At 45.4% G+C, this 70,566-nt stretch overlaps 2 protein-coding genes across 2 annotated transcripts; one reads left to right on the top strand and one right to left on the bottom strand.

Annotated features, from left to right (window-relative positions):
- The first annotated feature begins 1,920 nt into the window (after window positions 1-1,920).
- Window positions 1,921-16,294, top strand: LOC110504379 (teneurin-2). The gene is made up of 9 exons (XM_021583146.2): window positions 1,921-2,321; window positions 4,833-5,129; window positions 6,652-7,209; window positions 8,139-8,408; window positions 10,210-10,620; window positions 13,101-13,211; window positions 13,436-13,703; window positions 13,872-14,002; window positions 14,297-16,294. Exons 1-9 carry the CDS (start codon window positions 2,136-2,138, stop codon window positions 15,032-15,034), a joined length of 2,970 nt encoding a protein of 989 aa, XP_021438821.2. The 5' UTR covers window positions 1,921-2,135; the 3' UTR covers window positions 15,035-16,294.
- A 23,599-nt stretch (window positions 16,295-39,893) lies between these two features.
- On the bottom strand, window positions 39,894-70,145 carry LOC110504632 (cysteine-rich and transmembrane domain-containing protein 1). The gene is made up of 3 exons (XM_021583396.2): window positions 69,959-70,145; window positions 45,800-46,129; window positions 39,894-41,447 (listed from the first exon to the last, which is right to left on the bottom strand). Exons 2-3 carry the CDS (start codon window positions 46,107-46,109, stop codon window positions 41,344-41,346), a joined length of 414 nt encoding a protein of 137 aa, XP_021439071.1. The 5' UTR covers window positions 46,110-46,129; window positions 69,959-70,145; the 3' UTR covers window positions 39,894-41,343.
- Window positions 70,146-70,566: the final 421 nt, after the last annotated feature.

Below are 70,566 nucleotides of genomic sequence, written 5' to 3'. Positions count from 1 at the left end.
AAAGGACCTTGTGAAGATGCTGGAGGAAACAGGTACAAAAGTATCTATATCCACAGTAAAACGAGTCCTATATTGACAGAACCTGAAAGGCCACTCAGCAAGGAAGAAGCCACTGCTCCAAACAGCCATAAAAACGCCGGAATACAGGTTGCAACTGCACATGGGGACAAAGATCGTACTTTTTGGAGAAATGTCCTCTGGTCTGATGAAACAAAAATAGAACCGTTTGGCCATAATGACCATCGTTATGTTTGGAGGAAAAAGGGAGGGGCTTGCAAGCCAAAGAACACCATCCCAACCGTGAAGCACGGGGTTGGCAGCATCATGTTGTGGGGGTGCTTTGCTGCGGGAGGGACTGGTGCACGTCACACAATAGATGGCATCATGAGATAGGAAAATGATGTGGATATATTGAACAACATCTCAAGACATCAGTCAGGAAGTTAAAGCTTGGTCGCAAATGGGTCTTCCAGATTGACAATGACCCCGAGCATACTTCCAAAGTTGTGGCAAAATGGCCATCACAAAGCCCTGACCTCAATCCTATAGAAAATGTGTGGGCAGAACTGAAGAAGTTTGTACGAGCAAGGAGACCTACAAACCTGACTCAGTTACACCAGCTCTGTCAGGAGGAATGGGCCAAAATTCACCCAATTTATTGTGGGAAGCTTGTGGAGGATACCCGAAACGTTTGACCCAAGTTAAACAATTTAAAGGCAATGCTACCAAATACTAATTGAGTGTATGTCAACTTCTGACCCACTGGGAATGTGATGAAATAAATAAAAGCTGAAATAAATAATTCTCTCTACACATATTTCAAATTTTAAATTAAAGTGGTGATCCTAACTGACTTAAAACAGTGAATTCTTACTGGGATAAATGTCAGGAATTGTGAAAACTGAGTTTAAATGTATTTGGCTAAGGTGTTTCTAAACTTCCGGCTCTATGTTTAAGAGCAATGTTCCCTCAAATTTTTCTCAGCACTGACCAAATTTCAGGAATTTTGTGAAGATTCTGTGCAATTTCCAAAGTGTGTTTACTATGAACACGGAGGCTGTACCTGCTTAACAGTGGTCAAGTCGGCTATTGTGGCTATTTATTCTAGCTCATTTTTCCAAAACCAAGCCTGAAACTCTTTCTAAAGACTGTTGGCATATATTGGAAGCCCTAGGAACTGCAATCTGGGTGGTTTTCATCTCATAATAAACATGACAGACATTGGAAACAGTGGTAGGCTATACATTTCTTTGGTGGGGGGATGGTTTGTCCTCGGGTTTTTGCCTGCCATATCAGTTCATATCAGTGTTTTCTATCCAAATCTACCAATTATATGCATATCCTACTTTGGGCATGCTTTTCATCCAGACGTCAAAATACTGCCCCCTAGCCCAAAGAGGTTTTACCAGAGAAATAGCTGTTCTATCATTCAGCCTACAATAGCAGCCAATGTGTGGTGTTCAATGTAGGCCTACATTACAAGAGACTTGATAGAGTTAACTAACAGGGAAAACACTAGAAAGTTGAGTGAAGTTCAATCTCGTTCTTCTCTCCGTGGGCTGATACAGTATTCTGCACGGCAGTCTAGGGGCTACTGCGCTCATGCACACGCACAGTTAAAGGGGAACATGGTTTTTGAGTGTTTGAGTGGGGGATAGAAAAAACTGAAATGACAGAGTGCCAGATTATTCATTTACCAAGCTTGCAAACTCTTCAATAAACCAGATGCACATGTACTTTCATTATGAGTCACTCTGAGTGTGGAGTTGCCTGATCAGAAATGATGCTGACAAGTTGCCTGATCAGAAATGTACTGACAAGTTGCCTGATCAGAAATGATACTGACAAGTTGCCTGATCAGAAATGATACTGACAAGTTGCCTAATCAGAAATGACACTGACAAGTTGTTAGGTTTTTGTTCAAGGAAAGAGTTCTGCTTGTGAAGGGCAGCGAAAATCCATTTCAATGTAATCTGCAACTTTCTCTTTTTTCAGTATGTATACATAACAGAGGAAGACGCCAGTAAAAGAGCCAACTCATATGACAACTCCCTTCTCTCTCCTTGTCCCCATCGCCCCCTACAGACCAGGTGAGGAACAGCTACCAGCTGTGTAACAACGGCACCCTGCGGGTGATGTATGCCAATGGGATGGGCATCAGCTTCCACACTGAGCCCCACATCCTGGCCGGATCGGTCAGTCCTACTATTGGCCGTAGGAACATCACACTACCCACAGACAACGGACTCAACTCCATTGAGTGGCGGCTCCGCAAGGAACAGACCAAAGGGAAGGTCACTGTGTTTGGCAGGAAGCTGAGGGTGAGCTGACCTCGCTTCCTTTCTGTGTGTCATGTAATCATTAGCGATGGCATCACATACTCTACAGTATGTGTAGACATGACATCACTTTCTCTGTGTGTAGCGATGACATCAGTTACTTTGTGTAAAAATGACATCCCTTACTCTGTGTGTAGAGATGACATCACTGACTCTGGCTACAGAGATGACATCACTGACTCTGGCTACAGAGATTACATCTCTGACTCTGGCTACAGAGATGACATCACTACTCTGGTTACAGAGATGACATCACTGAACCTGCCTACAGAGATGATATCACTGAACCTGCCTACAGAGATGACATCACTGAACCTGCCTACAGAGATGACATCACTGACTGTCTACAGAGACGACATCACTGACTCTGGCTACAGAGATTACATACATAAGGGCACTCTTCGACATTTGCAGTATGATTGATGAGGATCTCCATATTGCAAATGTACGGTCCCTTACTAGACGTCAGCAAATGCTTTTAAAATAGGCCGACGGCCTCGGTCCGTGCCCCATGGCCAGATCTTCCGGGAAGTCTTTCGAATGAAGTCTCTCAGACATTTGGTTTCCGTTTTATTTATTTTTTCATTTTGGTCATATTTCCGCTGTTGGGGAATATTCCACCAGATGGCGAGTGGCTGCTTATCGCAAATGGACAAAACATCACCAGTGACATGGCCATTTCTCCTAAACAGAAAATACTTTGAAGACGAAACTCTGTGAGCACAGGTTTGTCCAAATGGGCTGTTAGCCCAGAAACAAGATGGCGTCGAGGCTTCAACGCTTTTTGAGTTAAGGCCCATTTTCTGGGATTAAAGGTCAAAAACGGTCATAGAGTGCTAATTTGACCGCTTCACGTCAAAGTATGTGAACCTACAGTGTCATGGCAAAAAACATCAATTTATCTATCGTAATTTACGAGAAATCATACAATGTCAATTCAGCTTCCTGTGCCAACCGGAAGTGCCTTAAATTGTGGTCATAGGGGCTGTTTTAAAGGGTTAAAAAGGTCATATCTTTCCAAAACAGCATATGTGTGATTAGGCAACCCTCATGAACTGTAAATCAGTAATTTCTCCCATCAGATGTCCAAGAAAAACTCACACACACACACACACACACACACACACACACACACACACACACACACACACACACACACACACACACAGCAAGGATGGAGTAACACAACAAACGATGGAGAGGAACCACTATCACTGCCCAGCCATCCCAAGTTCAATGGGCCAGTCAATTGGGCATTTCTGCAGTATACTAGAGCATGCCAAATTCGTGATGGTAAATGCCCATTGAAACACATTGCAAATGGACAGTACATTTGCAATAAGTTTAAACAGTGATAAACCATCACCAAATTGACATGCTGAAATCAACACCAACGAGCAATGGAGAGGAACCACTATCACTGCCCGGCCATCCTGAGTTCAACAGGCCAATCAATTGGGTATTTTTGCAGTATATTAGAACATGTCAAATTCATGATGGTAAATGCCCATTGTAAGACATTGTAAATGGACAGCCGTGCACCTGGTGATTGGAACGGGTTACCAGGAGCAAATGTTTAAATGAGGGGGGTGCAATGGGTCCATGGCCAAGAAGGGAGCACCCCCCACCCGTGCCCAACCAATAGAGGGCACCCCTGGTCATTTTGGACGTTTTTCAAAAAGTATTTTAAAAAATGAGTCCCACTTTTCTCTCATAAAACATGACAAATAGACCTTCTAGGTTGATTCAGGGCTTAAGATAGTGATATATATATCATTTGGTCACTGACTTTTGGGTTCGGAAACTGACTTCCTATGATCATATATGGCAAATGGACATAACATCATGATTTGGCACTTTCAATGCTTATATATGGCATTTGGATATTTCTTATGCCATTTGGACATGGTTCACTGACTTTTGGGTTTGGAAACCGACTTATGACTATGATCATATATGGCAAATTGACTTAACATCCTGATTTGGCACTTTCAATACTTATATATGGCATTTGGACATTCCTTATGCCATTTGGCCATGGTTCACTGACATTTGACTTCTTATGATAGTATATTACAAATGGACAAAACATATGTCTTATGGACAACTCAATAAAATAAGACAAAGGTATGTTCATATGGTTGCTATATATGTATTATTGACAAAAAAAAAATCTAAAAGATTTCGAAAAACGGTCCAGAAAGCACTTTTTTAGAAGAAGTTGTACTTTTTGAAAAAAAATAATAGTAATAATTGACCCTTGGGTCTTGACTTTATGTTCATTTGCAATATGAAAATGTACAGTGGAGCACGCTCTCCCTCTTTGGGATTTTTACTGTATGACACTTGGCATTTGCCATAAGCTTTGAATGAACTGCGGTCCATTTGAGTGGTATTTGCAATCATGTATATGTTTCGTCCAATGGCAATATGTTGCCATTCATATTTTTTTCATGGGGGCTTTCCCTTACATCACTATCTATCTTCCTCCAGGCACATGGTCGTAACCTCCTTTCCATCGACTTCGACCGCAACACTCGGACAGAGAAGATCTACGATGACCACCGCAAGTTCACGCTCCGCATCATGTACGACACGCAGGGCCGGCCCGCCATGTGGTTGCCTAGCAGCAGCCTGGCGGTGGTGAATGTGTCATACTCAACCACGGGTCAGCTGGTGGGGTTGCAGAGGGGCAGTATGAGTGAGAGGACAGAGTTTGACCCTCAGGGACGTATTCTGTCACGGTCATTCATAGATGGCAAGGTGTGGAGCTATAGTTATCTGGATAAGGTGAGGACATAGCACTGTCTGGTACTTTTACTGGTACTGTTACTGGTACTGGTACTGTTACTGGTACTGGTACTGGTCTTGATACTGTTACTGGTACTGTTATTGGTACTTTTACTGATACTGATACTGGTACTGTTACTGTTACAGGTACTGTTACTTTAACTGAAACTGTTACTGGTACTGTTACTGGTACTGGTACTGGTATTGGTACTTTTATGGATACTGTTACTGGTACAGGTACTGTTACTGGTACTGGTATTGGTACTTGTATTGATACTGTTACTGTTACCAGTACAGTTACTGGTACTGGTATTGGTACTTTTACTGATATTGTTACTGGTACTTTTACTGATACTGTTACTTGTACTGTTACTGGTACTGTTATTGGTACTTTTACTGATACTGTTATTGGTACTGTTACTGGTACTGTTACTGGTACTGTTACTGGTACTTTTACTGGTACTTTTACTGATACTGTTACTGGTACTGTTACTGATACTGTTACTGGTACTTTTACTGTTACTGGTACTGGTACTGTTACTGTTACTGAAACTGTTATTGGTACTTTTACTGATACTGTTACTGGTACTGTTATTGGTACTTTTACTGATACTGTTATTGGTACTGTTACTGGTACTGTTATTGGTACTTTTACTGATACTGTTATTGGTACTGTTGCTGGTACTGTTACTGGTACTGTTACTGGTACTTTTACTGGTACTTTTACTGATACTGTTACTGGTACTGTTACTGATACTGTTACTGGTACTTTTACTGTTACTGGTACTGGTACTGTTACTGTTACTGAAACTGTTATTGGTACTTTTACTGATACTGTTAATGGTACTGTTGTTGGTACTTTTACTGGTACTGTTGCTGGTACTTTTACTGGTACTTTTACTGATACTGTTACTGGTACTGTTACTGGTACTTTTACTGATACTGTTACTGTTACTGGTACTGGTACTGGTACTGTTATTGGTACTTTTACTGATATTGTTACTGGTACTGGTACTGTTACTGTTACTGATACTGTTATTGGTACTTTTACTGATACTGTTACTGTTACTGGTACTGTTATTGGTACTTTTACAGATACTGTTACTGGTACTGGTACTGTTACTGGTATTGGTACTTTTACTGGTACTGTTATTGGTACTTTTACTGATACTGTTATTGATAATCTTACTGGTACTGTTACTGGTACTTTTACTGGTACTGTTACTGGTACTGGTACTGTTACTGGTACTGTTATTGGTACTTTTACTGGTACTGTTATTGGTACTTTTACTGTTACTGGTACTGTTACTGTTACTGGTACTGGTACTGTTGTTATCATCTGTGTGGAGTTACAGCCACCTGGATAGGGTGAGTGCATCATAGCACCTGTAGCAGGGATAGTAAAAACAGTCTGGTTGAGAGAAGTGAAAAGTTCATAAAATGATGTTATTGGTGATGATGATGACTTATGTTCCCTCTCCCTCCTCTCTCCCTCCTTCTCTCCCTCCTTCGCTCTCTCCAGTCCATGGTCCTTCTCCTGCAGAGCCAGAAACAGTACATATTTGAGTTTGACGCCTCGGGGCGAGTCACGGCCGTCACCATGCCTAGTGTAGCTCGCCACACCATGTCCACCCACGTCTCTATCGGTTACATCCGCAACACCTACAACCCTCCGGAGAGCAACGCCTCCATCATCCACGACTTCAGCGAAGACGGCCGCCCCCAGGCCACCCACTACCTCGGCACCGGTCGATGTGTCCTCTACAAGTACGGCAAGCTGGTCAAGCTAGCTGAGATCCTCTACGACAGCACCGTGGTGACGTTCGGTTACGACGAGACAGCTGGGGTGCTGAAGATGGTGAACTTACAGAGCGGCGGGTTCTCCTGTACGATACGTTACCGTAAAATGGGTCCGTTGATTGACAAGCAGATCTACCGGTTCAGTGAGGAGGGGATGGTGAATGCTAGGTTTGACTACACTTACCATGACAACAGCTTCCGTATCGCTAGTATGAAGCCAGTCATCAGTGAGACTCCTCTGCCTGTGGACCTCTACCGCTATGACGAGATCTCTGGAAAGGTGGGTAGAAAACTATTCTACTAACCCTAATCCTAGTTCCAACCACAACCCTAACCCTAGCTTCAATCCCAACCCTCAACACTAACCCTAAACCTAGCTTCATGTCCACATCCTGGTTCAACCCTAACCCTAGCCTCAAACCTAACCTCAACCCCTAACCCTAAACCTAGCTTCATGTCCACATCCTGATTCAACCCTAACCCTTAACCCTAGCCCTCAACTCCAGCCACAATCCAAACTAACCATAGCTCCATGCACAACTGTAAACCTAGCTCCAGCCACAATCCTAAACCTAGCTCCAGCCACAACCCTAACCCAAACCCTATCTCCAGCCACAACCCTAGCTCCAGCCACAACCCTAACCCTAGCTCCAGCTCTAGCCACAACCCTAACCCTAGCTCCAGCTGCAGCAACAATCCTAACCCTAGCTCCAGCTCCAGCTCCAGCCACAACCCTAACCCTAACCCTAGCTCCAGCCACAACCCTAACCCTTGCTCCAGCTCTAGCCACAACCCTAAACATAGCTCCAGCTCCAGCTCCAGCCACAACCCAAACCCTAAACCCTAGCTCCAGCAACAACTCAAACCCAAACCTAACTCCAGCCACAACCCAAACCCTAAACCCTAGCTCCAGCAACAACTCAAACCCAAGCCTAACTCCATCCACAACCCAAACCCTAAACCCTAGCTCCAGCAACAACTCAAACCCATACCTCACTCCAGCCACAACCCAAACCCTAAACCCTAGCTCCAGCAACAACTCAAACCCAAACCTAACTCCAGCTACAACCCAATCCAACCCATTGCAGGATGTCAGTTACAGTTGATAGACTAAGCATAAATCATCTATACTGGACTATCTAGTTAAAGTGGGACCTAGACCCTGTGTACAATATTTGACTTAACTCTTGACTGTTGTCTTGGCTACAGGTGGAACACTTTGGGAAGTTTGGTGTGATCTACTATGACATCAACCAGATCATAACCACGGCTGTGATGACCCTCAGCAAGCACTTCGACACCCACGGGCGCATCAAGGAGGTGCAGTATGAGATCTTCAGGTCCCTGATGTACTGGATGACGGTGCAGTACGACAGTATGGGACGGGTGGTGAAGCGAGAGCTGAAGATTGGACCATACGCCAACACAACACAGTATCGCTATGAGTATGACGGGGACGGACAACTCAGCGGGGTGAAGGTAGGAGATCTGACTTGTCCAGTGTGATACTAGTCCTGTAGTAGTTGAGCACCAAATCACAATCCTAGAAGATTACTACAGACCCCTTCCTGAAACATTGGTCTTCATTAAATGTTGATTTTCTTTGCAAATACAGAGAACGTTTTTCCTTTTCACTTTACACTTCAGTTTTTGATTCTCCTACGTTCAATTTCCTGATTCAAGCTGTCGTAGCTTTGACTATCATGAAATGTGAAGACTGTATATTATCAAATCAATTCTCTGTGTGTAATTTAATTATGCGATTAAACTAATCATTTAACTTTAATTAACTAGGGAGTCGGGACACCACAGGAAAACATTTTTATAGAGTGTGAATTTCCAGAATATAACTCTTCAGATATTTTCATATGTTATCAATTACAGTCACTTATTAATGTATTATTACCTCATCAGTCATATTTTGAATGTCGCAAACCCTAGCCTAGATCATGAATCAGCGTCATACAAATTGGCTTAAATATTTATTTACTTAATCTTAATCAATCACAGAATTACATAAACACACACACATTGGTTACTGACATGATAGAAAAGTTCCTAGTGGGCTAAGCCGATATGATGGCTTGGTAGACAAAGGAAAGGAGTGCGTTCCCCAGGAGTCCCAAGGTCTTTTTCGTGGTTGTAGTTGTTATAATGGATACTTCTGAGTACCATTCGGAAATGTTCTTAGAATGGGTCTGGTTACCAGACTAAAGTATTTAATCAGCTGCAGCCTGAATAATTGTTCTTTAGTTTGTAGATTTATTAGCCATTTCAACGTGGGGACCTCGTCCCTGGGTTTTTACTCTTGTCGAGTTGCCAACCATTTCAACATGTAGCTAGCTACTGCTTTGTGTTTTCTGAACTTGTCCTTTGGTAAAGTTGTAGTTTAAAAACCACTTCACACACCAGCTTCACCTGGCGTGTTTTGGTCTCTAGAGTGATAGCCCTTCCAACGTGGGGATCTCATCCTGGCATTTTCTTGACCCTAGTTTAAATTTCCAACCATTTCAACATCTAGCGACAGCTCCGTATTTTCTGGTCTAATGTACATTTTGTTGGAAGTGGATTTTATACTAGAGTAGAAAAGGGGGCATTTCCATAACGCAGATGGAAATGTCTGTACTCACGGGGTGTGGCCACTGACTAGTTAAAACTTCATATCTAAACAAGTATCTCATTTAGAAGGCCATCACATTACATCTTCTCACAAATAGTTTCATATTTAATTATATACTTTCCACAACATGTAGATGTACATCTGATATATACATTGTGAAAGCTCTTAAAGTTACAATGTTTCCGTTATAACATCTTTAATGATATTACCACACAGTAAAGGTTGGACATGATTATTGTTTAAATACCCACAAACCACATACCATTCCAAATGGATGAAATACAGAAATATACAGAAATGTTACATTAGAAAACCTTTTGAGGTTACCGTACTGCTTTCTCTGTAGTAACAAAGCGATTCTCAACTTTCATCTTGGCAGAGTGGGGAAAGGAGTTTCTGTATTTACAACGTCACAGCCGACTTCCTGCTCTCCCCCTCTACGAGAGAAAGCAGTATGGTAACCGTACAGTGAGAGGACCCACTGTAACCTGATTCTTCAGATTGTCACAGGAGAGTCATGACAAAGCCCTTGGTTCCTATAAGGAGCATAGGCGGTTGATTTGTCTACTCACCTTTGGTATTAAAGAGATGACTTCAGGTTTGGTATTAAAGAGATGACTTCAGGTGTGTCAAAGTTCTTTTCATTCTCTATGCCTCCAGGTGAACGACTGGTCCACGTGGCGCTACAGCTACGACCTGAACGGTAACCTGCACCTCCTCAACCCCGGGAACAGCGCCCGCCTCACGCCGCTCCGCTACGACCTCCGAGACCGCATCACACGCCTGGGTGACGTTCAGTACCATCTGGATGAGGACGGCTTCCTGAGCCAGCGAGGCTCGGATGTCTTTGACTACAACTCCAAAGGCCAGCTCCTTAGAGCATATAACAAGCTACCGGGAGGCTGGAGCGTCCAGTACCGCTATGACGGACTGGGCAGGAGAGTGTCCACTCGGACCAGTCTGGGACAACACCTCCAGTTCTTCTACGCTGATCTGAACCACCCGGCAAGAGTCACACATATATTCAACCACTCCAGCTCAGATATCGCTTCACTGTACTATGACTTGCAGGTAGGCTACCAGATTATTAGAGAAACGTGTGTTCATCAACGGGCTACATGTGCTAACTACTGTTCATTGTGATTGTCTTATGACCTTGTTATCGTTGTCATATAACCAAGTTGTTGTGGTTGTCATATAACCAAGTTGTTGTGATGCTATCATTACAGAGTATATATTGCGTAACTATTATCACACATTAATGGGGATGTCACCATCTGTGACTTATTGTGATATAGCCTAACAGAGTCAGGGACACTATCATTATTTAACTTATTGTGATATAGCCTAACTGAGTAAGTGACACTATCATTATTTAACTTATTGTGATATAGCCTAACTATTATCACCCAGTTATGGTGATGTGTCTGTCTGTGAGTTATGGTGAAGTGACTGTCTGAGTTATGGTGAAGTGACTGTCTGTGAGTTATGGTGAAGTGACTGTCTGAGTTATGGTGAAGTGACTGTCTGTATGTTATGGTGAAGTGACTGTGAGTTATGGTGAAGTGACTGTGAATTATGGTGAAGTGACTGTCTGTGAGTTATGGTGAAGTGACTATCTGTGAGTTATGGTGATGTGACTGTGAGTTATGGTGAAGTGACTGTGAGTTATGGTGATGTGACTGTCTGTGAAGTGACTGTCTGAGTTATGGTGATGTGACTGTCTGTGAGTTATGGTGAAGTGACTGTCTGTGAGTTATGGTGAAGTGACTGTCTGTGAGTTATGGTGAAGTGACTGTCTGTGAGTAATGGTGATGTGACTGTGAGTTATGGTGATGTAACTGTCTGTGAAGTGACTGTCTGAGTTATGGTGATGTGACTGTCTGTGAGTTATGGTGAAGTGACTGTCTGTGAGTTATGGTGAAGTGACTGTGAGTTATGGTGATGGGAGTTATGGTGGTGTGACTGTCTGTGAGTTATGGTGATGTGACTGTCTGTGAGTTATGGTGACGTGACTGTCTGTGAGTTATGGTGAAGTGACTGTGAGTTATGGTGATGGGAGTTATGGTGGTGTGACTGTCTGTGAGTTATGGTGATGTGACTGTCTGTGAGTTATGGTGACGTGACTGTCTGTGAGTTATGGTGAAGTGACTGTGAGTTATGGTGATGGGAGTTATGGTGATGTGACTGTCTGTGAGTTCTGGTGACGTGACTGTGAGTTATGGTGATGGGAGTTATGGTGATGTGACTGTCTGAGAAGTGACTGTCTGTGAGTTATGGTGATGTGACTGTCTGTGAAGTGACTGTGAGTAATGGTGATGGGGGTTATGGTGACGTGACTGTCTGGGAGTTATGGTGATGGGAGTTATGGTGATGGGAGTTATGGTGACGTGACTTTCTGTGAGTTATGGTGATGTGACTGTGAGTTATGGTGATGGGAGTTATGGTGATGTGACTGTGAGTTATGGTGATGGGAGTTATGGTGATGTGACTGTGAGTTATGGTGATGGGAGTTATGGTGACGTGACTGAGTTATGGTGATGGGAGTTATGGTGAAGTGACTGTGAGTTATGGTGATGGGAGTTATGGTGATGTGACTGTCTGAGTTATTGTGAAGGGAGTTATGGTGATGTGAGTTATGGTGATGTGACTGTGAGTTATGGTGATGGGAGTTATGGTGATGTGACTGTCTGAGTTATGGTGAAGGGAGTTATGGTGATGTGAGTTATGTTGAAGGGAGTTATGGTGAAGGGAGTTATGGTGAAGGGAGTTATGGTGATGGGAATTATGGTGATGGGAGTTATGGTGAAGTGACTGTGAGTGATGGTGATGGGAGTTATGGTGAAGTGACTGTGAGTTATGGTGATGGGAGTTATGGTGACTGTCTGTGAGTTATGGTGAAGTGTCTGTGAGTTATGGTGATGGGAGTTATGGTGATGGGAGTTATGGTGATGGGAGTTATGGTGATGTGAGTTATGGTGATGGGAGTTATGGTGATGGGAGTTATGGTGATGGGAGTTATGGTGAAGTGACTGTGAGTTATGGTGATGTGAGTTATGGTGAAGGGAGTTATGGTGATGGGAGTTATGGTGATGTGAGTTATGGTGAAGGGAGTTATGGTGATGGGAGTTATGGTGATGTGACTGTCTGTGAGTTATGGTGATGTGACTGTCTGTGAGTTATGGTGATGTGACTGTCTGTGAGTTATGGTGATGGGAGTTATGGTGATGTGACTGTGAGTTATGGTGATGTGACTGTCTGTGAGTTATGGTGATGTGACTGTCTGTGAGTTATGGTGATGGGAGTTATGGTGATGGGAGTTATGGTGAAGTGACTGTGAGTTATGGTGATGGGAGTTAGGGTGATGGGAGTTATGGGGATGGGAGTTATGGTGAAGTGACTGTGAGTTATGGTGAAGGGAGTTATGGTGATGGGAGTTATGGTGAAGTGACTGTGAGTTATGGTGAAGGGAGTTATGGTGATTGGAGTTATGGTGAAGGGAGTTATGGTGATGTGAGTTATGGTGTAAAGCCTTTTCTGCTTCTCCTCAGGGCCATCTGTTTGCTATGGAGGTGAGTAGTGGAGAGGAGTATTACATCGCCTCAGACAACACAGGAACACCACTGGCTGTCTTCAGCAGCAACGGACAGATGATCAAACAGGTAATCATGATGACAGTAATAATAATACTATTAATGATTGTTAAATATCTCAAGGTCCATCATCCGCATGTTAAGATAAGCGAGAGAGGTTTATTTGATTTATTCAAATAAAAAATACAAAAATGGACAAATAAACCAACTTTGTCTTTCCTAATTTCCCCAGAGTGGATAAAGTTGTAGTGATTTGAAGTGAAACATGCGTCTGTGTTTGTTGTGACCTCCAGGTACAGTACACAGCGTACGGGGAGGTGTACCTGGACTCTAACCCAGAGTTCCAGCTGGTGGTTGGGTTCCATGGTGGTCTCTATGACACCCTGACCAAGCTGGTCCACTTCACCCAGAGGGACTATGACGTCCTGGCAGGCCGCTGGACCTCGCCAGACTATGCCAGCTGGCCCAAGATCGGCAAGGACCCTGCACCCTTCAACCTGTATATGTTCAAGAACAACAACCCCCTCAGCGACGTGTTGGACATCAAGAACTACGTCACAGGTAGAGCGTCTTTGGATCCTTGAAAAGCGCTTTATAAAACCCATGCATTATTGTTACTGAAGGTGATGGAGAGAGAGCTGAGTGGGGGGCGTTGTGTTATCATTGTCAATGTGTAGTTCTCTTTCTTTATTTTTCATTTTCATTCATTCTGTTGTCTTTGCTCCCCAGACGTGAAGAGTTGGCTGGTGATGTTTGGTTTCCAGCTCAGTAACATCATTCCAGGGTTCCCCCGTCACACCCTCTACTTCGTAGAGCCTCCCTACGAGCTGCAGGCCAGCCAGGACTGTGAAAATGGACAGGTGAGAAGGCCTGGGACAGCCTACAGCTCCATTGCACTATATTGATTATATTGAGCCAAATGCGGCCTGCTATTATAGATAAACAGTCCTCTCTCTTTCTCTCAGAGTCGGATGCCAATTAGATGCGACATTGAATACAGAATCAGTAATATGAACCTTCAATGATTACAGTGAAATCTGGACATGAATAGATGAGAGTAGCTGTAAACCAGACAGTATAAGTGTTTCCTCGTCTGCATTATTCTGGTTGACCAGTGACCTTTAACCTCTCTCCTACCCCTGTCTCTCCTGTAGCTGATAACGGGGGTGCAGCAGGCAGCGGAGCGCCACAACATGGCCTTCATGGCCCTGGAGGGACGGCTCCTTAACAAGGACCCCCGCGACCGCCGCGACAAGCCCGGACACTGGTTCGGCACATCAACGCCCATCATCGGCCGGGGAGTGATGCTAGCATTGAAAGAAGGACGTGTGGTGGCGGCAGTTAGCTCCATGGCAACCGACGACAGCCGAAAGGTGTCCCTGGTCCTCAACGGCGCCATCTACCTGGAAGGAACGCACTACACGCAGGATGGATGTGACTGTCACTACTTCGTTAAAGTCGGTTCGGCCGATAGTGATCTACTGATGCTGGGGCTGACCAGCGGACGCATGGCGCTGGAGAGCGGGATCAACGTGACTGTGAGTGGGAGGTCGCGGCGCGGCGCCACAGTGGAGTTTGTGGTGCCGTCGTTAGCCCTCAGCGTGCGGTATGGGCTAGCGCTGGACGTGGTGGACGAGGAGAGGGTGAGGCTGCTGGAACTAGCCCGGCAGAGGGCCCTGGCTGGGGCCTGGCTGAGGGAGCAGCAGAGGGCCAAGGATGGGAAGGAGGGGAGCCGGCTGTGGACGGAGGGAGAGAAGCAACAGCTGCTGACCGCGGGGAGGGTACAGGGGTACGATGGGTATTATGTTCTACCTGTGGAACAGTACCCAGAACTGGCTGACAGCAGCACCAACATCCAGTTCCTGAGACAGAACGAGATGGGCAAGAGGTAACAGCCCTCCTGGACTGGGATGGAGGACTGGCTGACTCTTTCTCTCTCTCTCACTGACTCTCCTCCCCTTCGCCTCCTCCTCCCTTTCATTCCCTCGTCCTAGTTACTAGTTCCTTCCTCTCTTCGCTCCCACCCCTCCCTGCCTTCTCCTTCTTTCCCCTCCAACCCCGCAGAAAATAAAATAAACAAATGGGGTTTCTCACTGAACGCTGCAGGGACTTTTGAACAGAAGAATATACTAGAATTTTTTTTTTTTTTTTTACTTTTTCTGCCAAGGGCAAAAAAATCAAACATTTAGACAGAAGTTTATTTTATTTATATTTTTTGTTGATGTTGAAAACAGACTGTGGACAAAGGCACTCATGAACCTTGAAAAACAAACTGTTGCTTAATAACTAAGATTCCCCTTTTTAAAAAATAAATCAATATTTTCACCCATATTTTTAGGGTCACTATGAGGGCGTAATGACAGACTCTGAACTGATGGTGGCACTGTGTTGTGCTGGGTGCTCTGATAAGGGCCTGCCTCTGAAATGAACTTGTAGAGTAAAGGGACCAATAGGGATACAGAGCCACCACAGGGCCCAGCCAATCACAAAACACTACTCGGAAGAGAAAATCACCAACGGCAACAAGAACCACAGCATAGGGACGTAAAATTGATTAAAACGATGAGTCATCTCACTGTCTCAGGCCTCCCATTCTCCACCACAGAACTGTTCTTAGCTACTGCAGCAACATATCCTAGCTACCAACACTCACACCACTGAGATCCTTTAAAAGACTTCAAACTAAAGAAAACAAAAACTTTTAGACACACATAAGTTGGAGGATTTTTATGTTGTATATTTGCAGATATCATAAATAGTATCACAAGGTTTTATTTTGAAATTGGTGAGAATGTCATACTACTGTAATAGCTCCGCATGTGTAAGACTATTACACAACAGTTCAGAGTATTACAGTTCAGAGTATTATACTACAGATAAGACTACTACAATACTGCTCAGAATAGTACACTACAGTTCAGACTACTATACTGCAGTTCAGATTATACTACAGTTCAGACTACTATACTACAGTTCAGACTAATACACTACAGTTCAGACTACTATACTACAGCTCAGACTACAAAACTACAGATCAGACTACTATCCTACAGATCACACAACTACACAACAGTTAAGACTACTACACTACAGTTCAGACTACTGTACTACAGTTCAGACTACTGTAATACAAATCAGACAACTACACTACAGTTCAGACTACTGTACTACAGTTCAGACTACTATACTACAGTTCAGACTACTACACTACAGTTCAGACTACTACACTACAGGTCAGACTACTACACTACAGTTCAGACTACTATACTGCAGTTCAGACTACTACAGTTCAGACTACTACACTACAGTTCAGAGTACTACACTACAGTTCAGACTACTAATGTTCAGACTACTACACAACAGTTCAGACTGCTACAATACAGTTGACTACTACACTACAGTTCAGACTACTACACTACATAAAATACTATTATACTACAGTTCAGACTACTACACTAAAGTTCAGACTACCTCAGTTCAGACTACTACACTACAGTTCAGACTACTACACTAAATTGCATACTACTATACTACAGTTCAGACTATTATGCTACAGTTCAGACTACTATGCTACAGTTCAGACTACTATACTACAGTTCAGAGTACTAAACTACAGTTGAGACTACTATACTACAGTTAAGACTACTATTCTACAGTTCAGACTACTATACTGCAGTTCAGACTACTATACTGCAGTTCAGACTAATATACTACAGTTCAGACTACTATACTACAGTTCAGTCTATACTACAGTTGAGACTACTACACTACAGTTCAGACTACTACACTAAAGTTCAGCCTACCCCAGTTCAGACTACTACACTACAATTCAGACTACTATACTGCAGTTCAGACTAATATACTACAGTTCAGAATACAAAACTACAGATCAGATAACTACACTACAGTTCAGACTACTATACTGCAGTTCAGACTACTACACTACAGTTCAGAATACTTTACTACAGTACAGACTACTACACTACAGATCAGACTTCTACACTACATATCAGACTACTGCACTACATATCAGACTACTACACTACAGTTCAGACTACTGTAATACAGTTCAGACTAATGTACTATAGTTCAGACTACTACACTACAGTTCAGACTACTATACTACAGTTAAGACTACTTTACTACAGTTCAGACTACTACACTACAGTTCAGACTACTTTACTACAGTTCAGACTACTACACTACAGTTAAGACTACTTTACTACAGTTCAGACTACTACACTACAGTTCAGACTACGACACTAAAGTTCAGACTACCTCAGTTCAGACTACTACACTACAGTTCAGACTACTATACTGCAGTTCAGACTAATACACTACAGATCAAACTACAAAACTACAGATCAGACTACTATACTGCAGTTTAGACTAATACACTACAGATCAGGCTACTATACTTCAGTTCAGACTACTACACTACAGTTCAGACTACTATTCTGCAGCTCAGACTACTATACTGCAGTTCAGACTACTACACTACAGCTCAGACTACAAAACTACAGATCAGACTACTAAACTTCAGTTCAGACTACTACACTACAGTTCAGACTACTATACTGCAGCTCAGACTACTATACTGCAGTTCAGACTACTACACTACAGCTCAGACTACAACACTACAGTTCAGACGGTACTACACTACAGTTCAGGCTACTATTCTACAGTTCAGACAACTATTTTACTGTTCAGACTACTACACTAAAGTTCAGACTACTACACTACAGTTCAGACTACTATACTACAGTTCAGAATACTACACTACAGTTCAGAATAAACTACAGTTCAGGCTACTATACTGCAGTTCAGACTACTACACTACAGTTCAGAATACTTTACTACAGTACAGACTACTACACTACAGATCAGACTTCTACACTACATATCAGACTACTGCACTACATATCAGACTACTACACTACAGTTCAGACTACTGTAATACAGTTCAGACTAATGTACTATAGTTCAAACAACTATACTAAAGTACAGATCAGACTACTAAACTACAGTTCAGACTACTATACTACAGTTAAGACTACTTTACTACAGTTCAGACTACTACACTACAGTTCAGACTACGACACTAAAGTTCAGACTACCTCAGTTCAGACTACTACACTACAGTTCAGACTACTATACTGCAGTTCAGACTAATACACTACAGATCAGGCAACTATACTACAGTTCAGACTACTACACTACAGTTCAGACTATTATACTGCAGTTCAGACTACTACACTACAGTTCAGAATACTACACTACAGTTCAGAATACTTTACTACAGTTCAGACTAATAAACTACAATTCAGACTACTACACTATAGCTCAGACTACAAAACTACAGATCAGACTACTATACTGCAGTTCAGACTAATACACTACAGATCAGGCTACTATACTTCAGTTCAGTCTACACTACAGTTCAGACTACTATACTGCAGCTCAGACTACTATACTGCAGTTCAGACTACTACACTACAGCTCAGACTACAACACTACAGATCAGACTACTAAACTTCAGTTCAGACTACTATTCAACAGCTCAGACTACTTTACTTCATTTCAGACTACTATACTACAGTTCAGTCTACAGTACAAATCAGACTACTTAACTACATTTCAGACACCTACACTACAGTTCAAACTACTACACTAGAGTTCAGACTACTATACTACAGTTCAGAATACTATATTACAGTTCAGATTACTACATTACAGCTCAGACTACTATACTGCAGTTCAGACTACTATACTACAGTTCAGACTACTATACTACAGTTCAGACTACTATACTGCAGTTCAGACTACTATACTGCAGTTCAGACTACTATACTACAGTTCAGACTACTATACTACAGTTCAGACTAATAAACTACAATTCAGACTACTATACTACAGCTCAGACTACAAAACTACAGATCAGACTACTATACTACAGATCAGACAACCACTACAGTTCAGAATATACTACAGCTCAGACTACTACACTACAGCTCAGACTACTATACTACAGTTCAGACTACTATACTACAGTTCAGACTACTATACTACAGTTCAGACTACTATACTACAGTTCAGACTACTATACTACAGTGCAGTTCAGACTACTATACCACCGTTCAGACTACTACACTACAGTTCAGACTACTACACTACAGTTCAGTCTACTACACTACAGTTCCGTCTATAGTACAGTTCAGACTATTATACTACAGTTCAGACTATTACATTACAGTTCAGACTACTACATTACAGTTTAGACTGTACTACACTACAGTTCAGATGACTACACTACAATTCAGATGACTACACTACAGTTCAGATGACTACACTACAGTTTAGACTACTACACTACAGTTCAGACTCCTACACTACAGTTCAGACTACTACACTACAGTTCAGACTACTACATTACAGTGCACACTACTTTACTACAGTTCAGACTACTATACAACAGTTCAGCCTACTATACTACAATTCAAACTACTATACTGCAGTTCAGACTACTGTACTACAATTCAAACTACTATACTACAGGTCAGACTACTTTACTACAGTTCAGATGACTACACTACAGTTCAGACTACTACACTACAATTCAGATTATTATACTACAGTTCAGAATATTATACTACAGTTCAGACTACTACACTACAGTTCAGACTACTACACTACAGTTCAGACTACTACACTACAGCTCAGACTACAAAACTACAGATCAGACTACTAAACTTCAGTTCAGCCTACTACACTACAGTTCAGACTACTATTCAACAGCTCAGACTACTTTACTTCATTTCAGACTACTATACTACAGTTCAGTCTACAGTACAAATCAGACTACTTAACTACATTTCAGACACCTACACTAGAGTTCAAACTACTACACTAGAGTTCAGACTACTATACTACAGTTCAGAATACTATATTACAGTTCAGATTACTACATTACAGCTCAGACTACTATACTGCAGTTCAGACTACTATACTACAGTTCAGACTACTATACTACAGTTCAGACTACTATACTGAAGTTCAGACTACTATACTGCAGTTCAGACTACTATACTACAGTTCAGGCTACTATACTACAGTTCAGACTAATAAACTACAATTCAGACTACTATACTACAGCTCAGACTACAAAACTACAGATCAGACTACTATACTACAGATCAGACAACCACTACAGTTCAGAATATACTACAGCTCAGACTACTACACTACAGCTCAGACTACTATACTACAGTTCAGACTACTATACTACAGTGCAGTTCAGACTACTATACCACCGTTCAGACTACTACACTACAGTTCAGACTACTACACTACAGTTCAGACTACTACACTACAGTTCAGTCTATAGTACAGTTCAGACTATTATACTACAGTTCAGACTATTACATTACAGTTCAGACTACTACATTACAGGTCAGACTACTTTACTACAGTTCAGATGACTACACTACAGTTCAGACTACTACACTACAATTCAGATTATTATACTACAGTTCAGAATATTATACTACAGTTCAGACTACTACACTACAGTTCAGACTACTACACTACAGTTCAGACTACTACATTACAGTTCAGACTACTAAATTACAGATCAGACTACTTTACTACAGTTCAGATGACTACACTTCAGATCAGATGGCTACACTACAGTTCAGATGACTACTATACTACAGTACAGCTCAGACTCCTACACTACAGTTCAGACTACTACACTACAGTTCAGACTACTATACTACAGCTCAGACTACTACACTACAGTTCAGACTACTACACTACAGTTCAGACTCCTACACTACAGTTAAGACTACTATACTACAGTTCAGAATATTATACTACAGTTCAGACTACTACACTACAGTTCAGACTACTACACTACAGCTCAGACTACTATACTACAGTTCAGTCTATACTACAGCTGAGACTACTTTACTACATATCTGACTACTATACTACAGATCAGACAACTACACTACAGTTCAGACTACTACACTACAGTTCAGACTACTACACTACAGTTCAGAATACTTTACTACAGTTCAGACTACTACACTAAAGTTCAGACTACCTCAGCTCAGACTACTACACTACAGTTCAGACTACTATGCTGCAGTTCAGACTAATACACTACAGATCAGGCTACTATACTTCAGTTCAGACTACTACACTACAGTTCAGACTACTATATTGCAGTTCAGACTACTACACTACAGATCAGAGTAATATACTACAGTTCAGACTAATAAACTACAATTCAGACTACTGTAATACAGCTCAGACTACAAAACTACAGATCAGACTACTATACTACAGATCAGACAACCACTACAGTTCAGAATATACTACAGCTCAGACTACTACACTACAGCTCAGACTACTATACTACAGTTCAGACTACTATACTACAGTTCAGACTACTATACTACAGTTCAGACTACTATACTACAGTGCAGATCAGACTACTATACCACCGTTCAGACTACTACACTACAGTTCAGACTACTACACTACAGTTCAGACTACTACACTACAGTTCAGTCTATAGTACAGTTCAGACTACTACATTACAGTTTAGACTGTACTACACTACAGTTCAGATGACTACACTACAATTCAGATGACTACACTACAGTTCAGATGACTACACTACAGTTTAGACTACTACACTACAGTTCAGACTCCTACACTACAGTTCAGACTACTACACTACAGTTCAGACTACTACATTACAGTGCACACTACTTTACTACAGTTCAGACTACTATACAACAGTTCAGCCTACTATACTACAATTCAAACTACTATACTGCAGTTCAGACTACTGTACTACAATTCAAACTACTATACTACAGGTCAGACTACTTTACTACAGTTCAGATGACTACACTACAGTTCAGACTACTACACTACAATTCAGATTATTATACTACAGTTCAGAATATTATACTACAGTTCAGACTACTACACTACAGTTCAGACTACTACACTACAGTTCAGACTACTACACTACAGCTCAGACTACAAAACTACAGATCAGACTACTAAACTTCAGTTCAGACTACTACACTACAGTTCAGACTACTATACTACAGTTCAGTCTACAGTACAAATCAGACTACTTAACTACATTTCAGACACCTACACTAGAGTTCAGACTACTATACTACAGTTCAGAATACTATATTACAGTTCAGATTACTACATTACAGCTCAGACTACTATACTGCAGTTCAGACTACTATACTACAGTTCAGACTACTATACTACAGTTCAGACTACTATACTGCAGTTCAGACTACTATACTGCAGTTCAGACTACTATACTACAGTTCAGACTACTATACTACAGTTCAGACTAATAAACTACAATTCAGACTACTATACTACAGCTCAGACTACAAAACTACAGATCAGACTACTATACTACAGATCAGACAACCACTACAGTTCAGAATATACTACAGCTCAGACTACTACACTACAGCTCAGACTACTATACTACAGTTCAGACTACTATACTACAGTTCAGACTACTATACTACAGTTCAGACTACTATACTACAGTTCAGACTACTATACTACAGTGCAGTTCAGACTACTATACCACCGTTCAGACTACTACACTACAGTTCAGACTACTACACTACAGTTCAGACTACTACACTACAGTTCAGTCTATAGTACAGTTCAGACTATTATACTACAGTTCAGACTATTACATTACAGTTCAGACTACTACATTACAGTTTAGACTGTACTACACTACAGTTCAGATGACTACACTACAATTCAGATGACTACACTACAGTTCAGATGACTACACTACAGTTTAGACTACTACACTACAGTTCAGACTCCTACACTACAGTTCAGACTACTACACTACAGTTCAGACTACTACATTACAGTGCACACTACTTTACTACAGTTCAGACTACTATACAACAGTTCAGCCTACTATACTACAATTCAAACTACTATACTGCAGTTCAGACTACTGTACTACAATTCAAACTACTATACTACAGGTCAGACTACTTTACTACAGTTCAGATGACTACACTACAGTTCAGACTACTACACTACAATTCAGATTATTATACTACAGTTCAGAATATTATACTACAGTTCAGACTACTACACTACAGTTCAGACTACTACACTACAGTTCAGACTACTACATTACAGTTCAGACTACTAAATTACAGATCAGACTACTTTACTACAGTTCAGATGACTACACTACAGTTCAGATGACTACACTTCAGATCAGATGGCTACACTACAGTTCAGATGACTACTATACTACAGTACAGCTCAGACTCCTACACTACAGTTCAGACTACTACACTACAGTTCAGACTACTATACTACAGCTCAGACTACTACACTACAGTTCAGACTCCTACACTACAGTTCAGACTACTACACTACATTTCAGACTACTATACTACAGTTCAGAATATTATACTACAGTTCAGACTACTACACTACAGTTCAGACTACTACACTACAGCTCAGACTACTATACTACAGTTCAGTCTATACTACAGCTGAGACTACTTTACTACATATCTGACTACTATACTACAGTTCAGACTACTAAACTAGAGTTCAGACTACTATACTACAGTTCAGTCTATACTACAGCTCAGACTACAAAACTACAGATCAGACAACTACACTACAGTTCAGACTACTACACTACAGTTCAGACTACTACACTACAGTACAGAATACTTTACTACAGTTCAGACTACTACACTACAGTTCAGACTACTATACTGCAGTTCAGACTACTACACTACAGATCAGACTACTATACTACAGTTCAGACTAATAAACTACAATTCAGACTACTGTAATACAGCTCAGACTACAAAACTACAGATCAGACTACTATACTACAGATCAGACTACACTACAGTTCAGACAACTACACTACAGTTCAGACTACTAAACTACAGTTCAGAATACTACACTACTGTTCAGACTACAACACTACAGATCAGACTACTTTACTACAGTTCAGATGACTACACTACAGTTCAGACTACTACACTACAATTCAGATTATTATACTGCAGTTCAGAATATTATACTACAGTTCAGACTACTACACTACAGTTCAGACTACTACACTACAGTTCAGACTACTACACTACAGTTCAGACTACTACACTACAGTTCAGATGACTACACTACAGTTCAGATGACGACACTTCAGATCAGATGGCTACACTACAGTTCAGATGACTACTATACTACAGTTCAGATTACTATTCCAAGGTTCAGACTACTACAGTACAGCTCAGACTACTATACTACAGTACAGCTCAGACTCCTACACTACAGTTCAGACTACTACACTACAGTTCAGACTACTATCCTTGAGTTCAGACTACTACATTACAGTTTAGACTACTATACCACAGTTCAGACTCCTTCACTACAGTTCAGAATATACTACAGTTCAGACTACTAAACTACAGTTCAGACTACTACACTACAGTTCAGACTACTACACTACAGTTCAGACTAATATACTACAGTTCAGTCTATACTACAGCTGAGACTACTTTACTACATATCTGACTACTGTACTACAGTTCAGACTACTAAACTAGAGTTCAGACTACTATACCACAGTTCAGTCTATACTACATTTGAGACTACTATACTACAGTTCAGAATATACCACAGTTTAGACTACTACACTACAGTTCAGTCTACTTTACTACAGTTCAGAATACTACACTTCCACTCAGACTACTACAGTACAGTTCAGACTACTTTCCTACATATCAGACTACTTTACTACATATCAGACTACTATATTAGAGTTCAGACTACTACACTAATGTTCAGATGACTACACTGCAGTTCAGATGACTACACTACAGTTCAGATGACTACTATACTACAGTTTAGATGACTACTACACTACATTTCAGACTACTACACTACAGTTCAGACTACTACACTACAGGTCAGACTACTATACTACAGTTCAGACTACTACACTACAGTTCAGACTACTACACTACAGTTCAGACTACTACACTACAGTTCAGATGACTACACTGCAGTTCAGATGACTACACTACAGTTCAGATGACTACTATACTACAGTTCAGACTACTACACTACAGTTCAGACTACTACACTACAGTTCAGATGACTACACTGCAGTTCAGATGACTACACTACAGTTCAGATGACTACTATACTACAGTTCAGATGACTACTACACTACAGTTCAGACTACTATACTACAGTTCAGGGTGTTACGTATAGTAGTGGTAGAAGCAGTAGTTGTGTATGTTTCAGTTGCAGTAGAATCGTGAAACTTTCACCACCTACCTACCGTACACTAAGTCCAGATTACATACGGAACTAGTATTATCAAAACCTATTTATTTTATTTTATTATTTTTACATGTATTTATTATTTGTAGTACTAAATGACAATCATGAAGGGAGTCACTAGTTTTATTGAAGAGGACATTACGTTTATTTTATTTGCTCAATATGTTTTTTTTGTTATATTAATTCAAACATTTGCTCCCAGAGCAAATAATAGTCACACTCCAAAATAATAGTTTATGTAATAAAATGGTTTAAAAATGGTTTATTCTTTAAATAAAGTCATTCAACTGTGAAACTTGTTTTTTTAAATACATCTGGATGTACAGTGTATAGACTTACCTTTATGCAGCAGCACAGTAGAATATTGTTCAGAATATCCAGTTTTATATTTCTATTGAGGAAGTGGCTTGTAACGTGCTAACCTTTAGCTGGTATTACCTACTCTAGAGTTGTGTGACTCTAATCATATCTATTATCCCAATATCTACAATTTCAATCCCCAGTTCTAGATCCCAAAAAGCGTAGAAGCGGATTGATTCATGTCACTGTGAAGAGGCTCGTTCAGTACTGGATGTCATAATGTACCAAATCAGTATTATTGATTAATAATAATAATAGTAAGGAAGGAATGACAATGATTCTTATACACTGAAAAGAGACTCTTCTGAGAACCTTATCAATAAAAAGTAATTGTTTACTTCATTCATTGGCGTCAAGTTTTATTTTCGTCTTTACTGGGGTCTCATACTTCCGAACATTAGAATAAATTAGCATTTTTCTCAGTCTCTCAGCCAATTAAAATCGTTGACGTAGTTGCACGTGATCAAACGCTGCATATTAGCTTTTCTCATCAAATAACCTGCCACATGCTATTTTAAACTGGCAGTGATTATTTCCTGTAACAAATTCCGCATCAGCCTATCAAATCACTCATCCACACAATGCCATCTTCCCTGTACAGTTCAAACTAGGATTCCTCTGTGAAGAGCACACTTCTCCAGCATGCCAGTGGCCATCGAAGCTGAGCGTTTGCCTACTGAAGACGGTTACGATGCTGAACTGCAGTCAGGTCAAGACTCTGGTGAGGAAAATGAGCATGCAGATTAGCTTCTCTGAGATGGTTTCTGACAGTTTGTGCAGAAGTTCTTTGGTTGTGTAAACCCACAGTTTCATCAGCTGTCCGAGTGGCTGGTCTCAGATGATTCCGCAGGTGAAGAAGCCAGATATGGAGGTCCTGGTTACACGTGGTCTGCGGTTATGAGGCTTTACTTTCAAATTCTCTAAAACAACATTGGAAGTGGCTTATGGTAGAGAAATTAACATTACATTATCTGACAACAGCTCTGGTGGACATTCCTGCAGTCAGAATGCCAATTGCACGCTCCCTCAAAACTTGAGACTACTGTGGCATTATGTAGTGGGACAAAACTGCACATTTTAGATTGGCATTTTATTGTCCCCAGCACAAGGTGCACCTGTGTAATGATCCTGCTGTTTAATCAGCTTCTTGGTATGCATCACCTGTCAGGTGGGTGAATTATCTTGGCAAAGGAGAAATGCTCACTAACAGGGATGTAGACAAATTTGTGCACAACATTTGAGAGAAATAAGCTTTTTGTGCTTTTGGAACATTTTCTGTGATCTTTTATTTCAGCTAAAAACATGGAACCAACACTTTACATGTTGCGTTTATATTTTTGTTCAGTATAATATAGCCTATAATAACGGCAATTATGTATGTAACAGTGCCAGGAGCCTGTCTGCAAGAGGGACTCTCAACAAGAAGCTCCTCATTATGTATTCGTAATCTTGATTTACAAGGTTTTGCCTGCACTTCTCTTCTCAAAACACTAACACAATAAACGTAATTCTACATTTCACAGGGGGGGTTAAAACTTGTGAGATTTGAACCGTTGTCACAATCTGCAGCAATTACGTGGAGTTCGACACACTACACAAAAAAACTATTTGACTAGACGGTCAAACAGTTGCTTAGATTATCAGAATGTGGGGTTGGAGATTATCGAGTAATATACTCGGAAGCGGTGGATGGTGTGCACGCCTCCTGAGTCGGACTAGAAGTCCACTCCAAATATCTCTTCTCTGACGGCGGCGTCTTTGGGAAACCTCTGGGATGAGTTCAATTGCCCTGGAGGGTACGAACAAAGTATCCAATTCGGGAAAGCTGTATTCCTGGTCGCAATAATGATGCTCTTATATCCAAAAGTTATTTCCAGCTGTATGTAATAACACATAACACGTTCTGGGCTAATAATGTAAGAAATATCCACCAAAAAAAGAAAAATACTGCAAAGTTGCTTAGGAGCTAGAGGCAGAGCTGCCACGTTTGTCTGCGTTATCTTACTTACATAATGTTCAGTCTCTGGACAATAAAGTAGACAAGCTCAGGGCGAGGATCTCCTTCTAGAGAGACATCAGGGACTGTAACATACTCTATTTCACAGAATCATGGTTCTCTCAGTATATAGTGTCCCCATCCATACAGCCAGCTGGGTTCTCAGTTCATCACGCAGACAGGAATAAAGAAGTCTCCGGGAAGAAGAAAGGTGGTGGTGTATGTTTCATGATTAACTACTCATGGTGTGATTGTGATAACATACAGAAACTCAAGTCCTTTTGATCACCCGACCTAGACTACCTCACAATCAAACCTTAACCATATTATCTCCCAAGAAATGTATCTTTGGGTTATAGTCACAGCCCACAGTATATTCCCCCAAGCCGATACCACGACAGCCCTCAAGGAACTACACTGTAAACGACAAATCCTGAGGCCGCATTTATTGTAGCTGAGGATTTTAACAAAGCAAATTTGAGGAAAACACTACCAAAGTTGTATCAACACATTGATTGTAGTACTCGCTCTGGAAAAAACACAAGACCACTGCTACTCGCCCTTTCAAGATACCTACAAGGCCCTCCCCCGTCCTCCCTTTAGCAAATCAGATCACGACTCCATTTTGCTCCTCCCTTCCTATAGGCAGAAATTCAAACAGGAAGTACCCGTGCTAAGGTCTATTCAACGCTGGTCTGACAAATGATCATGCAGACTGGGATATGTTCCAGGTAGCCTCTGAGAATAACATTGACGTATACACGGACACGGTGACTGAGTTCATCAAGGAAGTGTATAGGGGATGTTGTTCCCACGGTGACTAATAAAACCTAATCAAACCAGAAACCGTGGATAGATGGCAGAATTCACACAAAACTAAAAGTGCGAACCACCACATTTAACCATGGCAAGGTGACTGGTAATATGGTTGAATACAAACAGTGTAGTTATTCCCTCTGTTAGGCAATCAAACAGGCAAAACTTCAGTACAGAGACAAAGTGGGGTGGCAAATTAACAGCTCAGACACGAGACGTACGTGGCAGGGTTTAGATTACAAAGGGAAAACCAGCCATGTCGCAGACACTGACATCCTGCTTCCAGACAAGCTAAACTCCTTCACCCGCTTTGAGGATAACATAGTGCTACCAACGCTGCTCACTCCCAAGGAGTGTGGGTTCTCGTTCTCCTTGGCCAATGTAAGTAAGACATTTAAGCGTGTTAACCCTCACAAGGCTGCCGGCCCAGATGGAATCCTTAGCCGTGTCCTCAGAGCATGTGCAGACCAGCTGGCTGGAGTGTTTATGGACATATTCAATCTCTCCCCGCTTGCTTCAAGATGTCCACCATTGTTCCTGTTACCCAGGAAAGCAAAGGTAACTGAACTAAATTACTATCGCCACGTAGCACTCACTTCTGTCATCATTAAGTACTTTGAGAGGCAACTTAAAGATCATGTCACCTCCACCTTACCTTACACCTTAGACCCACTTTGCTTACTGCCCCAATAGGTCCACAGACGATGCAATCGCCATGACACTGTACACTGCCATAACCCATCTGGACAAGAGGGATACCTACGTCAGAATATTGTTTATTAAATATAGCTCAGCCTTCAACACCATAGTACCCTCCAAGCTCATCATTAAGCTCGGGGCCCTGGGTCTAATTCCAGCCCAGTGCAACTGGGCCCCGGACTTCCTGACGGGCCGCCCCCAGGTGGTGAAGGTAGGAAACAACACCTCCACTTCGCTGATCCTCAACACAGGGGCCCCACAAGAGTGCGTACTCAGCCCTCCCTGTACTCCCTGTTCACCCATGACTATGTGGCCCCGCACGCCTCCAACTCAATCATCAAGTTTGCAGATAACATAACAGTAGTAGGCCTGATTACCAACAATGACGAGACAGCCTACAGGGAGGAGGTGAGGGCCCTGGCAGAGTGGTGCCAGGAAAATAACCTCTCCCTCAATGTCAACAAAACAAAGGAGCTGATCGTGGACTTCAGGAAACAGCAGAGGGAGAACGCCCCTATCCACATTGACGGGACCACAGTGGGGAAGGTGAAAAGCTTCAAGTTCTTTGGTGTACACATCACTGACAAACTGAAATGTTCCGCCCACACAGACAATGTGATGAAGAAGGCGCATTAGTGCCTCTTCAACCTCAGGAGACTGAATAAATTCATCTTGGCCCCTAAGACCCTCACATACTTTTACAGATGCACAATTGAGAGCATCCTATCAGGCTGTATCACCGCCTGGTACTGCAACTGCACCACCCACAACTGCAGGGCTCTCCAGAGGGTGGTGCGGTCTGCCCAACGCATCACCGGGGGCAAACCACCTGCCCTCCAGGACACCTACAGCACCCGATGTCACAGGAAGGCCAAAAAGATCATCAAGGACATCAACCACCCAAGCCACTGCCTGTTCACCCCACTATCATCCAGAAGGCGAGGTCAGTCCAGGTGCATCAAAGCTGGGACCGAGAAAGTGAAAAACAGCTTCTATCTCAAGGCCATCAGACTGTTAAACAGCCATCACTAGCCGGCTACCACCCGGTTACTCAACCCTGCATCTTAGAGGTTGCTGCCCTATATACATAGACATGGAATCACTGGCCACTTTAATAATGGAACACCAATCACTTTAATAATGTTTACATAATTCTTTACCCATCTCATATGTATATACTGTGTTCTATTCTACTGTATTTTAGTCAATACCACACCAATATTGCTCATCCCAATATTTATATATTTTTAAATTCCGTTTGTGTATTGTTGTGAATTGTTAGATACTACTGCACTGTTGGAGATAGGAACACAAGCATTTCACTACACCTTCAATACCATCTGTGAAATATGTGTATGTGACCAATAAAATCTGATTTGATTGATTTGACAAGGACGCTTTCATGAACAAGTGTTGGATCGCGTCGAACTACGTCTACGATTTCAATTGTCTAATACGGAACTTGAGCCGAATATAATCACAGCCAGTTGTACAGGTTAGCATAGGGCTAGGTCTGCCAGATCATCTGATGGGAACAGCTAACATAAGGGAGAATTCCGACACCAGTTAACAGCCTGTAAATAGAACGGAATTCTCTTTTTATGCACCTTTCTCTCTATGCGTATTCTGACCTTCAATTAATTAAAGCATGATGTTCACCCGCTATACTTTGGGTGTGGCGATCAAATGAAGGGAGGTTTCTCTGTCTACAGATACGCTGTATTCCGACCTTGACTTAATTCACTCATAATTCCAACACTTTTACACGCAATACAACAATGAATAAGGTCGAGCAACCTGTTGGTTCCAAGTGGAAAAACATTTCTAATAGAAATAACACCCTTCTCCATACACTGTCATTTACAAATTGATAAGAGCTATTGATAAGAGCCGGGTAAATGATTCAGCCGTTTGGATAAGGGGATTGTAAATATAACTGACAATTTGTCACGTTCTGACCTTAGTTCTGTTATTATATCTTTGTTTTAGTATGGTCGGGGCGTGAGTTGGGTGGGCAGTCTATGTTTGTTTTTCTATGTTGGTTTTTGAGTTCGGTCTAGTATGGTTCTCAATCAGAGGCAGCTGTCAATTGTTGTCCCTGATTGAGAATCACACTTAGGTAGCCTGGGTTTCACTTTTGGGTTGTGGGTGTTTGTTTTCCGTGTGAGTGTTTGGTCCACATGGTACTGTTTTCGGTTTTGTATATTCACGTCATCGTTTGTTGTTTTGTTTGAGTGTTCTATTGTCTTTATTAAAGATACATTATGGACACTTACCACGCTGCGCATTGGTCCTCCGATCCTTCTCGCTACTCCTCCTCAGAAGAGGAGGACTAGAACCCTTAGACAAATGCTTTAGATCTATTTTGCCTTCCGATCGCTGGAGACAAATGCGAAGCCAGTCAAATGGCATAAAACTGAAGCACATTAAAAATATCACCTTTTCCACAGTGAAGTTTATGAAATGCTTCTATAGCCATGTGCACATGACATTATGGAGCCAAACCTACCGGGTAAATTGAAGATTTATAGAATGTTTTAATTGTATAACCAGTTAGGATTATTAGGGTAGATTTAGACTACTTTATAGACTACTGTCCAACCCTTACTGTCCAACCCCTACTGTATATAGACTACTGTCCAACCCCTACTGTATATAGACTACTGTCCAACCCCTACTGTCCAACCCCTACTGTATATAGACTACTGTCCAACCCCTACTGTATATAGACAACTGTCCAACCCTTACTGTCCAACCCCTACTGTATATAGACTACTGTCCAACCCCTACTGTATATAGACTACTGTCCAACCCCTACTGTCCAAACCCTACTGTCCAACCCCCACTGTATATAGACTACTGTCCAACCCCTACTGTCCAACCCCTACTGTCCAACCCCACTGTATATAGACTACTGTCCAACCCCTACTGTCCAACCCCCACTGTATATAGACTACTGTCCAACCCCTACTGTCCAACCCCTACTGTCCAACCCCCACTGTATATAGACTACTGCCCAACCCCCACTGTATATAGACTACTGTCCAACCCCTACTGTCCAAACCCTACTGTCCAACCCCCACTGTATATAGACTACTGTCCAACCCCTACTGTCCAACCCCTACTGTCCAACCCCCACTGTATATAGACTACTGTCCAACCCCTACTGTCCAACCCCTACTGTCCAACCCCTACTGTCCAACTCCTACTGTCCAACCCCTACTGTCCAACCCCTACTGTATATAGACTACTGTCCAACCCCTACTGTCCAACCCCTACTGTCCAACCCCTACTGTCCAACCCCCACTGTATATAGACTACTGTCCAACCCCTACTATCCAACCCCCACTGTATATAGACTACTGTCCAACCCCTACTGTCCAACCCCTACTGTCCAACCCCCACTGTATATAGACTACTGTCCAACCCCTACTGTCCAACCCCTACTGTCCAACCCCTACTGTCCAACCCCTACTGTCCAACCCCCACTGTATATAGACTACTGTCCAACCCCTACTGTCCAACCCCTACTGTCCAACTCCTACTGTCCAACCCCTACTGTCCAACCCCTACTGTATATAGACTACTGTCCAACCCCTACTGTCCAACCCCTACTGTATATAGACTACTGTCCAACCCCTACTGTCCAACCCCTACTGTCCAACCCCTACTGTATATAGACTACTGTCCAACCCCTACTGTCCAACCCCTACTGTCCAACCCTTACTGTTCACCCCCTATTGCCCAACCCCTACTGTCCAACCCTTATTGTCCAACCCCTACTGTCCAACCCCTACTGTCCAACCCCTACTGTCCAACCCTTACTGTCCAACCCCTACTGTCCAACCCCTACTGTCCAACCCCTACTGTCCAACCCCTACTGTATATAGACTACTGTCCAACCCCTACTGTCCAACCCCTACTGTCCAACCCCTACTGTCCAACCCTTACTGTCCAACCCCTACTGTCCAACCCCTACTGTATATAGACTACTGTCCAACCCCCACTGTATATAGACTACCGTCCAACCCCCACTGTATATAGACTACTGCCCAACCCCCACTGTATATAGACTACTGTCCAACCCCTACTGTCCAACCCCTACTGTCCAACCCCCACTGTATATAGACTACTGTCCAACCCCTACTGTCCAACCCCTACTGTCCAACCCCTACTGTCCAACTCCTACTGTCCAACCCCTACTGTCCAACCCCTACTGTATATAGACTACTGTCCAACCCCTACTGTCCAACCCCTACTGTCCAACCCCTACTGTCCAACCCCCACTGTATATAGACTACTGTCCAACCCCTACTGTCCAACCCCCACTGTATATAGACTACTGTCCAACCCCTACTGTCCAACCCCTACTGTCCAACCCCCACTGTATATAGACTACTGTCCAACCCCCACTGTATATAGACTACTGTCCAACCCCTACTGTCCAACCCCTACTGTCCAACCCCTACTGTCCAACCCCCACTGTATATAGACTACTGTCCAACCCCTACTGTCCAACCCCTACTGTCCAACTCCTACTGTCCAACCCCTACTGTCCAACCCCTACTGTATATAGACTACTGTCCAACCCCTACTGTCCAACCCCTACTGTATATAGACTACTGTCCAACCCCTACTGTCCAACCCCTACTGTCCAACCCCTACTGTATATAGACTACTGTCCAACCCCTACTGTCCAACCCCTACTGTCCAACCCTTACTGTTCACCCCCTATTGCCCAACCCCTACTGTCCAACCCTTATTGTCCAACCCCTACTGTCCAACCCCTACTGTCCAACCCTTACTGTCCAACCCCTACTGTCCAACCCCTACTGTCCAACCCCTACTGTCCAACCCCTACTGTATATAGACTACTGTCCAACCCCTACTGTCCAACCCCTACTGTCCAACCCCTACTGTCCAACCCTTACTGTCCAACCCCTACTGTCCAACCCCTACTGTCCAACCCCTACTGTATATAGACTACTGTCCAACCCCCACTGTATATAGACTACTGTCCAACCCCTACTGTCCAATCCCTAATGTCCAACCCCTACTGTCCAACCCCTACTGTCCAACCCCCTACTGTCCAACCCCTACTGTCCAACCCCTACTGTCCAACCCCTACTGTCCAACCCTTACTGTCCAACCCCTACTGTCCAATGCCCAATTTTTCAGTTTTTGATTTGTTAAAAAAGTTTGAAATATCCAATAAATGTTGTTCCACTTCATGATTGCGTCCCACTTGTTGTTGATTCTTCACAAAAAAAAACAGTTTTATATCTTTATGTTTGAAGCCTGAAATGTGGCAAAAGGTCGCAAAGTTCAAGGGGGCCGAATACTTTCGCAAGGCACTGTATTTTGCTAACCTTAAATAATATACAAGATCAGAGTATTTTAAAATCGACCAATTGGTGCTGAAAAGCTGACGAATTGGCCTTTGTGTATATTTACATGGCTTTCATACATTGATCCCTAATATTCTGAACCGTTTTCTGTCTAATGAACAGGTACACCACATTTAAAGGGATGGCTTTAGATAAATGTAGTGAAAACACTATTGAATGAAAACTCCAGGAGAAAATGTTGCCAGCAAGTGGGAGGGTTTTCAGCTGAGAAGTGAGTATGAAAGGCTTAACATTCCTAAATCTGAACGCTATACATCGTTTGATCATGTGCATTTACGACAATGTTATTTGGCTGACACATATTTCGAGACCAAGAAAAATTGTTCAAATCTTGCTATCACCTGTCTGCCTCCCCACTGGGGTTCAATCCCTGCTATCACCTGTCTGCCTCACCACTGGGGTTCAATCCCTGCTATCACCTGTCTGCCTCCCCACTGGGGTTCAATCCCTGCTATCACCTGTCTGCCTCCCCACTGGGGTTCAATCCCTGCTATCACCTGTCTGCCTCCCCACTGGGGTTCAATCCCTGCTATCACCTGTCTGCCTCCCCACTGGGGTTCGAATCCCTGCTATCACCTGTCTGCCTCCCCACTGGGGTTCAATCCCTGCTATCACCTGTCTGCCTCCCCACTGGGGTTCAATCCCTGCTATCACCTGTCTGCCTCCCCACTGGGGTTCAAATCCCTGCTATCACCTGTCTGCCTCCCCACTGGGGTTCAATCCCTGCTATCACCTGTCTGCCTCCCCACTGGGGTTCAATCCCTGCTATCACCTATCTGCCTCCCCACTGGGGTTCAAATCCCTGCTATCACCTGTCTGCCTCCCCACTGGGGTTCAATCCCTGCTATCACCTGTCTGCCTCCCCACTGGGGTTCAAATCCCTGCTATCACCTGTCTGCCTCCCCACTGGGGTTCAATCCCTGCTATCACCTGTCTGCCTCCCCACTGGGGTTCAAATCCCTGCTATCACCTGTCTGCCTCCCCACTGGGGTTCAAATCCCTGCTATCACCTGTCTGCCTCCCCACTGGGGTTCAATCCCTGCTATCACCTGTCTGCCTCCCCACTGGGGTTCAATCCCTGCTATCACCTGTCTTTCTCCCCACTGGAGTTCAATCCCTGCTATCACCTGTCTGCCTCCCCACTGGAGTTCAATCCCTGCTATCACCTGTCTGCCTCCCCACTGGAGTTCAATCCCTGCTATCACCTGTCTGCCTCCCCACGAGTTCAATCCCTGCTATCACCTGTCTGCCTCCCCACTGGAGTTCAATCCCTGCTATCACCTGTCTTTCTCCCCACTGGAGTTCAATCCCTGCTATCACCTGTCTGCCTCCCCACTGGAGTTCAATCCCTTCTATCACCTGTCTTCCTCCCCACTGGAGTTCAATCCCTGCTATCACCTGTCTGCCTCCCCACTGGAGTTCAATCCCTGCTATCACCTGTCAAATCCACCTCCTGTCTGCCTCCCCACTGGAGTTCAATCCCTTCTATCCCGTCTTCCTCCCCACTGGAGTTCAATCCCTGCTATCACCTGTCTGCCTCCCCACTGGAGTTCAATCCCTGCTATCACCTGTCTGCCTCCCCACTGGAGTTCAATCCCTGCTATCACCTGTCTGCCTCCCCACGAGTTCAATCCCTGCTATCACCTGTCTGCCTCCCCACTGGAGTTCAATCCCTTCTATCACCTGTCTTCCTCCCCACTGGAGTTCAATCCCTGCTATCACCTGTCTGCCTCCCCACTGGAGTTCAATCCCTACTATCACCTGTCAAATCCACCTCCTGTCTGCCTCCCCACTGGAGTTCAATCCCTGCTATCACCTGTCTGCCTCCCCACTGGAGTTCAATCCCTGCTATCACCTGTCTGCCTCCCCACTGGAGTTCAATCCCTGCTATCACCTGTCTGCCTCCCCACTGGAGTTCAATCCCTGCTATCACCTGTCTGCCTCCCCACTGGAGTTCAATCCCTGCTATCACCTGTCTGCCTCCCCACGAGTTCAATCCCTGCTATCACCTGTCTGCCTCCCCACTGGAGTTCAATCCCTTCTATCACCTGTCTGCCTCCCCACTGGGGTTCAATCCATGCTATCACCTGTCTGCCTCCCCACTGGGGTTCAATCCATGCTATCACCTGTCTGCCTCCCCACTGGGGCTCAAATCCCTGCTATCACCTGTCTGCCTCCCCACTGGGGTTCAATCCCTGCTATCACCTGTCTGCCTCCCCACTGGAGTTCAATCCCCGCTATCACCTGTCTGCCTCCCCACTGGGGTTCAATCCCTGCTATCACCTGTCTGCCTCCCCACTGGAGTTCAATCCCTGCTATCACCTGTCTGCCTCCCCACTGGAGTTCAATCCCCGCTATCACCTGTCTGCCTCCCCACGAGTTCAATCCCTTCTATCACCTGTCTGCCTCCCCACTGGAGTTCAATCCCTGCTATCACCTGTCTGCCTCCCCACTGGAGTTCAATCCCTGCTATCACCTGTCTGCCTCCCCACGAGTTCAATCCCTGCTATCACCTGTCTGCCTCCCCACTGGAGTTCAATCCCTTCTATCACCTGTCTTCCTCCCCACTGGAGTTCAATCCCTGCTATCACCTGTCTGCCTCCCCACTGGAGTTCAATCCCTGCTATCACCTGTCAAATCCACCTCCTGTCTGCCTCCCCACTGGAGTTCAATCCCTTCTATCCCGTCTTCCTCCCCACGAGTTCAATCCCTGCTATCACCTGTCTGCCTCCCCACTGGGGTTCAATCCATGCTATCACCTGTCTGCCTCCCCACTGGGGTTCAATCCATGCTATCACCTGTCTGCCTCCCCACTGGGGCTCAAATCCTTGCTATCACCTGTCTGCCTCCCCACTGGAGTTCAATCCCCGCTATCACCTGTCTGCCTCCCCACTGGGGTTCAATCCCTGCTATCACCTGTCTGCCTCCCCACTGGGGTTCAATCCCTGCTATCACCTGTCTGCCTCCCCACTGGAGTTCAATCCCTGCTATCACCTGTCTGCCTCCCCACTGGAGTTCAATCCCCGCTATCACCTGTCTGCCTCCCCACGAGTTCAATCCCTTCTATCACCTGTCTGCCTCCCCACTGGAGTTCAATCCCTTCTATCACCTGTCTTCCTCCCCACTGGAGTTCAATCCCTGCTATCACCTGTCTGCCTCCCCACTGGAGTTCAATCCCTGCTATCACCTGTCAAATCCACCTCCTGTCTGCCTCCCCACTGGAGTTCAATCCCTTCTATCCCCCGTCTTCCTCCCCACGAGTTCAATCCCTGTTATCACCTGTCTGCCTCCCTACTGGAGTTCAATCCCTGCTATCACCTGTCTTCCTCCCCACTGGAGTTCAATCTCTTCTATCACCTGTCTTCCTCCCCACGAGTTCAATCCCTGCTATCACCTGTCTTCCTCCCCACCGGAGTTCAATCCCTGCTATCACCTATCTGCCTCCCCACTGGAGTTCAATCCCTGCTATCACCTGTCTTTCTCCCCACTGGAGTTCAATCCCTGCTATCACCTGTCAAATCCAGCTCCTGTCTTCCTCCCCACGAGTTCAATCCCTGCTATCACCTGTCTGCCTCCCCACTGGAGTTCAATCCCTGCTATCACCTGTCTGCCTCCCCACTGGAGTTCAATCCCTGCTATCACCTGTCTGCCTCCCCACTGGAGTTCAATCCCTGCTATCACCTGTCTGCCTCCCCACTGGAGTTCAATCCCTGCTATCACCTGTCTTTCTCCCCACTGGAGTTCAATCCCTGCTATCACCTGTCTGCCTCCCAACTGGAGTTCAATCCCTGCTATCACCTGTCTGCCTCCCCACTGGAGTTCAATCCCTGCTATCACCTGTCTGCCTCCCCACGAGTTCAATCCCTGCTATCACCTGTCTGCCTCCCCACTGGGGTTCAATCCCTTCTATCACCTGTCTTCCTCCCCACTGGAGTTCAATCCCTGCTATCACCTGTCTGCCTCCCCACTGGAGTTCAATCCCTGCTATCACCGGTCTGCCTCCCCACTGGAGTTCAATCCCTGCTATCACCTGTCTGCCTCCCCACGAGTTCAATCCCTGCTATCACCTGTCTGCCTCCCCACTGGAGTTCAATCCCTTCTATCACCTGTCTTCCTCCCCACTGGAGTTCAATCCCTGCTATCACCTGTCTGCCTCCCCACTGGAGTTCAATCCCTGCTATCACCGGTCTGCCTCCCCACTGGAGTTCAATCCCTGCTATCACCTGTCTGCCTCCCCACGAGTTCAATCCCTGCTATCACCTGTCTGCCTCCCCACTGGAGTTCAATCCCTGCTATCACCTGTCTGCCTCCCCACTGGAGTTCAATCCCTTCTATCACCTGTCTTTCTCCCCACTGGAGTTCAATCCCTGCTATCACCTGTCTGCCTCCCCACTGGAGTTCAATCCCTGTGTCCACCACCCCACTCCCCAGCCAAGGTCACGGCAGTCCAACGTGACTCGCCAGCCAAGGTCACGGCAGTCCAACGTGACTCGCCAGCCAAGGTCACGGCAGTCCAACTTGACTCTCCAGCCAGGCTCATGGCAGTTCAGCAGTATAAAAAGACTCGGATCTATCCTGGAGCCAATTACTAACCATCGAAATCTATAAACACACTCACAACCTCAACTACAGTAAAACATGTTCCAGATACTACCTATACTGTAAAACACACACCTGATACTACCTCTCCAGTAAAACACACACCAGATACTACCTCTACTGTAAAACACACACCAGATACTACATCTACTGTAAAACACACACCTGACACTACCTCTCCTGTGAAACACACACCAGATACTACACATACAGTAACACACACACACACCAGATACTACCTCTACTGTAAAACACACACCAGATACTACATCTACTGTAAAACACACACCTGATACTACCTCTCCTGTGAAACACACACCAGATACTACACATACAGTAACACACACACACACCAGATACAACCTCTACTGTAAAACACACACCAGATACTACCTCTACTGTAAAACACACACCAGATACTACCTCTACTGACTAAGACCACCAGACAATGAAAGACACCAGACAATGTTGACTGTTTTGGGAATAATTTATTCTTAACGCAAGATTCTCATGTAAGGCAAAGTCATCTACATAAACATTCACCATTTAAAAAATGTTTCATGTTCTCTCCTTCAAGGAATGAGGGTATTAAAAAGAAAATAGCAATCAAATCATATTCATTCAGGATTAAACAATTCAAACAGGAAAAAATTTTGCAAGCATAGGAACAATATTACATGAAACCAAACATGACATTTTCATTGTCATGGTCTTTCAAAATGCATTCAATTTGTTGTCATAGGATTCATCCTAAGAAAAACAGGCAGTAGCTGTTTGCACAACAGTAGCTGTTGTGCAAACATAACAGAGAGGACGGTTCAAACTTCAGCATCGTACAGTGGGGGGTTGACAGGGGGGTGGGGGACACTGTAGCTTACTGGCTTCCATTGGTCTAGGTAGCCATGACTTATATGGCGTAGATAGAGAGTCATTTGATATGGTGTTTTAGGATTTATGGTGTAGGGAATAAGGGGTGGTTTGACTAGAGGTTTGTTCGGGAGGAGGGATGGAGGGAGGCAAGAGAAGTACCTTGCAGAGGTAAGAGGTTAAAGTGCCCAGGAGAAAGAACGTGTATGCATGTGTGTCATCTACAGCAGAACGCCTGAGATCTGAGTGCATATTCTGTGTGTCATCTTTGAGCAGGAGTTTGTGTTCCACAAGAAGCATTATCTACAGTACAGCGCCTGAGATTTAGAGAACATACACCGGCTACAGGGCAGAGCACAGCCCTGGGAGGGGCTAGGCCAGGTGTGGGAGCACAAAAAGATATAGGTTATCATATAATGCTACCATGGGTCAGGAGGTACGGGGGTTGGGGCTGGACAGCAGGAGTGCAAAGGTTAAGGAGAGAGAGAAGGATTAAGGTGGTAAGGGCAGATGGAGAGATAGTGTGTTAGGTGAGACTGGGTCAGTGGTTTAGACTCAGGGGTCAAAGGTTAAGGAGAGAGAGAAGGATTAAGGTGGTAAGGGCAGATGGAGAGATAGTGTGTTAGGTGAGACTGGGTCAGTGGTTTAGACTCAGGGGTCAAAGGTTAAGGAGAGAGAGAAGGATTAAGGTGGTAAGGGCAGATGGAGAGATAGTGTGTTAGGTGAGACTGGGTCAGTGGTTTAGACTCAGGGGTCAAAGATTAAGGAGAGAGAGAAGGATTAAGGTGGTAAGGGCAGATGGAGAGATAGTGTGTTAGGTGAGACTGGGTCAGTGGTTTAGACTCAGGGGTCAAAGGTTAAGGAGAGAGAGAAGGATTAAGGTGGTAAGGGCAGATGGAGAGATAGTGTGTTAGGTGAGACTGGGTCAGTGGTTTAGACTCAGGGGTCAAAGGTTAGGTTAAGATGAAAGGGACTTTGCGTTAAGGGTTAGGAGGCCAAGGGTAAGGGTCAGAGCAGGTAAGGGTCAAAGGTAAATGTCAGGGGTCAGACGTTATGTGAGCATGTCCCACAAGCAGCAGCAGCAGAGAGCCGTCCAACAGGCAGTCAGACACGTGTCGCCTGAATCATCTCTTCTCCTCTCCTCCACCACGTACACTAGAGAGAGGAGAAAGAGAGGTAGACATTCACTTAAAGTTAAACCTTTACAACTGCCAGTAAAACATGTTTTATTGTCACAAACACCGGAAAAGTGCAGTAAAATGTGTTATTTTACAGGGTCAGCCATATAGTATGATTAATAGACCTGCTCAAGGGTACAGACAGATTTTTCACCTTGTTGGCTTGGGAATTCAGACCAACGACCTTTAAGTTCCTGGCCCAACTCTAACTGCTAGGCTACCTGCCACCCTTGGAATACACATGTGACAGACACGTCGGCCTAACAACCTACTCTTCTTGTTATCTTTGGTACATTTGCTGTTAGTCATTAATGTGCACACACACACACAAAACTTCTGAAGGCTGCCATCTTGAATGAGTGAGGTAAGCTATGTGTTACCTGAGTGACAAGGTACTGCTGCAGTAGAAAGGGACTGCTCTCTAGCAACAGTTGCCAGGCAGTAAGTTATGCTGCATTCATAACCAAGTGGGAAGGTAGTATTTACCAAGTACAACTAGAAAAAATCTATTTGAATGGCCCTCCAACTGGTAATTACTAGTGTGAAACTCATCTATCATCCTGAGCTCCCACTTCTCCAACATGCTGACCTCTGACGTCATCTATTAAGGAAATTACCTTGATAAATAGAATTTCTCGGCAGTTTAGTGCAACAAAATGTATTTATAAAAAGCAATCTATTAATGTTTTTTTAACACTATAATTTGTTTACAAGCGTGATAGCTGTACTTTAGCTTATGGCTTAGGCAAATTGTTGGCCATTAGCCAATCAGTGTTTCTCAAGTTCAAAGCACATAAATGCATCCAACTAGTAAATTTCCACCTCCCACTTGGTTATGAATGCAGCATTAACCTCCCATTGCCTGGTTTCTTAAAGGGGCAGTCCACTATTCACCGCTGAGAGGGTCTTATACAGATAAACAAACAAAGGGCAGTCTGGAAAGTTCACTTCCTGCTTTAACTCCTTTAAACAATCATGGTATGACCAGGACAAAATAGTTGATTCAAGCAGAAACTGATCTGGCTATCATGTGATTAGCTCCAATATAAACCTTCCACTTTAAGAACACACACCAGGATACTGATATAAAAAGGACAATATAAAACAGCCTCGTTAATATTTTACTTTGGACACTGATAGTGTTCTATCAAAAAAAATGACTTTGATGTAGGGAAATTGACCTTTGAATAGCCTAATACTTGCCAATCCTAATAGCAGAGGTAATGGAAACTTACTGAATGAAAGACGATTGTGTTAGAATTAGGGTTGCAAAGGGAGGGTGTATTACTGGAAACATTCAGATTTTACCAGCAAACTACCAGAATTTTGGTATCTTTCAAAGATGATATGTAATCACAAGACATCTATCTAGTGACCCTTTTGGGTACTTATCTGTAATTATCTCTGGCCCTCTGTGAGGGTTTATCACACGTAAAATATATGAAATCATTAAATACGAGGATTTTAAAATAAATTGAATGACAAAAGCTGTAAAACATTACCCTACATTTAACCAAAAAAAAAAAAAAAAAAAAAAAAAATTAAATTGTGTTTTTCACATCAAATAAATAGCTAGAAAATTGTATATCATACACTACAGTTGAGGAACATTTGGAAAGTGCTTTGAAAGTTGATAAACTTGTAGCCTCACTTTTGAGAAAATGGACCTTGAATGTTTTGGTACTACTACTGGAGAGCTCTTTGTCTACACCCCATTCAGCATCGTTCACACCTTCTTAAGCTTTATCCCCACCCAGCTCATTAAGGATTCACATGTGAGGCCATGTACTAAACAACCAAAGATTTCAAGACTAAAGGCTGGTTTATACTAGGGGTGTGTTCGTAAATCCAATCTGGAGCGCCAACGTTTGCTCAGAGTGCGCTCCAGGCGTTCGTAACTCAGAGCGTTTTGCTCTCGGAGCATTCAGAATGCACACTGGACGCTCTGGCCAAGGAGTAGGGTTGATCCGAGCGTTCTAACCTAACAACAACAGTCAAGCACCCAAGCTAACGTTGGCTAGCTACTTCCAGACACAAATGAAAGAACAGCTCACTCTGCCCATTTTACTCGCCTTAGCAGAGCTGATTTGGCCGTTTTTATGTTATCCAGAGCATTGGTGACTGCAACTATGCTGCTGGCAACAATTTAATCATGCTTTTTTACTGACACCAGCCATATTCAGCGGGTGTTAAGCCTTTGTAATTTCGTCAGTTATTCTGCGCTCTGGAATCGGAGTACATAGCCAGAGCGAATTTACCAGCTACGTCTATCGACAGTTGTCGCAACGACATCGTTAACATTCTATTGAAATTGGTACTTGCATAGTGGAGTCTTTTGTTTATACATGTAGCTAGCTATGAACCATAATCCCATCTCATAACATTACTACCCTGCATGAATCTGCAGGTAGCTAACTAACCAGGTTCAATGTTAGCTAGCTAGCTATAACTAGCAATGCAAATGGCTCTGAGACACAAATAATATTACTAGCTAGCGAGCCAGCCAGGTAACTTTAGCTAAATATCTAGCAGTACGCTTTAACTGAAATGAAAACGACTTTGACAAAATTAGCTAGCTAGACTATCTTACACATACATGGTTGGACGCTTCTCCCTCTCTGTCACGGTTGCCTTAGTTTGAAGATGTAATCAGGAGACAGGTGGTTTACACAACAGACTTCTGTGCGTTCTCTTTTCGACTCCGTCTGCATATTTGCAATCAAAAGCCTGAATTTTCTCCTTAGCTATCATTCTCTAATTCCACCCGGGCATTCAACTGATTTCAAAGCCCAGTCCTCCAGAAAGTGGAGACCAACATGTTTGCAGTTCTACTACATGATATCTTTAAAAAAAATATGCGTTAGAAAGGATTACCTACACATATTGACCAACTCATGTTATAGCCAGAAGCGTGCTACATGGCAGACCAATTCGAACTCATATCTTGGAATGTCCAGCCCAACCATTATCTCAGCCAATCATGGCTAGCTGGAAGGTCTTTTGCAGTGGCTAAACCAACTAGGCTTGTAATTTAACAATTGTATTCGTATATACAGATGACATAACAAGTTTGTTATGAAGGCACATGAAAGTTCACATGTTCCAGAAGTCATTTCTGCCCAAAATAAAAATGTTGATTTAAAAAAAGAGTTTATATTTAAACGCCTGGTTTCCTGAAATGAGTCGCAAATATGAACTATCAACTTAGTGAATACCATATGTGTTGAGTATGAGGGTTTCAGCATGAAATATCCTTGATCTTTTTACACACCTATTGATTTGACTACGTCAGTATGTCCTTGTCATCAATGCTTTGGCGTCAAACTGGTGTATAAAAATGTATAAAAACCTGTTTTTGCTTATTCATTATGTGGTATTGTGTGTAGATTGAGGGGGAAAAAATGTAAATCCTTTTTAGAATAAGGCTGTAAAGTAACAAAATGTGGAACAAGTCAAGGGGTCTGAATACTTTCCGAAGGCACTGTATGAATACATTTTTTGAAAACGTATTCAAGTATAAATTACCAAATCGATGATAGATTGCCATAGATGTTCTGTTAATTACCTAAATTACTGAAGATTCTGGTAAATTACCAAGTCAAGGGCCTGAAGTACCTCATCTGATTCACCAAGTCAAGGGCCTGAAGTATCTCAACTGATTCACCAAGTCAAGGGCCTGAAGTATCTCAACTGATTCACCAAGTCAAGGGCCTGAAGTAGCTCATCTGATTCACCTAGTCAAGGGCCTGAAGTATCTCATCTGATTAATCTAGTCAAGGGCCTGAAGTATCTCATCTGATTCACCAAGTCAAGGGCCTGAAGTAGCTCACCTGATTCACCTAGTCAAGGGCCTGAAGTATCTCATCTGATTCACCTAGTCAAGGGCCTGAAGTAGCTCATCTGATTAATCTAGTCAAGGACCTGAAGTAGCTCACCTGATTCACCTAGTCAAGGGCCTGAAGTAGCTCATCTGATTAATCTAGTCAAGGACCTGAAGTAGCTCACCTGATTCACCTTGTCAATGGCTTGATTATTAGTTGAATCAGGTGTGCTAGCTATAGAAAATATCAAATACCTGGAACGCCTTGGGGTCCCCAAGGAGAAGTTTGAGAACCACTGGTATAAACAACATTGTTCCCAAAGCACATCCAGTCTCTTTGCATACCAAGTAGTCAAGGCAAACAATATCCTATCCTACCCTCTCCACCCCTCCCTTTCTCCCTCTCCTCTTCCTCCCATCACCTTCTCGTGCTTATCTTCCTCCCCTCCCTTCCTCACTCCTCTTCTCCCCTCTCTTCACTTCCTCCCCTCCTTCCCCCTCTTTCTCACCTGTGTTTTTGGGTGCCTCTCCATACATGGGTCCTGGGGGTGGTCCTCCCTGCCATCCAAACTGAGGCTGTCCTGGGTACGCCCCCTGGTAGGGGCCTGCTTGTCCCTGGCCAGGGTATGGTCCAGGAGGGCCCCCAGGGCCACCAGGGTAGTTGGGGTAGGCCGGGTTTTGAGGAGGGAATCCACCAGGCTGCTCCATGTTGACGGGGTAGCCCTGGGGAGGGTATCCCTGCTGAGGATAGCCCTGCGCAGGGTAACTGGGGGCCGTGGGGCCTGGGCCCTGGTACGGAGGAGGCTGCTCAAAATTCATCTGCTAGACAACAGAGACACCTGGAGAAAGAGAGGGGAAAGGAGGAGAGGGAGAGCTCATTTGAATGTAACTGAACTGAGAGAGAATGAGGAAGGACCATTTATGAAAGTAAATGGAAAAAAAGGAGAGAGATTGGAGGAGGAGAAGGACAAACAAAAGTATTGTTGCAGTTTCACAGCCCTGCAAAGTCAACACAGGACGGAGATAAGAGTCCCAGTAGTCAGTGGTTGCCATGGCCAGGAGTCCCTAGAAGTCCCATTAGCCAGTGGTTGTCATGGCACGGAGGCCTTAGGAGTCCCATTAGCCAGCGGTTGGCCAGGAGTCCATAGTTAAAGACATTCTGAAAAGAGGCCCTTGGTGATTTAACTGTTGCCACGACAACACACGTTTCTAGAACATAAAAGGTTCCCCCCACAGAGAGCTATGAACTAGGTCAGGGGTGGTCAACCCTACTCCTGAACAGCTACAGGCAGTGCAGGCTTTTGTGCCAGAAGGTCTGGAGCAAAGCTCTCCAGTAGTAGAGGTTTAGTCCATGTCCAGGTTAATAACCTTAGTATCACTGGTGTATCACCGGTTTCCCTGTGTAAGTCATCCGCATGGCCAGGGGCCATTGTCCCTCCAAGTTGTATTATTGGAATGTGACAAGGCAACGGTGGGCTTTAGGACCATACAAAGCCTGAGTGCATCGTGACTCACACCCCTGAACCTGAAATGGAGTGGACTAGCCTCTCTGCTCTCTACCCAGCTAACAACACACACACACAGACACACACACACACACAGAGAGAGTAAGGAGACACTAAAACACAGTAAACAGAGTAAATAATACACACTGTAAAACAATGAAGTAGCTACTGGCTGTGACTACTAGCTGTGTGTGAGCGAGCGGACTCAAGAAATAAAAAGTCTATGTAACAAGGTAGACGTACATGTAAAACACTCTGTGGGTTTAGATTGTTGGCCTAGAAGACCATAAAGCCCTACGCTGGGTCTGTTTAGTAGTGAAACACTGCCTCTCCCCCATCAGCTGGGAATGCCACAGCACAACAAACTGCAGGACAGAAAGGAAGTGGGCCAGTGCTGTCCCTCCATCCCTCGCTGGGCTATTTTCACACACACAGTGTTTGCTGTAAATACCTAAAGCCGAGCGTCAGTCAGTCCCTCCCTTCCTCCCTCCCTCCCACTCACAACCTGGAGAACATCACCTGACCAGATCATCTCTGGGTCATTTCTAGGTTTTCATGTGTATCTGAGTTATTGGCATTCAAGCAGGTAGAAATGACGTAGCACCGTGATACAGTCTCTCCCTTCCTCCCTCCCTCCCCCACTCCCTCCCACTCACAACCTGGAGAACATCACCTGACCAGATCATCTCTGGGTCATTTCTAGGTTTTCATGTGTATCTGAGTTATTGGCATTCAAGCAGGTAGAAATGACGTAGCACCGTGAAACAGTCTCTCCCTTCCTCCCTCCCTCCCCCACTCCCTCCCACTCACAACCTGGAGAACATCACCTGACCAGATCATCTCTGGGTCATTTCTAGGTTTTCATGTGTATCTGAGTTATTGGCATTCAAGCAGGTAGAAATCCATCCGGTATGACGTAGCACCGTGATACAGTCTCTCTCACTACACTGGAAGTCAATAGGAATATGACTTTCAGATGTAAAAAGTCTATCATACATGTCAGATTTCAATACTGGCTGGTTGTCTTCTCGAGAATGAGACATTGATCATATTTTTTTACGATATTCCTACCTCAAGAAAGTTTTCATTTAACAGAGGGTCTAACATTTCTCCTGTCCGTCTGCCTCTTCAGTCCAGGGTGCATTGCATGGTGCAGTTGCCAAGGTCAAACTCCACTCTGTGAGGCACATCAATCTGCAGGTTGAACATGGTGAGATTGTAGACTCATAAATGTTTTACAGCTGACTAGCTTCTTTACATGCTGACAGTCTTCGGTATTATTGTGTGTAGTTACTACCTAACGCCAGAGGACGCATGGACCTCCTATTAGAGACAGGCCTTTTGTTAAGTAAATCAGGTGATAAATGAGGTTCTAGGGAGGCTGGAGTGGGTCTTTAAATAGAGGTTAACATCCAGGCATGTCAGATGATTATCCAAAACACAGGGCCCTAACGGTCTACTAAGAACATGATAGAAAACCACAAGTTCCAAATTGAGACCGGTCAGATCAAAAGGAATATTTTCTTTACATTTTTAACCTGGCATAACTTGACTTCCTCTAATCTGTGTGTTGTGAGTAGTCCTACTATTCCTGTAATCTGTATGTTGTGAGTAGTCCTACTATTCCTCTAATCTGTATGTTGTGAGTAGTCCTACTATTCCTCTAATCTGTATGTTGTGAGTAGTCCTACTATTCCTCTAATCTGTATGTTGTGAGTAGTCCTACTATTCCTCTGATCTGTATGTTGTGAGTAGTCCTACTATTCCTCTAATCTGTATGTTGTGAGTAGTCCTACTATTCCTCTAATCTGTATGTTGTGAGTAGTCCTACTATTCCTCTAATCTGTATGTTGTGAGTAGTCCTACTATTCCTCTAATCTGTATGTTGTGAGTAGTCCTACTATTCCTCTAATCTGTATGTTGTGAGTAGTCCTAATATTCCTCTAATCTGTATGTTGTGAGTAGTCCTACTATTCCTCTAATCTGTATGTTGTGAGTAGTCCTACTATTCCTCTAATCTGTATGTTGTGAGTAGTCCTACTATTCCTCTAATCTGTATGTTGTGAGTAGTCCTACTATTCCTGTAATCTGTATGTTGTGAGTAGTCCTACTATTCCTCTAATCTGTATGTTGTGAGTAGTCCTACTATTCCTCTAATCTGTATGTTGTGAGTAGTCCTACTATTCCTCTAATCTGTATGTTGTGAGTAGTCCTAATATTCCTCTAATCTGTATGTTGTGAGTAGTCCTACTATTCATCTAATCTGTATGTTGTGAGTAGTCCTACTATTCCTCTAATCTGTATGTTGTGAGTAGTCCTACTATTCCTCTAATCTGTATGTTGTGAGTAGTCCTACTATTCCTCTAATCTGTATGTTGTGAGTAGTCCTACTATTCCTCTAATCTGTATGTTGTGAGTAGTCCTACTATTCCTCTAATCTGTATGTTGTGAGTAGTCCTACTATTCCTCTAATCTGTATGTTGTGAGTAGTCCTACTATTCCTCTAATCTGTATGTTGTGAATAGTCCTACTATTCCTCTAATCTGTATGTTGTGAGTAGTCCTAATCTTCCTGTAATCTGTGTGTTTTGAGTAGTCCTACTATTCCTGTAATCTGTATGTTGTGAGTAGTCCTAATCTTCCTGTAATCTGTGTGTTGTGAGTAGTCCTACTATTCCTGTAATCTGTGTGTTTTGAGTAGTCCTACTATTCCTGTAATCTGTGTGCTGTGAGTAGTCTTAATCTTTCTGTAATCTGTGTGTTGTGAGTAGTCCTAATATTCCTGTAATCTGTGTGTTGTGAGTAGTCCTACTATTCCTGTAATCTGTGTGTTTTGAGTAGTCCTAATATTCCTGTAATCTGTGTGTTGTGAGTAGTCCTAATCTTCCTGTAATCTGTGTGTTTTGAGTAGTCCTAATCTTCCTGTAATCTGTGTGTTGTGAGTAGTCCTAATCTTCCTGTAATCTGTGTGTTGTGAGTAGTCCTAATCTTCCTGTAATCTGTGTGTTGTGAGTAGTCCTAATCTTCCTGTAATCTGTGTGTTGTGAGTAGTCCTAATCTTCGCCTGTTGAAAATATGAATAATCACCACACATTCTGTGTGTGTGCCTTGATGTGACCTGAAGGGTTATTAAACCCGGCAGGTAGCCTAGTGGTTAGAGCGTTGGGCCAGTAACCGAAAGGTTGCTAGATCTAAATCTGTCGTTCTGCCCCTGAACAAGGCAGTTAACCCACTGTTGCTAGGCTGTCATTAACTGACTTAAATAAAGTTAAATAAAAACATCACCTGTACACACTGTTAACAGATGGTAGGTAGTCGAGTTGTGTGTGTAATAGAGGTTGACCACACACACACACACACACACACACACACACACACACACACACAGTAGGATTGTCAGACAAAGGTATTCTACTGAATTCAAAAATCACTAAAACTACAGCTGAACTGGAAGCCTAGCTAACTCAGGAGACAGGTAACATCACTAAAACTACAGTTGAACTGGAAGCCTAGCTAACTCAGGAGACAGGTAACATCACTAAACTACAGCTGAACTGGAAGCCTAGCTAACTCAGGAGACAGGTAACATCACTAAAACTACAGCTGAACTGGAAGCCTAGCTAACTCAGGAGACAGGTAACATCACTAAACTACAGCTGAACTGGAAGCCTAGCTAACTCAGGAGACAGGTAACATCACTAAACTACAGCTGAACTGGAAGCCTAGCTAACTCAGGAGACAGGTAACATCACTAAAACTACAGCTGAACTGGAAGCCTAGCTAACTCAGGAGACAGGTAACATCACTAAAACTACAGCAGAACTGTAGGTAGATGTTTTGTATTATCTACCTGACTATTCCCCATGTGAGCTCATTAGCTAACACAACACACTCACATATACATTACCGTTCAAAAGTTTGGGGTCACTTAGAAATGTCAACAGTGAAGAGGCAACTCCGGGATGCTGGCCTTCTAGACAAAATTCCTCTGTCCAGTGTCTGTGTTCTTAAGCCAATCTGTTATTTTCATTGGCCAGTCTGAGATATGGCTTTTTCTTTGCAACTCTGCCTGGAAGGTCAGCATCCCGGAGTCGCCTCTTCACTGTTGACATTGAGACTGGTGTTTTGCGGGTACTATTTAATGAAGCTGCCAGTTGGGGATTTGTAAGGCGTCTGTTTCTCAAACTAGACACACTAATGTACTTGTCCTCTTGCTCAGTTGTACACCGGTGTACGAGATCTTCAGTTTCTTGGCAATTTCTCGCATGGAATAACCTTCATTTCTCAAAACAAAAATAGACTGACGGGTTTCAGAAGAAAGGTCTTTGGCCATTTTGAGCCTGTAATCGAACCCACAGATGCTGATGCTCCAGATACTCAACTAGTCTAAAGAATGCCAGTTTTATTGCTTCTTTAAATCAGGACAACAGTTTTCAGCTGTGCTAACATTATTGCAAAATGGTTCTCTAATGATCAATTAGCCTTTTAAAATGATAAACTTGGATTAGCTAACACAACGTACCTCTGTATGCCTATGTAAATATTCCAATAAAAATCAGCCGTTTTCAGCTACAATCGTCATTTACAACATGAACCATGTCTACACTGTATTTCTGATCAATTTGGTGTTATTTTAATGGACAAGGACATTTCTAAGTGACCCCAAACTTTTGAACGGTAGTGTATACTCACAGAAACTCGCATCTAAAACAACACCACATGACCTCTCTAACCTCCTTCTCCCTGATCCATATTATAGGCAAAACGGACCTCACCTGTTCCTGGCTCACCGGTCACCTGCCAAACCCTGCACCACATTGACTCATTTTCCCCAGTGAAAAGCTAGAGTTTGCCTCTCTTATCTCTCCATTTAACCCACCCTTTACATAAATATAATTGAATGACTTGGTAGTGGTACAAACAGCTAGGTTTTCAGTTGCACAGTTTTAGGTTGAGCCAAGTAAAAGTCACGGACGATTAGTAAAACTCAAACCAAGTTTATTCACCCAAAGGATCGAACAGCTGAACAGATCAAAAAATAGTTTCAACGGTATTGAAAGCATTTCCAAATACCCCAAATACCGAATACGGTACAGTTTTATAGAGAGTGATCTCAGTATAAAACTGAAATCTGAAAAACAAAGACCCAACTGTGGGAGAGAGACTCCTGACTGTACAACTGAAGACCTTTTTAGGTTGAATCTATTTATTGGAAGTTTTTCAACACATTTGAATATTCGTAGCTACTTAAGTAAATACCTGCAGTCAACTTGTACAATACGTTAGGCCGATGACATTATGAAGATTACCCAGAACAGTTGAGCCAGTCATGTGTTTGTTTGTAAATAGCCCTACAGGATTAAGTGGGAGCAGGTGTGTCCAGCTGTGTGTTGACAGAAGTCACGTCTGTGTGTTGACAGAAGTCACGTCTGTGTGTTGACAGAAGTCACGTCTGTGTGTTGACAGAAGTCAGCAGGGTTTTTTTGCTTCAATATTTCGAGAATTAACTTAAAATGTCATTTTGAAAATAAAGTCAAAATTTGTAGAATAAAGTCAACATTTGTAGAATAAAGTCAACATTTGTAGAATAAAGTCAACATTTGTAGAATAAAGTCAACATTTGTAGAATAAAGTCAACATTTGTAGAATAAAGTCAACATTTTAAAATGAAGTCACAGGTATATTTGCAGATGAAAGTATGGGGTAACTGCATGTCTCCATGTCCCTTTCTGTGTTCTCCCCACCGATGAAATGCCTCAGTTAGAAGACTGGTGAAACTATACTTTAGAATTGGCTTCAGTAAGAAGGAACTCCTTGCTGTTTTAGCACATAATAACCATATTATTATAAATCATTAGGACCTGGAAGAGGTTGTGCCACAGATTATTTTCAGAAGGAGAAACCATGGTTACATATGTAGGTCTGCGTATGCAGGTGTGTGTATGTATTCAGGTTGTGCGTATGCAGGTGTGTGTGTGTGTGTATTCAGGTTGTGCGTATGCAGGTGTGTGTGTGTGTATTCAGGTTGTGTGTGTGGGTGGTTAAAAGTAGGGGCAAAACCAGCAAATGGCCATTAATCTAATACACTTGTTCAAACAGGCGTCACTGTGCACTAATGCTTATCAATTTAACGATCTAATAACTCATTCCAACAGGCGTCACTGCTCACTCACGCTTATCAATCTAATAATCAACTAACTCATTCCAACAGGCGTCACTGCTCACTCACGTTTATCAATCTAATAATCTACTAACTCATTCCAACAGGCGTCACTGCTCACTCACGCTTATCAATCTAATAATCTACTAACTCATTCCAACAGGCGTCACTGCTCACTCACGCTTATCAATCTAATAATCTACTAACTCATTCCAACAGGCGTCACTGCTCACTCACGCTTATCAATCTAATAATCTACTAACTCATTCCAACAGGCGTCACTGCTCACTCACGCTTATCAATCTAATAATCTACTAACTCATTCCAACAGGCGTCACTGCTCACTCACGTTTATCAATCTAATAATCTACTAACTCATTCCAACAGGCGTCACTGCTCACTCACGCTTATCAATCTAATAATCTACTAACTCATTCCAACAGGCGTCACTGCTCACTCACGCTTATCAATCTAATAATCTACTAACTCATTCCAACAGGCGTCACTGCTCACTCACGCTTATCAATCTAATAATCTACTAACTCATTCCAACAGGCGTCACTGCTCACTCACGCTTATCAATCTAATAATCTACTAACTCATTCCAACAGGCGTCACTGCTCACTCACGCTTATCAATCTAATAATCAACTAACTCATTCCAACAGGCGTCACTGCTCACTCACGCTTATCAATCTAATAATCTACTAACTCATTCCAACAGGCGTCACTGCTCACTCACGTTTATCAATCTAATAATCTACTAACTCGCACACACAAGTTTCCCCCTGTCAATTTCAGACTATAGGCAAACACTCTAACGAGTGTGTTTTATGAGCACAAACAAACAATGTTCTTGTCACTGAAAAACCTGTGTTTCAGACATAAGGAAGTGGATGGTGGTAAATGTTCTACTTTTAAACTCGGACAAAACAGAGATGCTTGTTCTAGGTCCCAAGAAACAAAGAGATCTTCTGTTGAATCTGACAATTAATCTTGATGGTTGTACAGTCGTCTCAAATAAAACTGTGAAGGACCTCGGCGTTACTCTGGACCCTGATCTCTCTTTTGACGAACATATCAAGACTGTTTCAAGGACAGCTTTTTTCCATCTACATAACATTGCAAACATCAGAAACTTTATGTCCAAAAATGATGCAGAAAAATGTTTCCATGCTTTTGTCACTTCTAGGTTAGACTACTGCAATGCTCTACTTTCCGGCTAAAGCACTAAATAAACTTCAGTTAGTGCTAAATATGGCTGCTAGAATCCTGACTAGAACCAAAAAATGTGATCATATTACTCCAGTGATAGCCTCTCTACACTGGCTTCCTGTTAAGGCTAGGGCTGATTTCAAGGTTTTACTGTTAACCAACAAAGCATTACATGGGCTATGTTTCCGATATTGTTCGTAGAATTTCTAAGCAAACAGCTGGAGGCAGGGCTTTCTCCTATAGAGCTCCATTTTTATGGAGTAGTCTGCCTATTCATGTGAGAGACGCAGACTCGGTCTCGACCTTTCATCTCTTCAGTAGGGGCTGAGTCACTGGCTTACTGGTGCTCTTCCATGCGTCCCTAGGAGGGGTGCGCCACTTGAGTGGGTTGAGTCACTGACCTGATCTTCCTGTCCGGGTTGGCGCCCCCCCTTGGGTTGTGCCGTGGGAGAGATCTTTGTGGGCTATACTCGGTCTCAGGATAGTAAGTTGGTGATTGAAGATATCCCTCTAGTGGTGTGGGGGCTGTGCTTTGGCAAAGTGGGTGGGGTTATATCCTGCCTGGTTGGCCCTCTCCGGGGGTATCGTCGGACGGGGCCACAGTGTCTCTTGACCACTCCTGTCTCAGCCTCCAGTATTTATGCTGCAGTAGTTTATGTGTCGGGGGCTAGGGTCAGTCTGTTATATCTGGAGTATTTCTCCTGTCTTATCCGGTGTCCTGTGTGAATTTAAGTATGTACACTCTCTCGCTCACTCCCCCTCTCCCTCGATGACTCCTTGTTGTCCCCAGTCCACCTGGTCGTGCTGCTGCTCCAGTTTCAACTGTTCTGCTTGCGCCTATGGAACCCTGACCTGTTCACCGGACGTGCTACCTGTCCCAGACCTGCTGTTTTAAACTCTCTAGAGACAACAGGATCGGTAGAGATACTCTGAATGATCGGCTATGAAAAGCCAACTGACATTTACTCCTGAGGTGCTGACCTGTTGCACCCTCTACAACCACTGTGATTATTATTATTTGACCCTGCTGGTCATCTATGAACATTTGAACATCTTGGCCATGTTATGTTATAATCTCCACCTGGCACAGCCAGAAGAGGACTGGCCACCCCTCATAGCCTGGCTCCTCTCTAGGTTGGGGCGGCAGGGTAGCCTAGTGGTTAGAGCGTTTAGCTAGGAACCGAAAGGTTGCAAGTTCAAATCCCCGAGCTGACAAGGTCATCTGTCAGAATCTGTCATTCTGTCCCTGAATAAGGCAGTTGACCCACTGTTCCTAGGCCATCATTGAAAATAAGAATTTGTTCTTAACTGACTTGCCTAGTTAAATAAAAATAAAAAGGTTTCTTCCTTAGTTCTGGCCTATCTAGGGAGTTTTTTCTAGCCACCGTGCTTCTACGCCTGCATTGTTTGGGGTTTTAGTCACTTTGAGACATCAGCTGATGTAAGAAGTAAATATAAATATTTGATTGATTGACTGAATGAATGAGCCGAGACCTGGGGTTGAGTCTGTCACTGAATGAGAAGAGACCTGGGGTTGAGTCTGTCACTGAATGAGAAGAGACCTGGGGTTGAGTCTGTCACTGAATGAGAAGAGACCTGGGGTTGAGACCCTGTCAGTCACTGAATGAGAAGAGACCTGGGGTTGAGTCTGTCACTGAATGAGAAGAGACCTGGGGTTGAGACCCTGTCAGTCACTGAATGAGAAGAGACCTGGGGTTGAGACCCTGTCAGTCACTGAATGAGAAGAGACCTGGGGTTGAGTCTGTCACTGAATGAGAAGAGACCTGGGGTTGAGTCCCTATCAGTCACTGAATGAGAAGAGACCTGGGGTTGAGACCCTGTCAGTCACTGAATGAGAAGAGACCTGGGGTTGAGTCTCTGTCAGTCACTGAATGAGACCTGGGGTTGAGTCTCTGTCAGTCACTGAATGAGAAGAGACCTGGGGTTGAGTCTCTGTCAGTCACTGAATGAGAAGAGACCTGTGGTTGAGACCCTGTCAGTCACTGAATGAGAAGAGACCTGGGGTTGAGTCTGTCACTGAATGAGAAGAGACCTGGGGTTGAGACCTTGTCAGTCACTGAATGAGAAGAGACCTGGGGTTGAGTCCCTGTCAGTCACTGAATGAGAAGAGACCTGGGGTTGAGTCCCTATCAGTCACTGAATGAGAAGAGACCTGGGGTTGAGACCCTGTCAGTCACTGAATGAGAAGAGACCTGGGGTTGAGTCTCTGTCAGTCACTGAATGAGACCTGGGGTTGAGTCTCTGTCAGTCACTGAATGAGAAGAGACCTGTCAGTCACTGAATGAGAAGAGACCTGGGGTTGAGTATGTCACTGAATGAGAAGAGACCTGTCAGTCACTGAATGAGAAGAGACCTGGGGTTGAGTCTGTCACTGAATGAGAAGAGACCTGTCAGTCACTGAATGAGAAGAGACCTGGGGTTGAGTCTGTCACTGAATGAGAAGAGACCTGGGGTTGAGACCCTGTCAGTCACTGAATGAGAAGAGACCTGGGGTTGAGTCTGTCACTGAATGAGAAGAGACCTGGGGTTGAGTCCCTATCAGTCACTGAATGAGAAGAGACCTGGGGTTGAGACCCTGTCAGTCACTGAATGAGAAGAGACCTGGGGTTGAGACCCTGTCAGTCACTGAATGAGAAGAGACCTGGGGTTGAGTCTCTGTCAGTCACTGAATGAGACCTGGGGTTGAGTCTCTGTCAGTCACTGAATGAGAAGAGACCTGGGGTTGAGTCTCTGTCAGTCACTGAATGAGAAGAGACCTGGGGTTGAGACCCTGTCAGTCACTGAATGAGAAGAGACCTGGGGTTGAGACCCTGTCAGTCACTGAATGAGAAGAGACCTGGGGTTGAGTCTCTGTCAGTCACTGAATGAGAAGAGACCTGGGGTTGAGTCCCTGTCAGTCACTGAATGAGAAGAGACCTGGGGTTGAGACCCTGTCAGTCACTGAATGAGAAGAGACCTGGGGTTGAGACCCTGTCAGTCACTGAATGAGAAGAGACCTGGGGTTGAGACCCTGCCAGTCACTGAATGAGAAGAGACCTGGGGTTGAGACCCTGTCAGTCACTGAATGAGAAGAGACCTGGGGTTGAGTCCCTGTCAGTCACTGAATGAGAAGAGACCTGGGGTTGAGACCCTGTCAGTCACTGAATGAGAAGAGACCTGGGGTTGAGACCCTGTCAGTCACTGAATGAGAAGAGACCTGGGGTTGAGTCCCTGTCAGTCACTGAATGAGAAGAGACCTGGGGTTGAGTCCCTGTCAGTCACTGAATGAGAAGAGACCTGGGGTTGAGACCCTGTCAGTCACTGAATGAGAAGAGACCTGGGGTTGAGTCCCTGTCAGTCACTGAATGAGAAGAGACCTGGGGTTGAGTCTCTGTCAGTCACTGAATGAGAAGAGACCTGGGGTTGAGTCCCTGTCAGTCACTGAATGAGAAGAGACCTGAGTCCCTGTCAGTCTGCCCTGTGAATTTGCTACAACATTCTGCTGAGTAGCCTAGGCTAAATCGGTGCCTAATGGCAACTATTAATGACTTTACCCAAGGTGCTTTACTAGGGGTAGTATTTCCCCCTCATGGCCTCCTAACGACTACAGGCTATGTGAGCACACTAAATAAAACAAATCAACGTGGGATCCTGGGGACCGGGGGCTGTGTGTGTATGTCCTATGTCAAGCTGATGTCCCATGTCACTGATCTGGGTTGAATCTGGTTGTCACGGGTCTCAGGTATGTGTAATTTTAACTGACTTGTCCAGAATGGCCCGTGCATTTCCGAACATCACTGCTGCAGTAGAGAGAGAGAGAGAATCATTTATAGTGCTGCTGCTGCTCTTGCTTTGGAGAGGAGCGTAGGACGTGTAGCTTGCTGCTGGCCAATCACAAGTCATCAAGGCGGCAATAGGCTACAGACATAGAGCCTTGCTCCTTGTGTGGCAAGAGTTAGGAGATATCTAATCAATGGAAGAAGGGTTTAAAATGATGGAATTAAAAGTTAAAGGAGAAAGATAGTCTACAATGCACAAGAGCCAACAGGGAGGCTGCTACTTAATATTCTGAATGGAGTTGTTGTTATTTGTAACTGTAGGATGTGAAAGCACATGCATTTCAGCCTCAATTAGCCTAGCTAGCTAACGTTAGCTGGCTTAACTAACTTCTCATTCCAGTTTCATGCAGTCAAGACAGGTACTACATAATCATATTTGATGATAAATAACTTAGCTATGGCAGTTATTAGTCTACTATAGCGTGAGTCGGCTTGGTGCCTCTCCCTCCCTCCTCCCTGCTCCCCATGTCACTCGCTCAGAGTACGATCCCTCCCCCACCTGCTAGAGTGGCACCTCTCTCCCTCCCTCCTCCCCATGTCACTCGCTCAGAGTACGATCCCTCCCCCACCTGCTAGAGTGGCACCTCCCTCCTCCCTCCTCCCCATGTCACTCGCTCAGAGTACGATCCCTCCCCCACCTGCAAGAGTGGCACCTCTCTCCCTCTCTCCCTCCTCCCTCCTCCCCATGTCACTCGCTCAGAGTACGATCCCTCCCCCACCTGCTAGAGTGGCACCTCTCTCCCTCCTCCCTCCTCCCCATGTCACTCGCTCAGAGTACGATCCCTCCCCCACCTGCTAGAGTGGCACCTCTCTCCCTCCCTCCTCCCTCCTCCCCATGTCACTCGCTCAGAGTACAATCCCTCCCCCACCTGCTAGAGTGGCACCTCTCTCCCTCCTCCCTCCTCCCCATGTCACTCGCTCAGAGTACGATCCCTCCCCCACCTGCTAGAGTGGCACCTCTCTCCCTCCCTCCTCCCTCCTCCCCATGTCACTCGCTCAGAGTACAATCCCTCCCCCACCTGCTAGAGTGGCACCTCTCTCCCTCCCTCCTCCCTCCTCCCCATGTCACTCGCTCAGAGTACAATCCCTCCCCCACCTGCTAGAGTGGCACCTCTCTCCCTCCCTCCTCCCTGCTCCCCCTCCCCCACCTGCTAGAGTGGCACCTCTCTCCCTCCCTCCTCCCTGCTCCCCCTCCCCCACCTGCTAGAGTGGCACCTCTCTCCCTCCCTCCTCCCTGCTCCCCCTCCCCCACCTGCTAGAGTGGCACCTCTCTCCCTCCCTCCTCCCTGCTCCCCCACCTGCTAGAGTGGCACCTCTCTCCCTCCCTCCTCCCTCCTCCCCATGTCACTCGCTCAGAGTACGATCCCTCCCCCACCTGCTAGAGTGGCAACTCTCTCCCTCCCTCCTCCCTGCTCCCCCTCCCCCACCTGCTAGAGTGGCACCTCTCTCCCTCCCTCCTCCCTGCTCCCCCTCCCCCACCTGCTAGAGTGGCACCTCTCTCCCTCCCTCCTCCCTGCTCCCCCTCCCCCACCTGCTAGAGTAGCACCTCTCTCCCTCCCTCCTCCCTGCTCCCCCTCCCCCACCTGCTAGTGGCACCTCTCTCCCTCCCTCCTCCCTGCTCCCCCTCCCCCACCTGCTAGAGTGGCACCTCCCTCCCTCCTCCCTGCTCCCCCTCCCCCACCTGCTAGAGTGGCACCTCTCTTCCTCCCTGCTCCCCCTCCCCCACCTGCTAGAGTGGCACCTCTCTCCCTCCCTCCTCCCTGCTCCCCCTCCTGCTAGAGTGGCACCTCTCTTCCTCCCTCCTCCCTGCTCCCCCTCCCCCACCTGCTAGAGTGGCACCTCTCTCCCTCCCTCCTCCCTGCTCCCCCTCCCCCACCTGCTAGAGTGGCACCTCCCTCCCTCCTCCCTGCTCCCCCTCCCCCACCTGCTAGAGTGGCACCTCTCTTCCTCCCTGCTCCCCCTCCCCCACCTGCTAGAGTGGCACCTCTCTCCCTCCCTCCTCCCTGCTCCCCCTCCTGCTAGAGTGGCACCTCTCTTCCTCCCTCCTCCCTGCTCCCCCTCCCCCACCTGCTAGAGTGGCACCTCTCTTCCTCCCTCCTCCCTGCTCCCCCTCCCCCACCTGCTAGAGTGGCACCTCTCTCCCTCCCTCCTCCCTGCTCCCCCTCCCCCACCTGCTAGAGTGGCACCTCCCTCCCTCCTCCCTGCTCCCCCTCCCCCACCTGCTAGAGTGGCACCTCTCTTCCTCCCTGCTCCCCCTCCCCCACCTGCTAGAGTGGCACCTCTCTCCCTCCCTCCTCCCTGCTCCCCCTCCTGCTAGAGTGGCACCTCTCTTCCTCCCTCCTCCCTGCTCCCCCTCCCCCACCTGCTAGAGTGGCACCTCTCTTCCTCCCTGCTCCCCCTCCCCCACCTGCTAGAGTGGCACCTCTCTTCCTCCCTCCTCCCTGCTCCCCCTCCCCCACCTGCTAGAGTGGCACCTCTCTTCCTCCCTCCTCCCTGCTCCCCCTCCCCCACCTGCTAGAGTGGCACCTCTCTCCCTCCCTCCTCCCTGCTCCCCCTCCCCCACCTGCTAGAGTGGCACCTCTCTCCCTCCCTCCTCCCTGCTCCCCCTCCCCCACCTGCTAGAGTGGCACCTCCCTCCCTCCTCCCTGCTCCCCCACCTGCTAGAGTGGCACCTCTCTTCCTCCCTGCTCCCCCTCCCCCACCTGCTAGAGTGGCACCTCTCTCCCTCCCTCCTCTCTGCTCCCCCTCCTGCTAGAGTGGCACCTCTCTTCCTCCCTCCTCCCTGCTCCCCCTCCCCCACCTGCTAGAGTGGCACCTCTCTTCCTCCCTGCTCCCCCTCCCCCACCTGCTAGAGTGGCACCTCTCTTCCTCCCTCCTCCCTGCTCCCCCTCCCCCACCTGCTAGAGTGGCACCTCTCTTCCTCCCTCCTCCCTGCTCCCCCTCCCCCACCTGCTAGAGTGGCACCTCTCTCCCTCCCTCCTCCCTGCTCCCCCTCCCCCACCTGCTAGAGTGGCACCTCTCTCCCTCCCTCCTCCCTGCTCCCCCTCCCCCACCTGCTAGAGTGGCACCTCTCTCCCTCCCTCCTCCCTGCTCCCCCTCCCCCACCTGCTAGAGTGGCACCTCTCTTCCTCCCTGCTCCCTGCTCCCCCTCCCCCACCTGCTAGAGTGGCACCTCTCTCCCTCCCTCCTCCCTGCTCCCCCTCCCCCACCTGCTAGAGTGGCACCTCTCTCCCTCCCTCCTCCCTGCTCCCCCTCCCCCACCTGCTAGAGTGGCACCTCTCTTCCTCCCTGCTCCCTGCTCCCCCTCCCCCACCTGCTAGAGTGGCACCTCTCTCCCTCCCTCCTCCCTGCTCCCCCTCCCCCACCTGCTAGAGTGGCACCTCTCTTCCTCCCTGCTCCCTGCTCCCCCTCCCCCACCTGCTAGAGTGGCACCTCTCTCCCTCCCTCCTCCCTGCTCCCCCTCCCCCACCTGCTAGAGTGGCACCTCTCTTCCTCCCTCCTCCCTGCTCCCCCTCCCCCACCTGCTAGAGTGGCACCTCTCTTCCTCCCTGCTCCCTGCTCCCCCTCCCCCACCTGCTAGAGTGGCACCTCTCTCCCTCCCTCCTCCCTGCTCCCCCTCCCCCACCTGCTAGAGTGGCACCTCTCTCCCTCCCTCCTCCCTGCTCCCCCTCCCCCACCTGCTAGAGTGGCACCTCTCTTCCTCCCTGCTCCCTCTCCCCCACCTGCTAGAGTAGCACCTCTCTCCCTCCCTCCTCCCTGCTCCCCCTCCCCCACCTGCTAGAGTGGCACCTCCCTCCCTCCTCCCTGCTCCCCCTCCCCCACCTGCTAGAGTGGCACCTCTCTCCCTCCCTCCTCCCTGCTCCCCCTCCCCCACCTGCTAGAGTGGCACCTCTCTCCCTCCCTCCTCCCTGCTCCCCCTCCCCCACCTGCTAGAGTAGCACCTCTCTCCCTCCCTCCTCCCTGCTCCCCCTCCCCCACCTGCTAGAGTAGCACCTCTCTCCCTCCCTCCTCCCTGCTCCCCCTCCCCCACCTGCTAGAGTAGCACCTCTCTCCCTCCCTCCTCCCTGCTCCCCCTCCCCCACCTGCTAGAGTGGCACCTCCCTCCCTCCTCCCTGCTCCCCCTCCCCCACCTGCTAGAGTGGCACCTCTCTCCCTCCCTCCTCCCTGCTCCCCCTCCCCCACCTGCTAGAGTGGCACCTCTCTCCCTCCCTCCTCCCTGCTCCCCCTCCCCCACCTGCTAGAGTGGCACCTCTCTCCCTCCTCCCTGCTCCCCCTCCCCCACCTGCTAGAGTGGCACCTCTCTCCCTCCCTCCTCCCTGCTCCCCCTCCCCCACCTGCTAGAGTGGCACCTCTCTCCCTCCCTCCTCCCTGCTCCCCCTCCCCCACCTGCTAGAGTGGCACCTCTCTCCCTCCCTCCTCCCTGCTCCCCCTCCCCCACCTGCTAGAGTAGCACCTCTCTTCCTCCCTCCTCCCTGCTCCCCCTCCCCCACCTGCTAGAGTAGCACCTCTCTCCCTCCCTCCTCCCTGCTCCCCCTCCCCCACCTGCTAGAGTGGCACCTCCCTCCCTCCTCCCTGCTCCCCCTCCCCCACCTGCTAGAGTGGCACCTCTCTCCCTCCCTCCTCCCTGCTCCCCCTCCCCCACCTGCTAGAGTGGCACCTCTCTCCCTCCCTCCTCCCTGCTCCCCCTCCCCCACCTGCTAGAGTGGCACCTCTCTCCCTCCCTCCTCCCTGCTCCCCCTCCCCCACCTGCTAGAGTGGCACCTCTCTCCCTCCCTCCTCCCTGCTCCCCCTCCCCCACCTGCTAGAGTGGCACCTCTCTCCCTCCCTCCTCCCTGCTCCCCCTCCCCCACCTGCTAGAGTGGCACCTCTCTCCCTCCCTCCTCCCTGCTCCCCCTCCCCCACCTGCTAGAGTGGCACCTCTCTCCCTCCCTCCTCCCTGCTCCCCCTCCCCCACCTGCTAGAGTGGCACCTCTCTCCCTCCCTCCTCCCTGCTCCCCCTCCCCCACCTGCTAGAGTGGCACCTCTCTCCCTCCCTCCTCCCTGCTCCCCCTCCCCCACCTGCTAGAGTGGCACCTCTCTCCCTCCCTCCTCCCTGCTCCCCCTCCCCCACCTGCTAGAGTAGCACCTCTCTCCCTCCTCTCACACTTTATCAGCTCCGGTTAATAAAGTAGTTTCAAAAAATGATTTTCTGCTGCTTCCCTCACTGGGATGGGATGGGTTCTGGATCCGACCAGGTTTATTCACAACGTGTCTGGTGGTCCTCGTGTCCGTTCGGAACAGGTCTCTATTTAAAAACATGTTTTATGCATATCGAGTCCGGGTGGGAAAGCCCCAGGTCCATTTCAGATCGGGTCCAACTTTTTGGACCCATGAAGACCTCTATTACATAGGCTATAAATAAATAATCACTGATCTGACATGACTTGGTTGGTAGCCTAGCATAATATCTCCTTTCTATCGCCTATGTCTTCAAGGATGGGAGGAATGAAGAATACATAGGTTATCCCACAACAGGGCATCATCTCAGTTATGGTGCTAATTTAGGCAGCCGCTGGTTGACCTTATAGAGGCTAGTGGCTAGACCTGTTAGGTTAGAATAATGGACCGTATTATTGCGGTTTCAGACGGGGCTTTAGCCAAACCCCTGTCCCCCTGCCCCATGGCTATGCAAAGTACATGACAGGGGTTTGGAAGCAGCCCATGAACCCGACAGGGAAGCGATATTCTTCTCCACGCAATCTATAGCTTACATTCACAAGATAATACACACAGGCCTATGAGGTTACTGCACTGGAATGGTACATAAAACACCATACCATCACACACAGAGTTAACCTATCATTCTGACATGTAGGCTGCTGGCCTCGCTGTTCTCTCTAAAATACTATACAAGGTGTTGGCATACGCAGGGGATTGAGGACAACATTTTAGCGTGATGACAGGGACTGATGACAGGGACTCTTCACATTCTGACAATGCACCATGGCCAATAAAACGGTATTGCTTTGGGGATACCGTGTGTGTGTGTGTGTGTGCGCGCAGTGCAGTGACCCATGTGTGAACGAGTGCGATAGAGACACCCCCTCTACCACACACACACACCTCTACCTATGTATGTAGCCACACTTACTTGGATGAAATACCTCATCCAGTCTGTGTGATTCCTCCTGAAAAGACCCGATCTGTGGCACAACCTCTTCCAGGTCCTAATGATTATAATAATATGGTTATTATGTGCTAAAACAGCAAGGAGTTCCTTCTTACTGAAGCCAATTCTAAAGTATAGTTTCACCAGTCTTCTAACTGAGGCATTTCATCGGTGGGGAGCATGGAGACATGCAGTTATCCCATACTTTGATCTTCAAATATACCTGTGACTTCATTTTAAAATGTTGACTTTATTCTACAAATATTCCCTACAGTAGAATGATTTTTGTTCAAAATGTGTGGTTAAGAACCAAAACACAATTACATTATATATGCAGTGCTGTTCTTTGTTTCTATTCAATAAATTAGGCCGACACACAGGGGCGTCATGCACTCCAAAAATCTGAGGGGGCACAAAGTACATGAGGATGGCTGGTAGGTGGTCCAGAGGGGGTTATGCCCAGTCTGTAAATTGGAGAATTTTGAATTTTTCAAACACTTGAAACAGCCTTATCCTGTAATCTAGAGCCATAGTCATTATACTTAGTTCTATGTAAAAATCTCAGCTCTCAGTAATAATACTCTTCTGTAGGGACGTCTAGTTTTCCTTCACAGAAAATAATGCAACACATTCAGCAGAAAATAGCTTTGTTTTCATCAGATGACAACAGAAGTGCAACTCTATTTGGCTGGCAGACACACAAGTAAATGAGCTTACAATGAAAAAAAGCCATGTCTTTTCTGCAAAAGCGATGCATGGCCATCACATTTATGTTTATCACAGAAAGAATGTAGCTAGCTATGTTTTGTTATACCAGAGAAAAGGAGGCTGGTTACGCAGAGAAAAGGAGGCTGGTTAAGCAGAGAAAAGTACCGGAGAAAATAATCTACACATCAGTCGGAGCGCTGTCTGCTGACAGAATGCCAGTTCCTGAATCCGAGTGGAGAAGTGTAACTGAGGCACAACATTAGTGTAACGGCTGTCGGTGGAAGAAGGTGAGGACCAATGCGCAGCGTGGTACGTGTTCATCTTTTTAATAAATTAAACTGAACACTGAATAACAAAACAAGAAAGAAAACAACAGGAACAGTTCTGTCTGGTGTAAACACACAAAGACTGAAAACAACCACCCACAAAACACAATCGAAAACAGGCTACCTAAATATGGTTCTCAATCAGGGAAAACGATTAACAGCTGCCTCTGATTGAGAACCATACCAGGCCAAACACAGAAATAGAAAATCATAGAAAAACTAACAGACAACCCACCCAACTCACGCCCCGACCATACTAAAACAAAAGACAAAACAAAGGAACTAAGGTCAGAACGTGACAGTACCCCCCCAAAGGTGCGGACTCCGGCCGCAAAACCTAAACCTATAGGGGAGGGTCGGGGTGGGTGTCTGTCCGCGGTGGCGGCTCTGGCAGATCCTGGCTGACTGACGGCTCTGGCAGCTCCTGGCTGACTGGCGGCTCTGGCAGCTCCTGGCTGACGGGCGGCTCTGGCAGCTCAGGACAGACGGGAGGCTCTGGCAGCTCAGGACAGACGGGCGGCTCTGGCAGCTCAGGACAGACGGGCGGCTCTGGCAGCTCAGGACAGACGGGCGGCTCTGGCAGCTCAGGACAGACGGGCGGCTCTGGCAGCTCAGGACAGACGGGCGGCTCTGGCAGCTCAGGACAGACGGGCGGCTCTGGCAGCTCAGGACAGACGGGCGGCTCTGGCAGCTCAGGACAGACGGGAGGCTCTGGCAGCTCAGGACAGACGGGAGGCTCTGGCAGCTCAGGACAGACGGGCGGCTCTGGCAGCTCAGGACAGACGGCCGGCTCTGGCAGCTCAGGACAGACGGCCGGCTCTGGCAGATCAGGACAGACGGGCGGCTCTGGCAGATCAGGACAGACGGGCGGCTCTGGCAGATCAGGACAGACGGGCGACTCTGGCAGCGCTGGGTAGCAGGAAGACTCTGGCAGCGCTGGGTAGCAGGAAGACTCTGGCAGCGCTGGGTAGCAGGAAGACTCTGACAGCGCTGGACAGGCGGGAGCACCTGTAGGAAGGAGACGGAGAGACAGCCTAGTGCGGGGGGCTGCCACCGGAGGGCTGGTGCGTGGAGGTGGCACCGGATAGACCGGACCGTGGAGGCGCACTGGAGGTCTCGAGCAACGAGCCTGCCCAACCCTACCTGGCTGAATGCTCCCTGTAGCCAGGCCAGTGCGGCGAGGTGGAATAGCCCGCACTGGGCTGTGCTGGCGAACCGGGGACACCATGCGTAGGGCTGGTGCCATGTACACCGGCCCGAGGAGATGCACTGGAGACCAGATGCGCTGAGCCGGCTTCATGGCACCTGGCTCAATGCCCACTCTAGCCCGGCCAATATGAGGCGCTGCAATGTACCACACCGGGATATGCACACGCACCGGGGACACCGTGCGCCTCACGGCATAACACAGTACCTGCCCGGTCCATCTCTCTCCACGGTAAGCACGGGGAGTTTGCGCAGGTCTCCTACCTGACTTCGCCACACTCCCCAAGAGTGTGTCACCCCCCAAGACATTTTTGGGACTGCCTCTCAGGATTCCTTGATCGCCGTGCCAACTCCATTCGCCGGTATCCCTCCTCACACTGTTCCAGAGAATCCCAGACGGGCTCCGGCACTCTCCCACGCTGCTTGGTCCTTGGTTGGTGGGTGGTTCTGTAACGGCTGTCGGTGGAAGAAGGTGAGGACCAATGCGCAGCGTGGTACGTGTTCATCTTTTTAATAAAGTAAACTGAACACTGAATAACAAAACAACAACAGGAACAGTTCTGTCTGGTGTAGACACACAAAGACTGAAAACAACCACCCACAAAACACAATCGAAAACAGGCTACCTAAATATTAAATAAATAAATATTCTCAATCAGGGAAAACGATTGACAGCTGCCTCTGATTGAGAACCATACCAGGCCAAACACAGAAATAGAAAATCATAGAAAAACTAACATAGACAACCCACCCAACTCACGCCCTGACCATACTAAAACAAAAGACAAAACAAAGGAACTAAGGTCAGAACGTGACAATTAGTCTGATGCCAAGCTAAAATTACAATAAGAAGCATTTTACATCTGTGTTTACAAAACACAGCAACATATTTCTTATGTGTTTAATCTTTTTTTTCCTGCATTAATGAGACCCCTAAGTTGAACTTGCTAGTTAATCTAAGTAAGTGGCTGAATTAATATGGTGACATCATATCGTGTTAGCTTTCTGCCGTGTTGGCAAAGTCAAAGCTCTTTAGATTAGTTATTTGTACAGCTGCCACGTCTTGATTTCCTTGCATTTTTTTCTCCCCTCCCCTCATCTCCGAGCAGAGCACAGGCCCGTTGCCCTAGCGACTACACACAGACAGTGTGTAGCCTACACATGCTGCTCCTGTCCTCATGCTGTTCTTCCTTCAGACAAGCATGCATCAAAACTTTGTTCATTTGCACAATGTCTCTCGTTCACATTCGTTTGTAAATGTCCAAACTCACCAAAAATGACATTCAGTAGCTCCTACCTATACATGTAAACTCAGCAAAAAAAGAAACGTCATCTCACTGTCAAATGCGTTTAGTTTCAGCAAATTTAACATGTGGAAGTATTTGTATGAACATAACAAGATTCAACAACAGACATAAACTGAACAAGTTCCACAGACATGTGATTAACAGAAATTGAATAATGTGTCCCTGAACAAAGGGGGGTCAAAATCAAAAGTAGCAGTCAGTATCTGGTGTGGCCACCAGCTGCATTAAGTACTGCAGTGCATCTCCTCCTCGTGGACTACACCAGATTTCCCTGTAACGCACAGCGTTGAGATTGCCTGCAATGACAACAAGCTCAGTCCGATGATGCTGTGACACACCGCCCCAGACCATGACGGACCTTACACCTCCAAATCGATCCCGCTCCAGAGTACAGGCCTCGGTGTAACTTCGACGATACACGCAAATCCAACCATCACCCCTGGTGAGACAAAACCGCAACTCGTGAGTGAAGATCACTTTTTGCCAGTCCTGTGTGGTCCAGCAACGGTGGGTTTGTGCTCATAGGCAACATTGTTACCGGTTATTTCTGGTGAGGACCTGCCTTACAGTAGGCCTACAGGACCTCAGTCCAGCCTCTCTCAGCCTATTGTGGACAGTCTGAGCACTGATGGAGGGATTGTGTGTTTCTGTTATAACTCGGGCAGTTGTTGTTGCCATCCTGTACCTGTCCCGCAGGTGTGATGTTCAGATGTCGATCCTGTGCAGGTGTTGTTACACGTGGTCTGCCACTGTGAGGATGATCAGCTGTCCGTCCTGTCTCCCTGTAGCGCTGTCTTAGGCATCTCAAAGTACAAACATTGCAATTTATTGCTCTGGCCACATCTGCAGTCCTCATGTCTCCTTGCAGCATGCCTAAGGCACGTTCAAGCAGATGAGCAGGGACCCCGGGCATCTTTCTTTTGGTGTTTTTCAGAGTCAGTAGAAAGGCCTCTTTAGTGTCCTAAGTTTTCATAACTTTGACCTTAATTGCCTACCGTCTGCAAGCTGTTAGTGTCTTAAAAAAAATTCCACTGGTGCATGTTCATTAACTGTGTATGGTTCATTGAACAAGCATGAGAAACAGTGTTTAAACCCTTTACAATGAAGATCTGTGAAGTTATTTGGATTTTTACGAATTATCTTTGAAAGACAGGGTCCTGAAAAAGGGACGTTTCTTTTTTTGCTGAGTTTATAACTTTATGAGCTGGATTGCCTGTCTTTGCAATTTGTTTATTTTTGTTTGTGCTCATTAGCATATGTAGTTAGCAGCCTCCATTGAAATGCGCTATTACTTGTGCTTATTTTATTAGCATTCTGGTAGACGCCCAATGCGATTTCTTCCCTCTTTTAGCACCCCCTTGTGTACTAAACCGGTAATAGCATATATCTTGGTATGACAGAAGGACAGTATGACGACATTCTGGATACAGCCCAACCCTAATGTATGGTTCCAGGATTACACTGTGAGTGTTTGGTTCCAGTATATGGTGAGAGAATGGAACATACTTCTCTAACACAATAAGATCCCATTCCTAAATGTCCAGGGTTATAATAGTGAACTAGGTCTAGTAGAACCACAGCCAGCTGGGGCATAGATCACACTCATCAAGAGATGACTGTTGAAATGGAAAGAACTGGGATGATATTTCAACATTGTGCGATTGATAGTCTAAAATACGCTCTCAATTAGGTTTATTTTTCCTGCCACGTCCTTTATAGGCTAAATTTATAAGGCTTTGCTGTGTAATAGTCTATTATCAGGCGTTGTTGGAGGGTCTCATGTTAGCCTACAGTGTTGTTGCATTGATGACATATTAATGGAACAAAACACTTTACTCGCATCTTCGGCTTTATCAACAACTAACTGCTTTATACCATTTTTTTCTACAGCGTCGTATTTTGATAGACCTATTGTTGATTTGCTATGATAGCTTAACATTTTTAAAGTGGCCTAAATAAAAAAGAAGTCATTGTATCACGAATTCTATCATAGCTAATGATATGTCCGACACGACTTTCTCCCTTTCACATTCAATAGTGGCAATTTATATCAAAAAGTATTGTTGGATACAATGCTTCCGGAGAAACAGACCACTGCGTGCTCGCTACAACAAGACAATGATGGAATGATACAACACCTGCACAGGGCCACAGCCCAAGAACAACGATGTCGGGTTGCAATTGTCCAACAGTCCGCAACTTCGAGTTAGGCAATGTTCACAGACATATGGTGCTCAATAAAATAATATCACCTACCTTAAGAGAAATGATATCCCTTATCAACAGACAGTCAAGCTCCTCTTCAAAAAAAAACTCTTCGGCGTGATTTATATTGCTAATTTCTTGTCCTTTTTTTACCGCACTGAACGACCACCTCGTCTTAAAACTTAGTGCGTATCTCTCGGTTGTGTGGGAACCGTGACGTCATCCCGATGGTGGTGCGAGGGGTTTGCATAGGGAAAGCACATTTCACTGGTTGACTGTGGTGAATTGTCGTTGTTTCACGGACCAATCAGGGCGAAGAGCGGTGAGAGTCTAGTGAATGGGACTCATGGAAAGTGGTGACCACTGATCATCTGACTTGCTTGGTCATGCATTATACATCACAGAAAGATGTGACGAAATACACAGAAATAGGACAGTGAATGTGTCTTATAATTTGAGCAAGTCATACTTATCCTTATCTAGCTTCTTTGATTGATTCATATTTATATATTTGTAACTGTATAAAAATGTCAATTTAACTAATACAGAGTCAACAAAACTTATAAAACTCTACAAAAAAAACAGACGTGAAATTGTGTTTATACAGCATAAATAGACTGAAGATAAAACTAGTGCTTTTTAGGCTACCACGTCATAGA

The sequence above is a fragment of the Oncorhynchus mykiss genome, chromosome 31 (genome assembly GCF_013265735.2).
Source record: "Oncorhynchus mykiss isolate Arlee chromosome 31, USDA_OmykA_1.1, whole genome shotgun sequence".
NCBI lineage: Eukaryota > Metazoa > Chordata > Actinopteri > Salmoniformes > Salmonidae > Oncorhynchus > Oncorhynchus mykiss.
This window is presented reverse-complemented; position numbering and strand designations above follow the sequence as displayed.

What these genes read in the sequence shown, in the direction of transcription:
- LOC110504379 (XM_021583146.2), top strand. Translation starts at nt 2,136, where the DNA reads ATGTATGCCAATGGGATGGGCATCAGCTTCCACACTGAGCCCCACATC. An exon ending in CACTGTACTATGACTTGCAG is followed by an intron (nt 10,621 to 13,100) that starts GTAGGCTACCAG and finishes GCTTCTCCTCAG; the next exon opens with GGCCATCTGTTTGCTATGGA. An exon ending in AGGACTGTGAAAATGGACAG is followed by an intron (nt 14,003 to 14,296) that starts GTGAGAAGGCCT and finishes TCTCTCCTGTAG; the next exon opens with CTGATAACGGGGGTGCAGCA.
- LOC110504632 (XM_021583396.2), bottom strand. Translation starts at nt 46,109, where the DNA reads ATGAATTTTGAGCAGCCTCCTCCGTACCAGGGCCCAGGCCCCACGGCC. An exon ending in AGAGGCACCCAAAAACACAG is followed by an intron (nt 41,448 to 45,799) that starts GTGAGAAAGAGG and finishes TCCTCTCTCTAG; the next exon opens with TGTACGTGGTGGAGGAGAGG.